This window comes from Coenobita brevimanus, chromosome 28 (genome assembly GCF_032717465.1).
Source record: "Coenobita brevimanus isolate Jiangsu-jjx chromosome 28, ASM3271746v2, whole genome shotgun sequence".
NCBI lineage: Eukaryota > Metazoa > Arthropoda > Malacostraca > Decapoda > Coenobitidae > Coenobita > Coenobita brevimanus.
Window position 1 is genome coordinate 16,676,585 of NC_136981.1, and position 72,089 is coordinate 16,748,673.

Genomic DNA, 72,089 nt, shown 5'->3' on the forward strand with positions numbered 1-72,089 from the left:
CCATCTACTGTATATAAGTCTATATCAGATTCTTCCAGAAAAGTTACTTCTTATTTATTTTTAAAAATTCTATTTATTTCTTCTTGTATAATTAAGTTCACTGGAGAGCCTGTGTCTAAAAATAAGGAAACGTTTTGATCCTCACATACAGCTGGTATCAAGATACACTCATTTCCCAACATGCCTCCTCTGTGAATTTTAGACTTGCTTTTCTTTACGTTTGTTCGTTTTTTGTCGTGACTTGGACTTCCCCCAATTTGAGAATGGACACTAGTTTTTCTACTGTTTTGGAGTTACTGGTCCAGTGCCCTTGGCACCGATGATGCCCACAGTAGGGACCAAATCCTTGTGTCTTTTGTCTATCCTCTTTTGTTTTGATAAAGCATTCCTACCTTGTGTGTCCTGGTTTTGCACAATAATGACATATAATGGACCTATCTCCTGACTGTGATCTACGAGATGACTTCCCATATTTAGTGGTGTCTGTGGCGCGAGATCTGCTCAGACTGCGCGGAAACTTATGAAACTGCCTGTGGCTTGGTGTTTGTGATCGATGCATTGACACGTTTTGTTGTTTGCTCTGCCTGCTTTCGGGTTGCGATCGATTTTGTTCTCTGGGGTAGTTGTAGCTGTTTTCACAGCTTATACTGTCTCAGGCACTCTCATTCTACTAGAATGTGATTGTGGTTCGATCACCCCTGCTTTGCCACACTCATCTCTACCTCGTTCATTAAGTCTAGTGAGCACATACCTGGGATGTACGCGATTGTCTTGGCGATCTTAAGGGTCCTATCAGGAAATTTACACAAGGCAACTACATAACCAATGATGTGCACGACGAGGTCTAGGGACATCTTTCCATCTCCTGTTATCCAGTTTGAGTTTTCTAAGGTAGCTAATAATGTTCTTTTGATCATGGAAACATCAGCAGTTATTTCACTGAGCACATGATTTGTAGTGTGCTCCCTTACAAGATCTACAATATTATGTAATTCTGGGATTATACCTGGCAAAAAGTTCAGACCTCCAGAAAATTTCTTCAAAAATTCAGTTTTAAATTCATCATATGTCTTAGCTCTGAGGAGCTTATCTGACCTTAACAAGTCTCCTGCTGGGCATCTTTCCTGACTGATCCAAGAGGAAAAAATAGCAATATTCTCTTGCTCATCTTTAATGTGTCTTTTAATGAAGATCTGTTCACACTGATTGACCAATGAAATGAAGTCAATGCGATCTTTTTCTGTGCCAGAAAATTTCGGGGCAGTTTTATCCTCATGATAAACGAATATCTGAGCTTGATCTGTGTTATTCATTTTCCCTGGTTGCTCTGTTAATTTAACTTGGACTTGTTTATCGTTGTGTGAGGGAATAGTGGAATACATTTTCCTTGAACGATGAACCCTGTTAAGTATATTTTCATAGGTATGCAAGTCAGAGACAAAGTCTTCACTCGCTACATCAGAGGGGGTTTGCCAATCATCATCTAGAACTGACGTATTTGTTTCTTTATCTTTAGTTTGTGGTGAATTTTGTAGGGTGGGTGTGTTGCCCTGGTGCTCTCCTAAGTGTGTATCTGTAGTGGGCGCTAACTGTGTATCATCTGGTACTAACACGGGCGGAGGCGAAAATATTCCAGTCATATCACTCGGGTAAAAAGAATTCATGTTGCTAATGTATGGTGTTATGAAATACGTCTTTTATTTATGTCCTAACTGAATAGATAAGTAAATGAGTTGTAATTAATGATAGATAGTGAGTGTATAAGTATATATAAAAATAAGTAAAGGAGTTTATTGTACCTAATTTAAGCACTGAGAAGAAATAAGTATAATTACACCTACTTGATACAGACGCCACTCGGAAAGGCGTGTCGAAGCAACTGTCGATCTTGGAAGATAAATGCGGAGTTGAATGAAGATATCCTCTCGACAATTCTAGGGCTGTGTTGATGGACGATATTACTCAGGAAATTCCATGGCCTGATGAATGTAGTGGTTAACAGCTGTCGTCACAGGCGAATCTCAATATAGAACGTCAAATTCCCACTCAATACTGTGGAAATAAATGAGTATGAGTAAGAGCTATGTGGATAATGATTAATGAGTAGTGGGTGAGAAGTGCCTGGTGTCAATTACACGTTAATTGGCGTGGCGTCTTCTCAGCAAACACGCATGGCGACGTCGTCTCAGCAGATACACATGGTGACATCGGCTTCACTGGTAGTTGTGGTGAGTAACTGAGTAGTGATGAGTCACCTGAGTGAGGAAAGGTGAGTAAGATGCGTTATAAATGTGGCTCTGGTGTTTTGCTGCGTCGTCTTGACCTGCGTCAGCAGTGGAGATTGGGGGGAGAGAGTGTTGGGGTTTTAGTGCTTGTTGCTTTGGTCTTTCTTTTTTTTTTTTTTATTCTTCTTGTTGCTGCTTGAAGTTGCGTGAAGATTATAGAGTTGTCTTGTTGACTTGTTATTTGTAGTTAATCGTAGAGCTTGTTGATCCTCACTTGTAACTCGTCGTTCCTACTGTATGCTCGTAAACTCATAGACTCGTAGGCTCGTAGACTCGTAGACGCGTTCCTCTTATTGTATACTTGCTTGCTTGATCGTAGAATTGTAGTAATGTAGAATCATCTGTAGAACTGGAGCTGACCTTGGTTACAAGTTTGCCTGCTTTTGTAGAAATGATGTTTCGTAGACATAGAGTCGATCGTTACTGTCACCATTTAATGTTGGAACTTCGTAGCCACCATTTATATATATGTAACTCTTTAATCTTGTAATAGGTGAGTCTTGAGTTTTGGTTAAAGTTATTTTTGGTAATTGAAGAGCAGGAGGAGTTAAAGATGAATACAGGGAGTTGATCTTGATTTATTATCTTCAAAGATAGTCTAGCTTGAGCAGCGTATGTAATATAAAGGGACTTAATATACTAACTAAGTCTAGTCGGACCCCTCTTCTTATTCGCTCTCTCCACTACCTGCTGGTTCTATGACCAGTCCCTTTCTGAGCTCTGATTCCTGCATTCTCGTTTAGCAGGGGCCATGTCACGTGTGCTATACTGTTGTTGGAATGTTCTAGAAGCCTGAGTGTGTATATGTGTATGTGTGTGTATGGTCACGAGGCGCTGTTTGTGGGCTATTGTGCTGGTGAGATGCATTCTGGAGAGGCGCTAACGTCATTTCCTTTTGGCCCCTTAGGTTTGACATTGACCTAACCTCTAGACTCTATATGTATGTTGCTAGCTATTGTGTATTAAGATATTTTAGAATCCTGACACCCGTATCCCTGACCGCCTTGGAGAGAGCTCCAAAATACTTGACCTCTTCCTTACAACTAATATTTCTGCTTACACTGTTAATCTTTGCTCTCTGCTGGGCTCCTCCAGTCACGACCATATTACCTTAACCTGTCCTATCGCTCCAGTACAGCCTGTGGACCCTCCAAAGAAACGGCGACTGTGGCACTTTGGAGCTGCAGATTGGGAGGCTTTCAGGTGGTACTTTTTTTTTTTTTTATAACAGAACAGAGGAAGGAAAAACAAATGAATAAAAAAGAACAAATCCATGCACCAGATTACTGGCGTCCTCTGTTCGTAAAATATCTGTAACAGTTAGACTTGAACAGCAGTAGGTTGAAGTTTGGAGGGAAACAACTGTGGGGAAGTGAGTTCCAGAGAGATGCAATTCGGGGAATAAAAGAATTCTGATAGGCAGAAGTTCTGCAGTATGAATGAGTGACATTCCAGTCATGAGCGCTGCCAGCTGCCCGTGTAGCGCGAGGGAAGGCATGGGGAGGTGGCACCATGGACGCAACTTCATCTGAGCATTTGCTATAAAAGTATCTGTAAAATAACGCAAGGGAGGCAACATTCCATCTTACTTGTAGGGGTGGTAGTTTATTAGTAATAGTAGGGTTAGTAATAATTCTAACAGCTTTGTTCTGAATTTTCTCTACTTGTTTTAATGCAACCTCTCCACATCCACTCCACAAGGGTGAGCAGTAGTCAAGCTGAGAGTGCACATGACTCTTATAAACTAACTGCTCGTCAGTGAAGAAGTTACAGACTCTGTACAGTAATCCAAGTTTCTTTGAGGCAGTTTTAGCAAGTGATCTAACATGAGATGTCCAGCTGAGGGCATTGTTAAGCAAGACGCCGGGAATATCAATACTTTTGGAAATGGAAATATTTGTAGCATTGCTGAGATATGAGGAAATCAAAGGAACAAAAGAGTTTAGTCCACAGCAAGGGAGTTTGGACTACAGGGAATAGTACCACACTCTGTCGAGAGCTTTAGAAATATCCAGGGCTACTGCATGAGTTTCACCATGTAGGTCAACTGATTGATGGATGGTATGAGTCAGGATATTGAGTATGTCAATGGTGGATCTTTCTTGGCGAAAACCATATTGTCTATCACTAATTAACTTTGGATTCAAGATGTTAAACTATGTGCATATTAATTACAGTTTCAAAAACCTTACCAAAGAAGATGTGACAGGTATTGGTCTGTAATCAGAGGGGTCAGAGGAACTTCCTTCCTTTGGAATTGGGTGGATATTGGCTTCTTTTCATGAATTAGGGAATGAAGAAGTACGTATGCATAGTCTGAGTAATTTTGCAAGAACAGAGGCAAGTTCTGGGGAACAATTTTGCAAAACAATTGGCGGAATTCCATATGGGCCTGGAGCTTTGTTGGTAGGTAAATTGTCTAGGATGGATTTCACGTACCTTGTCTGTATTTTAAGTGGGACAATGTCGGGAGAGTCAAGTTCTAGTGCTGGGACATTCTGGTTGGCTTCCTCTAAGGCTTTGATTTTCCATGGTATGATTATTGTTTCCATCGCCGGGAGCCATTTGAGTGTGCCCTATGCATTATAGAGGTTATTCTCTTGGGCATGGAAGCATACATTCCTTTCTCATATCCTTTGACTAATGCAAGAAAGCCTTGGCTTAGTCGCGCTTGTTCTAAGGGTGTCCGCAACAAGGAGAGGGCCTATAAAAGGTACCAGCGCCAACCCACCCCTGAATTACATCTTTTTAATGTTTCTGCCTGAACTCGTGCTAAGTCTGTTCTTCACTCTGCTAAAATTAATTTCATCCGTACCAAATGCTCTCAACTCTCTGACTCGAATTCTTCCCACTCCTTCTGGCACCTTGCCAAAAACCTGTCGAACAATTTTACCTCATTATCCTTCCCTCCTCTTTTCTACTCTGATGGCTCTGTAGTTATTTCTTCTACTGATAAAGCAGATCTCTTTGCTCAGACTTTCTCCTCCATTTCCACCTTAGACGATTCTGGTGCTGTTCCTCCATCACTTCCCCCCTCTGACTTCCTCATGGCTGACATTAATAATATTCTTGTCATGATTTGGTTCTACTACCTTCCTCCTTTTTATTCCCTCCTGTCTATGTACCACTTTCGTACCTGCAATCCAATTACTTTGTAAAATGTATTCTTCTCCTCTGATCTTCCCTCATTTTTTGTTTTTGCTTCCTCCCTCTTCTCTTTCAATAATTCCAGTTCCTCTTATGTTAGGCAACTTTTTATCCATACATTCTTGAACTCCTCTTTTTCCATAAGATTCTTTGCATTTTTTAGTATCACCTCCACGGTGTTCACACTCTGGAAGGTTACCCCTAGGGGTCTTGACTTGCTTCTCTCGTATTTCCCTAACCTTTTCTGTTCCTCTATGTCTTTACTACAGATTTCCTCTGCTACTTCTTTCAATATGCTCATTACATTTGCCATCTCCTTTTTGTCTCTTGAGATCTTGTTTTTTACTTCTTCCTCTTCTATACCAGTGATTAATATAGATTTGTTATCTACTGAATCTCTAACTAATTTAGGTGTTTTGGATTATTCTTTTGACTTCCTTTTTAATGCTTTTTTCTTCCACCCTTGTTTCTAAGTCTTTCTTTACTTTCACCATTTCAACATTAGTGGTTTCCACATTATTTTGTAGCTTTGCACAGCTTCATTCACCTGCGTTATCTTCTCCTCAATATCACTGCTCTGATCTATCAGACTGCTTACTTGCCTAATTGTCTCTGTATCATTTTTGAACTCTTCCATAATACTCTCGTGATTGACAACTGTACTTTCCATTTCACTAATTTTCCTCCTAAGTGTACCCACTTCTACTGTTAGCTCATCTATGGTTGTGTCTTTCTTATTGACTTCCTTTCCTAATTTTTCTATTTCTTCCTTTTGCAAGTGCATCTGTTTCTTAATTGCATAAATCTCACTCTGAAAAACCATCTCTAGTCTATGTACTCATTCCACCAGTTTATTGTGAGTCTCCATTTCAACCAATTCTTGGTAGAAATCATCATCCTGCTTTCTACCTTTATCCCTTTTCTTTTCCAAATTTGCCTCACTAAAGTATGTGGTCGACTATGCGCATTCTTGCGCTACTTTGTTTTCTTTTCTGTTTGAACAAGTCTTACTTAAAACTTCTTTTTTTTTTTTTAAGTATTAGAACACCATTTAGCCTAACCTGGTACAGAGCTTGACTCATATAAAGATACTAATTTAGGTAATGCCACTGGCCAAGTTGGCCAGGTATGGAGCGATGGTGGCGTGCGTCTGCTCTCCTCGGTGCCTAGTGTGTGTGTGTGTGTGTGTACGTGCCTGTCACACCACCAGCCAATCATAGTGGATGGTAGGTGGAGCGATTTTGACGTCAGATCCCAGAGGTGGTGCATTTACCTTCAAACCATCTTGGATAGAATATAGGGAGGGGGTAGTGTTACGAGATTTGCCAGTTGGGTGTTCAAGAAGCTTCTCACTACTTCCCGATATTTACAGTGGTTTCGGTATGAGTCAGAGTTGCCAGTTTGACTTCTGTTTGTAAGCGTAGCTGTTTCTTCAACTATGCTTTATTTTTTGTGCTTTTTTCTTTACAATGTTTTATTAATGTGACTGCTTGTTAAATTATGTAATTTAAGCTTGTATAATAAATAATTTACAATGTTACGTAACGTAAGAAAACTCTTCCATGTTTTGGTTGTCTCCGAGTTGGTAACTGTGCTCTCTCTCTCTGGATTACACCAGAACTGTGGAGAAGTAGATCATTCTCAAACAATGCAAGCTTATATAAGATTGGAGAAGAGACTTCTTCAAGTTCAGTCGGTTTTCAGTTCAGTCTGATTGAAGTTCAGTGTCATTGTAGTGAAGTTTGTCTATTTTCGGTACTTGTGAAAACAGTGAAGTGTATATTGGTTTATTGAAGTTTGTACATCATTGGTACTTGTGAAAATAGTGAAGTGTTGTCAACCATAAGTTTAATGGCAGTAAAGTTTTTTTTTATAGCTCCAGTGTATGAGAGAACAGTGAAGTGAAGTTGGCATGCATGAAGTGTAATAAATTTGGAAAATAAAGACAGTGAACTTAGGAAGCCAGTGTTTATTTACGATGCCAGAGCTGATCCTGTGTACGGTGCACCCAAAGGCTGACCATAGGAAGAACAACTCACTAGAATCGAACAAAAAAAAAAAAAAAAAAAAAAAAGAACGCCCTTCCTGTAGCCTACTGTACTACTGCTGTTGGAGCCTGTGGCAGTGTGGGGTGGGGATGCAACAATATACTGTATAACTTAATAATAGAACAACGTTAATAATAACTGACTGGTGTTACAGTATCAGTGACGAAGAGGTCATCCACATTGGTGTGTTGTGTGTTGCATTTCTATGTTATTGATAAATGTTCAAAAATATTGGCTGATTATTGGGTGTTAAAAATGCATGGTTACTCACACACTTTCGAAATAATAGAGCTGTTTGTAGTAGTAGTAGTAGTATTCGTTGTTGTTGTTGTTGTCGTGGTAGTAGTTTTTGCAGTAGTAGTAGTCAAGTAGTAGTAACAGTAGGAGCAGAAGTAGTTGCAGCCCCAGGCTTATCTGGACGTGAATCCTGTGGACTGCAGGCTTACGTTGCCCTCCTCCTGCAGCCCATCATCCTCCTTCAGGGAATAGAAGGGGACTAAGGCACATTTGTTTAACCGGACAGCTCCAGCAGCCTGTCATATCAGTGCCACCGTTTGAAGTCATCCCTCTCCAGCACCATTACAGATCCAACAACTGATTAGCATTACGACATAAATGACAGAGAGAGAATCACTTTCGTCAATAGCATCAAAACGGACACTAACGTTTGCTTACTGCTGCTACTACTGCTGCTACTGCTACTGTTACTACTAAGCTGTAATCACACACTTGTATCCAACTCCAGATAAACGATACATCAACGACGAGGAGATAATTTATTTGACCAATTTCATCAAAGCCAACTTCGGCGAGATATAAGGTACTGCTTGATCATATGCCCTGGCTCATACCGCTAATACCACAGGTGATCAAGGACAAATGGATGGGCGTGGATAAGGTCATACGAGACACAAACACCTTGTTTGTTTTTCTAAAGGTAAAAAGTTTGAGTGTTTCATTTAATTATTCTCTCTCTCTCTCTCTCTCTCTCTCTCTCTCTCTGATAGTAGATAAAGCCTATATAACCGAGACTCAGTATACTACTTTCTGAATGTAAAATTTGGATGTTTGTGCCTGTGGGGTGCAGTCAGGATTCCGAGGGTTTGAATAGTAGATGCATGAGAACATAGCCCATTTAACTGGACAGAAATCTGATTAGTTTCACCCTCTATCAGTTTTTTTCTTGCTTTCTGGACCCTACCTCACCTCCTTAACAGAGGCCTGGACAACGACGATGGTGATGTTGATATTAAAATCTTGATTGTTTAATTTATTCATGTTCTATCTTGTGGTACTTGAGTAGCTAACTGCCAACAAGAAGAGGAAGACCAAGGTCATGTCAGGTAATCGTTCAACACAGGAAAATACGTGGCTAACCAACTTTCTGTTAGACAAACTTAAGTACTCAAAATCAAAGTTCCCATCTCAGAGAACTATCCCCTAGTGCCCCACAAGACTCAGTTCTCTCACCCTAATTTTTTAATCCTTTTTTTTTTTGAGGAACTGTCAAGGAAGAGGGGTTTAAATGCTTTTTTTTTTGGCTTATGAAATTAAAGTCTTGAGTTTTTACTTTATTCTGGCTTTTGTCGCCAATTCTCAGAAAACGAGAATTTTATAAACTCTTTCTTCAAACAGTGCTCAGCAAGAGATAATCACTCACTGATGCTGAATTAATAAATACTGTTGGCCTCTAGAGAAAGATCCTGCCCCCGGGCAAATAATAATTTCCCCTGGAACGAGGCACTGCTTTCTCCTCTCCTAGATTTTTGAATGGTTTCATTATGAATTAGTATATATTAAACAGCTGGATTAACACCCAGTCGTAATTAATATCAAGGAAAGCTTCTGCAAGCTGGAAGGAAAATAAATTAACCTCTCCAAGGCCGCCAGCGTCGAATGACGTTTAGCGAATAAATGGCCGCAGGCGTCGTTTGAGTGCGGCCTGTAAAAAACTGCAAAAATTTTTGGGAAGTGAACGAACGTTCTGAACGTCTTCACACTGACCTATACTACACTTCCATACACCCAATCAAACAGTTCAGAGCCTGCTGCTGTGATGAGTGGATTTTCGATTTTTGGCTCCTGGCAATGCCTAAACAAGCGCAACTACACCCATTATCTCGACCCAGGCAGAACATATCATCTTTGTCCTCTCTTGGAAAACACACACAACCACCTACTGTATTTATGATTATGAAGTTCTACAGGCACAAACAAAAAAGACATGATAATAAGTGACAAATACAAATTTTTCTTGGTGTCTTTACCTATTTGCTCAGGTTTGCTGTAATGGTTTGGATCATTAGATGCAGTGCAACTTGTGCAAAACTGTGAAAACTTTCGGAAAGTGAACAAAAATCTTGGACATAAGACTGACCTTGACTTCACCCTCTCACATATCATCTGTCAGTTCACCACTTGCTGTCATGACGAGAGGATGTACGATTTTTTCGCTCGTGGCCATGCCTAAAAAAACCCATAGTTACACCAATTATCTCAACCCAGACAGAAAATACAATCTTTCTCCTCCCTTGCAAAACACACACAACCACCCTGTTTACGAGACAGCAACATGTATTGTGAAAATAACAATGAAAGAGAAAGATGAACGTGTTATTATGGAAAAAATACATTTTGCCCTGTCTGTAAACGTATTTATTTCTCCTTTGTCTCTGTATTCGTAATAATTATACTTATTCTTAGTTCTGAAACTGCATTATGATTCTATTTTTAGCCATGCTTGTGGTGTGGGTGCTCGAAGTTGCGACTCAACTTCTTTATTGCTAATCGGATCTGACCCTCCACTTTCATCTCCCGTGGCAGAGCCTAGCCTCGGAGGACGTGCAGTTTTCTCATTTAGGACTGAAAATTCAACCCTTTCGCTCCGTTTTCCAAGCATGGACACAACGATAACATATAAAATAACTCGAAACTACCATAAACATATTTTATATCATAAAGGTGAAAAAGTATTCATAATATTTTTTTTCCTGCCTTTCCTAACATATGTACTAAAATCATTCGATATGACCATATCTTATATATACGAAAGGTTTTAGCACCATTCGCATTGTTTTGGGAGGTAAAAAATTAATAACGCCTGCCTAGTTGCCTTGCGGTAGCGCCCCTGGGCAGCGGATATCGTTTGCAGATATTTCTGCAACTTCCGCGCTCCATTGCAAGCACAGAATGAGTCTAGGAACCTGGGATTTGCACTGTTGGGTGAATCTGAACTTTCTCTTCAATATGGCAAGAAAAATAAAATCAAAACTTCAAAAAATGGCCCCCAGCGTCTGCCTGGCATGAACGAAAAAATCTGGGCCTTCGGCCACAGAGGGGTTAAGAACAAGTGGAAAAGTAAAACACGATTTTACATTCAATCAAGTTAAAAAGAAAAGTTGTGAATATATTAATTATAAAAGAATGCTTACATTCTAAAGAAAATGGACCAAGTAAATTTACTCATTCACGTAATCAAGCTACCTAACATTCTCAAACCTAGAAAACAGAAACTACATTTAAATGGAGAGATATGGAGACACTCCCTTTGAGGAAGACTGGGCTGATCTGCGGATCGCTGCTAGGGGTCGCATTGCTCTGTCGATGTCTGTTCCTCAGGCCTGCCAATCTTCAACTCGGTGGAGAGATATGGAGTCACAGAACTGCAAGAAGACTGGGGAGATTCTAATCTACTTTGTATGAAACTACCAAGATGCCTGGAGTGCTCTTTGGTGATCGTATCTTGCACTGTTCTTGGAAGCACGTCCATCCCTAATGGATGCTGGTCTCTGACTTGGTGAAGAAATACAGCATCACAGAACTGCAAGAAGACTAGGTGATCTACTGCTTAAAGCACCATGGATGGCTTTCGCTAATCACAGTTCATTGCACTGCTCTGGGAACACTTCCATCTCTTCGGGCTGCAAGTCTCTAACTGACTGTTCTCACTAGCTGAGGGCCATGACCATGGGAAGAGGGTGGAGTTTCCTCCCCTGGTGGCTACAGGGGTGGGCCGAACGGTATATACACACTAATTTCGCTCAGTGATACACTAAAATCTGTGCATATAGATAATCACTCTTAAAATAACGGTAATGTTTGAAAAATCTGTTCCAGTTGGAGTGCAAACATGGGATGGTTAGTACTGAGTGAAGTTCTCTCGTATTTCCACTAGCATTCATAGACTCCCATAATAATAAAATGTCTCGACTTTATGACATTACTATCTATCTATCTATCTATTGCCAGACGCCTCAATCCCGTTTGGGGTGGCCACAAACAAATCACCTCCAAGTCGCCCTGTCCCCCGCCATTTCACTGCCCTGCTCCCAACTCACACCCCCCTCTCTCATATACCTCTCCACCCCATCCCTCCATCTCATCCTCGGCCTCCCCCTCCCTCTTCCCCCCTCCACCTCACTCACATACACTCTCCTCGTCAGTCTTTCACCCTCCATCCTCTCCACATGGCCAAACCACCTCAGTGTGTTCCTCATAACGCTTCCTATCACATCCACATCAACACCACAACGCTCCTTTATATCCTCATTCGTCAGCTTGTCTCTGCATGTGACTCCACAGGCTCCTCCTAAATAACTCATTTCCACTGCTCTCACTCTTGACATGTGTCCTTCCAACAACGTCCAAGCTTCACTTCCGTACGTTAGAGTTGGTATCACAATACTGTCATGTAGTAACTTTTTCACTTTCATGCTCACTTCCCTGTTTCTTATCACTGCTTTCAAAGAACCAGCAACCTTTCTTCCCTGCTGTACCCTTTCAAGCACTTCACCCTCTAAACCTCCATCCTTACTCATCACACTACCCAAGTACTTAAACGTACTCACATTTTCCAATTCCTCACCATCCAACCTCGCTGTACATTCACTGACTTCACCTCTCTCAAAAACCATCACTTTACACTTCCCTACATTCACCTTTAGATTCCGTTTCTTACACACTCTCCCAAACTCATCCACCAAGCCTTGCAGTTTTCTTTCGTCTTCACTCAACAACATAGTATCATCTGCAAACAACAGTACAGGGAGTTTCCAAACACTATCCTCTCTAACCAGGGCCACTCCAACATCCAGTACCCTACCTTGTACCTCTTTTATTACCCCATCCATGTACAGATTGAACAACCATCGAGACATAACACATCCATGTTTCAACCTAACTTTCAAAGAGAAAAATTCACTTAGTTCACCATCAACACGCACTGCAGCCTTCGCACCATCGTACATACTCTTCACAGCATTCAACAACTTCCCATCTACTCCATATATTCTTAACACTTTCCACAATCCTTCTCTATCCACCCTGTCATATGCTTTCTCCAAATCCATGAAAGCCGCACACAACTTCTTTCCCTTTTCTAGAAACTTTTCCACTAAAGATCTAAGAATGAATATCTGATCTGCACAACCTCTTCCCTTCCTAAAGCCTCCCTGTTCTTCTCCAACTAAGTCCTCTGTTCTTTCTCTAACTCTGAAGAATTCAACAAGAGCTAATTATATATATATATATATATATATATATATATATTTAACCCCTAAATGGCCTCCAGCGTTGAATGACGCTTCATTGGAGTGTGGCTGCCTGTGTCAGTGCAGTGCGACCTGTCAAATAGAATTCTGGGAAGTGAATGAACATCTTAGACATGTTGACACTGACCTACCCTACCCTCTTAAGCACCCAAACTTTCAGTTCAATGCGTGACACAGTGATGAATGGACGTCTAATTCTCGCTCCTCTCAAGTCCACCACCCCCTCGCACTGCTGCCCTCAGTGTGCATACAAGGCCCTTACAAGCCCTGAATGAAGAGCTGAACTCTTCCCCAGGGATGGGGAGAGTGACTCTGGCAAAATTAGTTTGGATGAGGAGCATGAGAGTAGTCAATGATGTATCTGACGAGGACACTGACAAGCGGTATGAAACACCACCAGTGGAGGACGAGGATGACAATGACTCTGACGACAGTGGTGATGATGCTCTACCTCAGTCTTATTGCAGGATTGCTGTGCCACCTTCTAAGAAAAAGAAGGTGATAAAGCAATTATTTCCTGCCACCAAAGATGAGGAGAGGAGCACGTTGCAGCAAGATGTGCTGCAGGTGCAGGAGCACTGCATGCGTTTCTCCTCCCGTACTCCACCGTCACCACCACTTCCCTCTACTTCACGCACCCTCTCACCATCCCTCGCTCTTGCACCATATGAGCCAGCACCAGAGCCATCCTCCTCAGAACCAGGATCCATGTCATCCCCTCGGCCTTCACAGCAAGTGCGAAAATCTGCCGCAAAACATATCCGCCTCAAAAGGCGTTCCAGGCAGCAGTCAGAAGTTTAAGCTCCCCCTTCCTGAGCACTCTGCACATGGATACAGACCACTAACTTCAGACTGAGAGCCATTATGATTGATGACAGTGACACAACAGGACTGGTGCCCAACAGTTCAGTGCCGAGTTTATGTTATTCTTTGATGAGCATCTAATGACGATGATTGCAATGGAGATGAACTACTTTTTTCACCAGACAACTGCTGACGAAGGACTAGAAGGGACCTATAGGACGTGGTTTTGGACTGACGTAATAGTGCCATCCTTGTAAGTTTTCTTGGTGCTAACAGTGTTGGTACCTTTGGTGAAGAAACATGTGATGTCAGTTGCTGGGCGACTGATATTCTGACACATGTCGATGTACAGTAACCCCTCCAAGATCCAACGTAATAGAGCCCAAGCAACATCTGGGATTTGGTCTTGTCCGGGACTTGGGCAAAATGCTTTTGGTCAGGTACTTATAGACCCCAACCGAACCTAACTTTGAAAGCCACCTAAATAAGTCCCTACCAGACATGCACAATACCTATTCACACAAATAAGGGACAGAAACCATAAAATAAATAAAAAGGAACCAGAAAATGAGAAATTAGAAGTAAGGAAAATATTTAGCAGTGCTCGCATCTTTTTTCTTGTCACTTCTTATTGCTTTTCTTTCCTTTGCAGGTGGCTTTACATTGAGTGACAAGCCAAGAAATCATTTACAACACTGGGTGGTAACCAAATAACCAAACCATACGTGCTCCCCACGTGTCAACAAGTGGGTTGGTGGAGGGTTAGTGCCCCTCCCCATAAAACAAATAGCTCAAAGTCAAATGGTCACCCCTTATGGGATTATGGCGTCTGGCAATAGATACATTGATAGAATATATATATACATATATTTTATATATATATATAGATAGATTGATAGAGAGGTAGATAGATATAGATATATTTATATATCTATCTATCTATCTCTCTATCTATCTATATATATATATATATATATATATATATATATATATATATATATATATATATATATATATATATATATATATATATATATATATATATATATATGTGAGTGCATTCAAGTACTTGGGTAGTGTGATGAGTAAGGATGGAACTTTGGGCGATGAAGTGCGTGAAAGGGTACAGCATGGAAGGAAGGTTGTTGGTACACTGAAAGCAGTGATGAGAAATAGGGAGGTGAGTATGGAAGTTAAGAAGTTAATGCATGATAGTATTGTAATCCCTACCCTGACGTATGGAAGCGAGGCATGGACCTTGCAAGAGGGGAACAAGTCAAGAGTGGGAGCAGTGGAAATGAGTTACTTGAGAGGAGCATGTGGAGTGACGTGGAGAGACAGGTTGACGAATGAAGAAGTGAAGGAACGCTGTGGGGTGGATGTGGATGTGGTTGAGAAGATTAGGAGAATTATACTGAGGTGGTTTGGACATGTGAAGAGAATGGAGAATGAAAGACTGACTAAGAGGGTGTATGTAGGTGAGGTGGAGAGAGGGAGAGGTGGAGGGAGGGAGAGGGAGAGGTAGACCGAGGATGAGGTGGAGGGATGGAGTTGAGAGGTATATGAGGGAAGGGGGGTGAGTTGCGAGGAGGGTAGTCAAATGGTGGGTGACAGAGCGACTTGGAGGCGTTTTGTCTGCGGCCACCCTTTGCGGGATTAGGGCGTCGGGCTATATATATATATATATATATATATATATATATATATATATATATATATATATATATATATATATATATATATATATGTTATATATATAGATAGATATTATATATATATATATATATATATATATATATATATATATATATATATATATACATATATATATATATATATATATATATATATAAAGATAGATAGATATATAAATAGATATAGATATAGATAGATAGATAGATAGATAGATATTATATAGATAGATAGATAGATAGATAGATATTATATACATTATATATACAGATACATCTATATATATATATATATATATATATATATATATATATATATATATATATATATATATATATATATATATATGAGCCCGCAGTAACAGTTCCCTCCAAGAGAAAAACCAAATACAATATAGAGCCAAATTCAAGACCGATCATTTTCAGATGCCTTGACACACTGCATTTGAAAGGCTGGAGATCATAGGCAGCAGGAAATACAGACAGAGGGAGACAGTTCCAGAGCTGACCTGTTGCATAAATGAAAGACTGGGAGTAACGATTAACTCTTGCATTAGAGAGTTGGACAGAAAAAGGATGAGAGTTTGCTGCCAGACGGGTGCTACGCGCCCGTCGTAGAGGTGGAGGAATGCAAGGAGACAGTTCAGAGGAGCAGTGACCATTAAAGTAGCGATAGAAAAGAGATAAAGATGCAACAGTGCGGCGAAGAGACAGAGGATGAAGGGAGTCAGTAAGAGGAGGAGAGTTAATGAGACGAAAAGCCTTTGACTCCACTCTATTGAGAAGAGCTGTATGTGAGGAGCCTCCCCACACATGAGAGTTGTACTCCACACAGGGGCGGATAAAACCCCTGTATAGAGTGAACAATTGTGCAGAAGTAAAGAAAGAGCGGAGTCGGCTTAGCACACCGAATCTCTTGGAAGCAGATTTTACAAGAGATGTAATATGATCTTTCCAAGATAAGTCCCGAGTAAATGAAACCCCAAGCATGTTCAAGGATGATGCAGGATTAAGCTGAATATTATTAAACATTAGTGGGTATACCTGTGAAAGATTTTGTCGGGTTGATAGGTGTAAGAACTGAGTCTTAGATGCATTAAAGACAACCATATTATTTTTACCCCAGTCAGAGATACGAGCCAAGTCAGACATTAGGTGTGCCATAGCCTCATCCCTTGTTTGTTGAAGTAACTGTTGAGATGGGCGTTGCGGGAACCGAATGGAAAGGTGAAGGGTGGAGTCATCAGCGTATGAGTGGATAGTGTTAGATGTACAGCTTAGAAGATCATTGATGAATAAAAGGAAGAGAGTTGGTGATACGACAGAGCCTTGAGGAACACCACTGTTGATAGATCTAGGAGAAGAACGATGGCCGTCTACAACGCGGCTATAGAACGACCAGAAAAGAAGCTAGCGATGAAGGCACAGGTAGAAGGATAGAAACCGTAGGAGGGCAGTTTGGAAATTAAAGATTTATGCCAGACTCGATCGAAAGCCTTTGAGATGTCAAGTGCAATGGCAAAGCTTTTGCCAAACTCCCGAAAGGAGGATGACCAGGAGTCTGAAAGGTAGGTGAGAAGATCGCCAGTGGAGCGTCCCTTACGGAACCCATACTGACGATCGGAAAGAAGGTTGTGATAGGAAAGATGCCTTAAAATTTTTCTATTAAGAATTGACTCAAAAACTTTTGAAATACAGGACGTTAAAGCAATTGGACGATAGTTGGAGGATTGGGAGTGGTCACCCTTCTTTGGGACTGGCTGAATGAGAGCAAACTTCCAGCAAGAAGGAAAGGTACAAGTTGACAGACAAAGGCAAAAGAGTTTGACTAGGCAGGGTGTAAGCACAGAAGCACAGTTCTTGAGAGCAACAGGAGGGACCCAATCAGGCCCATATGCCTTGTTAGTACTGAGGCCAGTGATGGCAGAAAATACATCAACTGAAGAAATTTTAATGTCAGCCATGAGGAAGTCAGAGGGGGGAAGTGATGGAGGAACAGCACCGGAATCGTCTAAGGTGGAATTGGAGGAGAAAGTCTGTGCGAAGAGATCTGCTTTATCAGTAGAAGAAATAGCTACAGAACCATCAGAGTAGAAAATAGGAGGGAAGGATGATGAGGTAAAGTTGTTAGCAAGATTTTTGGCAAGGTGCCAGAAGGAGTAGGAAGAATTCGAGTTGGAGAGTTGAGAGCATTTAGTATGGATGAAATTATTTTTAGTAGAGCGAAGAACAGACTTAGCACGATTCCGGGCAGAAAGGTAAAGATGATGTGATTCAGGGGTGGGTTGGCTCCGGTACCTTTTGTAGGCCCTCTCCTTGTTGCGGACAGCATTAGAACAAGCGTGATTAAACCAAGGCTTTCTTGCGTTAGTCAAAGGATATGAGAAAGGAATGTATGCTTCCATGCCCGAGAGAATAACCTCCGTAATGCGCAAGGCACACTCAGATGGCTCACGGCCATGGAAGCAATAATCATTCCAGGGAAAATCAAAGAAGTACTGCCTGAGGGCCTCCTAGTCCGCGGCTCCAAAATGCCACAGACGACGTTTCCCTGGAGGGTCCACAGGCCGTACCGGAGTGATAGGACAGGTTAAGGTAATAAGGTTGTGATCGGAGGAGCCCAACGGAGAGAGAAGATTAACCGAGTAAGCAGAAGGATTAGTTGTGAGGAAGAGGTCAAGTATGTTGGAGCTCTCTCGAAGATGGTCAGGGATACGGGTAGGGTGCTGTACAAGCTGCTCTAGGTCATTAAGGATAGAAAAGATGTAGGCTTGTTCACCAGGAGGATCCGTGAAAGGAGAGAAGAGCCAAAGGTGGTGGTGAACATTGAAATCTCCAAGAATGGAGATTTCAGAGAAAGGAGAAATGGATAGAATGTGTTCCATCGTAGAAGTAAGATAGTCGAAGAATTTTTGATAGTCAGTAGAATTAGGGGATAAGTAAACAGCACAGATATATTTAGTCAGAGAATGACAGGAAAGCCGAAGCCAGAGTGAGGAGAATTCAGAAGAATCAAGTTCAGGAACACGAGAGCAAGATAAGTCGTTGCGTATATATACACAACAGCCACCTTTGGCTTTGAAATGAGTATAGAGAAAGTAGGAGGATACAGAAAAGGGTTTGCTGTCAGTTGCCTCAGACAGCTGAGTCTCCGTTAAAAAAAGAAGGTGAGGTTTAGAGGAGGAGAGGTGGTGCTCAACAGATCGAAAGTTAGAGGAAAGGCCGCGAATGTTGCAGAAATGAGGAAGAAGAGAGTCAGACAGTGGTTCCAGGCACCTTGAGTCGTCACCGGGAGAGAGGCAGATGGTGGGGGCATTTATGGTCCCCCCTCTGGGGACTCCGAGGCTTGACAAATACATATATATATAAATATATATATATATATATATATATATATATATATATATATATATATATATATATATATATATATATATATATATATATATATTATATATATATTTTGTATATATATTAAATATATTATATATATGTATTATAAATTTATATATATTATCTATCTATCTATTGCCAGACGCCTCAATCCCGTTTGGGGTGGCCACAAACAAATCGCCTCCAAGTCGCCCTGTCCCCCGCCATTTCACTGCCCTGGTTCCAACTCACACCCTCCTCTCATATACCTCTCCACCCCATCCCTCCATCTCATCCTCGGCCTTCCCCTCCCTCTTCCACCCTCCACTTCACTCACATATATATATATATATATATATATATATATATATATATATATTATATCTATATATATATATATTATATCTATCTACCTATCTTTATATATATATATATATATATATATATATATATATATATATAAATAAATATCTATCCATCTATATATATATATATATATCTATATATATATATATATATATATATATATATATATATATATATATCTATCTATATATCTATCTATCTATTTATATCTATATATCTATCTCTCTCTCTCTCTCTCTCTCTCTCTCTCTCTCTCTCTCTCTCTCTCTCTCTCTCTCAGTATATATATATATATATATATATATATATATATATATATATATATATATATATATATATATATATATCTATATATATATCTATATATGCTCTCTCTCTCTCTCTCTGTCTCTCTCTCTCTCTCTGTCTATATACTGTATATGTATCTATATATGTATCTAAATAAATATCTATATCTATCTATCTATATATATATATATATATTTATTTATATATATCTATATATCTATATATACCTATCTATATCTATCTATCTATCTATATCTATATCTATCTATCTATTTATTTCTATCTATCTGTTTATATCTATCTATCTGTCTATCTCTATATATAGATAGATATATATACACTAACTCATTCACACACATTTCACAGTGTAGTGCACTATGCTGTTACATGGGATAATCACTGTTGTCAGTGAGTGTAAAACCTCGTTTTCACATTAACGACTTCAAACTTCAGGGCAAAACTCTGTGATGATGGTGAAAAATCCTGTACTCAGGTCAAACTGAGTGAAAGTTTACTACTCTTATTTTAACACAACAAACTGCTATGCAGTGTGGTGTATGTAATACACAGTGTTAGTGTGACAGTTGTAGTGTAACTGTACCTATGTGTAAAATGGTATAATACAAAGCATTAGCAGCAGTGCTTAAGCACCAATGGTGAACTTGATGAAGATCAGTGCAGCAGCATTGTTACACCCACTCAATGCCCCCAAAGAATTATTCAAAGGTGGAGCATCAACAGTGTCAATGTGACAATTACAATTTGTACTAAATTACAATTACCTTCTCCCTAGCAGTCAGCACATACTACAAAAGGTACAGGTTCGCTGAGAAATTTGAGTGCCAGCCAGAGCTTCATGCACATGAGATCGCTGTTAAATTCTTGTGGGTATACTATTAACCAGGAAATGTAAGCTAGTTCTTCGGTTGAGAAACTGCTTAGAATGAACTGCCAGTTGTTCCCTGGTTAAACTCTATGACTATGAGTGTACTTAAAGTTCTAGCCTCATAACTAATATGGGTAAAGCTGGAGAATCCCTGTGGAAACTCAGGCAGGTCACATTATAACAGCCAGTGTGGGTGTGAACACTGATATGGATAAACTGGCCTTAGCGGTAGCACACAAAGTAATTCAAACATTTGCAGAATTCGTCTGCAAAGTTCTCGAACTTCCCCTTTAGCCTACAGTGTAGACATGTGTATACAGATCTGGGACTAGGCGTTTCCTACAGAACTACTGTACAGCTCCTTATATGGGTAAATCATTGGCCAATAGAAGAGACATCGGGTCTGCACCGACATTGCAACTGCCCTCGATATACCTGACAATGAGATTTAACTGCTGCAGGAACAATGAACATTTAATGGCTCATCCTGGTCATCAGCTGTGGTCACCACAGCTGCCCCAATTTCTTCAAGTGGCTGGTCACTGTCATCAGCCACTTGTATACAAGTCTCCTCAGGGTTTGACTCATGATAGGCCTTCAGCATGTTAATGTGGAACTTTTAACAAAGACCCCCTCCCATCTGAATTTTGTAGTTGAGGGCTGAAACACTCTCAGCTACATCATTTGGAACCATCCACTGTGCCAACAACTTGTTCTGGGCAGGACAGAGTAACACTAAGTTTTTGTTACCTGGCCTGAACTTCTGAAGCTTTACTTTCATATCATAATAAGCTTTCTGAACTTCATGTGCCTTGATCAATTGTTGCTTAGCTAACTCTCAAGTCAACCAGAGGCAATCAGCCAAATTAAGGAGGTAAGTGTAGGTGGTCTTGACTTCAGGATCGTATTGTTCATCATCCCATAACTAATGAAGGACCTGAAGTGGCCCATGAATTAACCTTCCATACACCAGTTCAAAGGGTGAGAACTTCAAAAAATACTGTGGGGCTTCTCGGTAGATAGAAAGCGGAGGGGCAATGAACCACGACCATTCTTTGGGCTGTTCTGCTGCCATGCACTTTAACATCTTCTTGAGAGTCCCATTAAACCTCCCACACAACCCAATATTCATGGGGTGGTCGGGTGTGGTTCTCAAGCCTCGGATAGACCACAACCTAAATACTTCATTCATCATTGCCAAAGAGAATTGCAAACACCTGTCACTTACGACTTCCTTGGGGATACCAACATGACACAATACTTCAACCCTTGCCTTTGCAACGGTTATGGCTTTTATATTCTTGAGGGCCACGACTTCAAGTCACTGTGTGCTGAAATCAATGATAAAGATCCATCACTAGCCATAGGAGTGATTGGCCCAACAATATCAACTGCTACTCTCTCAAATGGCTCAGAGTGTAGGGCATAGGTTTCAACAGTACAGGACAGACACGTCCCAGACCAACAGTACATTGGCTTACATGACAGGAATGCGCAAGCCTATTTATTTCCTGTCCCATTCTTGGTCAGAAAAAGAGTGAGCATACGAACATAAGTAGAGAGGATGAATGCAGTAGGCCAGATGGCCCATGCTAGCAGCTCCTAGAAGAGCTGATAGGATCAAAGGCCTTCTTTTGGCCCATGTGAAACAATGGCCCAGTTCGAATACTGCTTGGCGCTATTATACGGGAATGAAAAGCTACAGCTGAACCTCACCCTGGGGAGTTTGTGACTCATGGTACAGCCATCCTCGTTTATGAAGGAACCTTGAACGATCTCCATGTGAACATTTAATCATTATTCTCCAGTTTCTTACACATTAGGGCAAGTGTTCGTTCCAATTATTGGTCATGGACATCTTGATTTTGAATCAGATCCTGCGGCATTGCAATGGTCAGTGAGGTGACACGGTTTGTAACCTTGGCCAGGGCTCGTGTTACTGCAGCAGCCAAAGTCCGAGTGGCAAAGTTTATGGCGCAACTATTTTTGATGACACTAATGTTTCCTATCATAAGGTCAAACATAGGTTCTGGCATGAAAACTGCTACTGTTCAACCTTTGTAAAAAGGAGATGCTACCTGGATACATGTCTCAGGGAACAATCTCACTGATCCATCAATGAGTCTAACTTAGATGTGTCTACCTGTGTACTCCTCATGCCAAACTACCGTAAACTCTGCCTGATGAAGCAACCTAAGGAGCTATTGTCTGTCAGCGCATATACTGAAACACCTCCCACAAACCTTGGATGAACAAGGAAGACTCTTTTAGCTGTGGAAGGGCCAGAGGAGGTAGGAGCTTCCCACTGATAAAGCTGCAGGACAAACGAAGCAGCAAGTATGGTGCCTGAGGACTAGATGCCTGAGAGGTCGTACTCACTATCTGAGGAGTTGGAGTGCTGGCCACGTGTGGAGGAGGGTTCATAGTCTGAGGAGGAATAGTTAATTGTGGGAGAGGATCTGTGTTGCTAGGGACTGCACCACCATACAATTGTTGGGGAATGAAGGCAGCATTTGCCACCTGCCTCCAAAACACTGGGGTTGATGTTGAAGTGCCTGTCCTGACGGTTGATATCATAGATTAGTTTTCTGGTCACCTTAGTAATGCTGTTGGTTAGAGTATTGCTGCTAGTCAGGGTGCTTATTGTACTTCTTCCAGTCAGGTTGTTAGATATTCTGCCCTTTGTCTTTTTTCTGTGGTTTATTTGAACTATTACCATTATTCTGGGAATGACCTTGAAGCTGGGATTTGCACGAAGATGGCTTCCCAGTCTTGGCAGTATTCCTCTTGTTTCAGGGTGCTGTTCTTTACGAATGAGGTACCCGTATGCGGTAAAGAATGTGTCATCCTTCTCCACCTTTTGGTTGGCATCCTTTATCTGACAGATTTTTAACTGACCAATGAGCTCAGTAGACTGCAACTTTTCTAACTGCATATGCACCATAAAGTCAGTTTTCCACTCATGGGTGTTGGGAGTTTTATCCTTCTCTATGCACTTATTTAGGTACATGGTTATGCAATCAAGGAACTGGAGAGCAGTCTCCCTTTTTGAAGATGCTCCCTCAGGAACTGATTCTTGGTGTCGTCTACAGTGAGACCATATGCCTTGATGAGCACGATCTTCATCATCCCTCTTCATTACCTAATTTTCCACACACGCACAAAAAAAAAGGCATTATCCACCCAATTCTAAAGAAAGGAAATATCTTCTGACCCCTCCGATTACAAACCAGTAGTTATCACGTCTTCTCTTTAAGCACATAGTTAAACATCTTGAATCCAACAACTTAGTGATAGACGGTATAGTTATCGCCACGAAAGATCCACCATTGATATACTCAATCTCCTGACTCATACCATCCTTCAGTCAATTGATCAACATGGAGAAACTCATGCAGTAGCCCTTGATATTTCAAAATATTTTGACAGAGTATGACAATGTTCCCTGCTATCCAAACTCCCTTGCTATGGACTAACATCATTAGTTTCTCTGATTTCCTCATATTTAAGCAACATAAAGATAAAAGTACATGATGTATATTCCAATTTCCCCTCAGTTAATGTCGGCGTGCCAGAAGGATCAATTCTGGCTCCAACCCTATTCTAAATTCATAATCAATAATTTCTTATCCATCACCCATAATCTCATCAATTCATATGCAGATGACTGAAGACACAGTTCATTCACACTTAAACATGAGTTGTCAGTTATTAATTTCTCTAACTCAACTCAGTACAGCAATATCCATAAATCATGACTTATCTACAATCACTTAATGGGAACAAAATAACCTTGCCTTATTTAATGCCAATAAAACCAAATATATACAATTTACCAATAGACAGATATTGCCAAATTCTTATATTACCTTCAGTACTACTAATACTTCAATCTCCAAAAGTATTGAAATTCTTGGTGTTTCACAAATAAACTACCTCCCATACAAGTAAGACGGAATGTGCTCCCATGCATTATTTTGCAGATATTTTTATGGCAAGTACTCCGATAAAGTTGCACCCATTCTGCCACCTCTCCATGCCTTCCCCTGCACTACATGGGCATCTGGTAGCACTCATGACTGGACTGTGACACTGCCATATTGCAGAACTTATGCCTATCAGAATTCTTTTATTTCCCTAACTGCTTCTCTTTGGAACTCGCTTTCCAAGAGTTCTCTCCCCACAGAATTTTAACCTACGACAATTCAACTAAAACCGTTGCAGATTTTTTATGAATGGAGGACACCAGTAATCTGGTGTATGGATTTTTTTTTTTTTCATGTATTTTTCCTTCCTCCGTTCTGCTATTGAAAAAAAAAAAAAAATGTTGCTCCGAATTCTGTGCACAATATTGAGAGCTAGGCCCTCAAACAGGCTATGGAATTGGAGTCATTTGGCTTCCTATTCCAGCTGGTATAACTCTGCTATGTCCTCAAAACAGGCTATGAACTGTTCGATTCACTCACCAGCCTTGCATGAAGGGAGCTTCAGATGCAGGGTTGCCAAGAGAGGTGCTGGAGAAATGTGCATGGAGCTAAGGGTCACTGGGACCTGGTGCTGTTGAAGCCAGGGATTTAGCTTGTATTTCGGTACTTCAATCTCGTGCTTCTCACGAATTTCACGTTCGGCACGTTCATATTCATGCTGTTCCCGCTCTCATGTTCACGCTGTTTCTCACGTTGCTCCCCCTGTTCGCTCTGAATTTTATGCTCCTCATGGGCATCCCTCTTGCGCTGTAGGACATACTGTTTAATTTCCTGGGGATCATGAAACTGCATATCCTTGGCTTTCTCCTGTTATAAGCAGGGCAGTATCCATGGTGCTAGCTCAAACTGATATGAAGTGACGAAAGAAAAATATTATAAAGATAATCAGGATGGTGGAGCTCAATGGAAAAAAAAATCGACATACGAACTCTGCTGTTTTATGTTCTAATCCTAATCATGCAAAATTAAGAATATAGGCACAGACTGGTGGTGACCAATTTTTTGTAGTTAAACTAGTCAGCAAACACAGACACACACACACACACACACACACACACATATGCTCAATTGGTGAAAGTAAAGAAAGACTTAGGAACAAGAGTTGAAGAAAACAGCATTAAAAAGGAAGTGAAGAAATAATCCAAAACAATCCAAAATTGGTCAAATATTCAACAGACATCAACAAATCTATAGTAATCACTGGTATAGAGGAGGAAGAAATAAAACAAGATTTCAAGAGACAAAAAGGAGATGGCAAATGTAATGAACATATTGAAGGAAGTGTCAGAGGAAATCTGTAGTAAAGACAAAGAGGAACATAAGAGGATAGGGAAATATGAGAGAAATAAATCAAGGCCTCTGAAAGTAACCTTCCAGAGTGTAAACACTATGGAGGAAATACTGAAAAATGCAAACTTATGGAAAAAAAGGACTTCAAAAATGTATGGAAAAAAGAGGCCTAACTCAAGAGGTACTTGGATTACTAAAAGAGAAGAGGGTGGAGGCAAGAACAAAGAATGAGGGAAGATCAGAGGAAGAGAAGAACACATTTTTTTTACAAAGTAATTGGATTGCAGGTTCGAAAGTGGTACATAAACAGTAGGGAATAAAAAGGAGAAAGGTAGTAGACCGAAGTCATGACAAGTATGTAAACAAGATGATTAAGTTGATGTACTCTAATGCAGATGGAATGGTATCTAAATTACTAGAGATGAATAATTATATCAAAGAAAAGGAACCACATATTGTCTGCCTAACTGAAACAAAATTAACAGCAAGGATATCAAACAGTACACTAAACATAGGGGAATGCAATATATGGAGAAGAAAGAGGAACTTAAAAAAAGGAGGAGAAATTATAATATTAACAAAGAAAAATCTGCAAGTCAAGGAAATAGAACTAGATGTACCCTCACAGGTAGAACTGATCGCAGTAGAGATTAGTACGCCTGAAGGGAAAGTAATTGTGTCAGATTTATACATGCCACCCAGATCAAACATTTGGGAAAAAGGCGAATATGAAGACCTGGCAGAGAAAACAATTCAAAATTTAAGAACATTACTACATAGAATGGAGGAGAAATCTGAAAGACTTATACTAACTGGCGATTTCAGTACAATTATAAATTGGAATACTCTAGATATAAAAAAACAGAAAAGTTGTTAGGACCAAAAGCTCCGGACCTTGTGCAGAAGTTTTTCCTAACACAACATGTAACTAAATGCACCAGAAAAATAGGACTTGACATGCCATCAGTACTAGATCTTTTATTTACTAAGCAAGAAAATGATATTGACAGTGTAATGTATTACCCTCCATTCGGCAAAAGTGATCATGAAGGATTAAATTACAACTTCAGGATTGCATATGACATAGTTAATAGTAATGAAAGTTAAAAAATTGGCCTTAACTACAAAAATGGCAACTATCGTGACCTAAAGAAATACTTCTTAAAAATAGATTGGGAAAAAGAGCTTAGAGGACAAGATTTATATGTCATATATAGAATATTCTGTGAACTTTATGATATAAGAGTCCAGAAGTACATCCCACATCACAAAGAAGCAGAAAAGAAAATAAAGAAATGGTTTAATACAGAATGTAAAAAATCTAAAGAAGAAAGAGATTTGTTGTGGAACAGATACAGAAGACACAATAGTGAAAGGGCATATGACAACTATAAACAGGCAAGAAACGATTATGGAAGAGTGAGGGAAGCCCCAAAACATTTTGAGGACCACATCGTAAAAGAAAGTAGTGATCAACCGAATCTATTTTACAGCTACATCCAAAGCAAAACCAAAGTAAAAGATAAAATACAATCCATTACAGACAAGGGGATCACCTACACAAAAGAGAAGGATATTTGTGAAACATTTTAAATAAGAAATTCCAATCAGTTTTTACAGAAGAAAATAATTTTGAGAGGGATTTTATGGAACATAGATGCGCACACATACTACAAGATATACAAGTATCAGAAAAAGAAATACAGGAGTTAAGTAAATTAGACAAAGCAAAAGCAAATGGTCCTGATGAAATTTCATACTGGGTGCTACATGAATGTGCAAAGGAGTTAAGTAAACCATTATTTTTAATTATCAAGGAATCATTGAGACAAGGTACACTACCTGATTTTTGGAAGAAAGCAAACATTGTTCCGTTATTCAAGAAAAGGAATAGACAAAATGCACTCAACTACCGATCAGTATTACTAACCAGTGTTGTAAGGAAGGTATTAGAAAAGCTGATAAGAAAAGTTTTGGTATATCATCTAGAAGAATATAATATGATAACAGAAAGACAGTTTGGTTTCAGCAAGGGAAAATCATGTGTTACTAATTTGTTGAGCTATTATGATAGAGTAACAGAAACATTACAGAACAGAGAAGGATGGGTGGACAGTATCTATTTAGATTTTAAGAAAGCATTTGACAGATTACTGCACCAAAGACTTTTATGGAAACTGTACCATCAAGGAGGAATCCGAGGAAAGCTGTATTGTTGGATACAAGAATTTCTGAAAAAAAAAAAAAAAAAAAAAAGAGAGAGAGAAATGAGACCAGTACTAAGGAGAATTTCCTCATCATTGAGGGAAGTGACTAGCGGGGTTCCACATGGCTCAGTGCTGGCACCAATTATGTTTTTAGTGTATATAAATGATAGACAGTAACACTGGAAATGGAGGCTATCTAGATATGTTTGCTGATGATGCAAAAATACAAAGGAGTATTACTAACACAGACTCTTGTGAAGAGCTACAAGAAGAATTTAAATAAATTTCATGAATGGAGCAATACATAACAAGTGGAATTCAATGTGGACAAGTGTCATGTAATCAAGTTTGGTAGAAGTGGAAAAAGACCTGATTGGGATTATAAGTTAGGAAGTAAAACCCTACACACATCAGAAAAAAGAGAAGGACCTAGGTGTGATTATCAATAACAGACTATCTCTGGCTGACAACATCAGTGAGAAGGTACGGAACATGTATACACTGCTTGCAAGTATGAAAACATCGTTCACATACATAAATGAAGACATGCTAAGAAAGATAATAACATCATTCATCAGACCAACCCTGGAATATGTGTCAGTAGTCTGGAGTCCTCATCTCAAAAAACACATATATAAGATTGAAAAAGTTCAATGGGCTGCTACGAGTTGGGTACCAAGCTTAAGGGATCTAAGCCACGAAGAAAGACTAGGAAAACTATATCTACCTTCACTACAGGAGAGAAGAAAAAGAGGAGACATGCTTATGCTATATAAATGCATATCAGGGAAGGAGAAAATAGACATAAATGATTACATAACCTAGGGGATGCATCAGCAAGAGGACACCGCAAAAAACTGCATAAAAGAGAGGCGATAAAGATGTCAGGAAATTTAGTTTCCCAAATAAGGCAATTGATCAGTGGAATGCACTACCGAATGATAAAGTGTGTGCCAAAACAATTCATAAATTTAAGGATATGTACGATAAAAACGGTTTAAAACACGGGACAGTACGAGCTTGACTCAATCCTGTAAAGATACCATTAGGTAAGAACATTTAGGTAAGAACACACACACACACACACACACACAGACTGGCAAGCAAAAACTTTCATACTATTTTAAATAACAGAACAAAGAAAGGAAAAGCAAATGAATAAATAAAAATGATCCATTCAACAGTTTACAGGTGACCTCAGTTCATAGATTGTATGTAAAAGTTGGACTTACACAGCTGTAGGTTGAAATTTGGGGGGAAACAATTCTGGAGAAGCAAGTTCCCAAAAGATGAAGTTCGGGGAATAAAAGAATTCTGATAGGCAGAAGTTTTGCAATATAGCAGTGTGACAGTACACTCATGAGAGCTCCCAGATGCCTGTGTAGCGCGGGGGAAAGCATGGTGAAGTGGCACAATGGATACAACTTCATCTGAACATTTGCCATAAAAACATCTGTAAAATAATGCAAAGGAGGCAACATTCCTACTTAATTGTAGGGGAGGTAGTTTATTTTTAATAGTAGGGTTAATAATTATACAGCTTCGTTCTCAATTTTGTCTAATTGTTCTAGGACAACTTCTCCACATCCATTCCATAAAAATAAGCAATATTCTAGATTAGAGCACACATGCCTCTTATAAAATATAGCTAACTGCTCATCAGTAAAGAAGACCTGGACTCTGTACAATAATTCAAGTTCCTTGAGGCGATTTTAGCAAGCAGTCTGACAAGAGAGGTCCAGCTGAGGGCAGTGTTAAGTGAAACACCAAGAATTTCAATACTTTTAGAGATAGGAATATTGGTAGCACTGAAAGTAATATGGCAATCTGGCAATATCTGTTTATTACTGTAGTAAACTGCGTGTCTTTGGTTTTAATAGCGTTAAATGAAACAAGGTTATTTAGTCCCCATTCCGTGATCTTAGATAAATCTTGATTTATGGACATGGCTGTACTGAGTTGAGTCAGAGAAACTAAAAAATGAGAACTGGTGTTTAAGTGTGAATGAAATGTGAAGCATTGAGTCATCTGCATATGAATGAATGGGATTATGGGTGATGGATAAGAGATCATTGATATGAATTAGGAGTAGGGTTGGAGCCAGAACTGATCCCTGTGGCATGCTGGCATTAATTGACAGGAAATTAGAACATACATAATCTACTTTTACTCCTATCTTCCTGTTGCTGAGATATGAGGAATCAGAGGAACAAAAGAAGTTATTCCATAGCAAGGGAGTTTGAATAGCAGGGAGTGGTGCCACACTCTACCAAAAGCTTTAGAAATATCAAAGGCTACTGCATGAGTTTCTCCATGTTGGTCAATTGATTGATAGATGGTATGAGTCAGGAGATTGAGTGTATCAATGGTGGATCTTTAATGGAGAAAACCATACTATCCATCATTAATGAAGTTGTTGGATCCAAGATGTTTAACTATGTGCTTATTTTCTTCATTCTGGCTTATGTTGCCATTTCTTAGAAAATGAGAAATTTATAAATTTTATCTTCAAACGGTTCCCTGCAAGAAATAATCACTCACAGATGCTGAATTAATAGGTGCTGTTGGCCTCTAGAGAAAGAACCTGCCCACTAACAATTAATACTTTTCCCTAGAACTTAGTAATACTAAGCCAGGCTCTTCCTTACACTGCTCCTAATTTGCGTGAACAATTTTATTATGAATTTATATGAAATAATTGGCTTAACTACCAATCATAAATAATATTAACCGTGCTCAGGTCGACATAGGTCTGTGAGATCCATCCCCCCCCCCATCCCATTGTCTAGTTCACTAACTTCTAAATACCTGGAAGTCCTGTTCTTCTCAGTAGCTTCCTAAGTTTGTGTCTCCATGCAAAGGGTGAGGGAGTTACGTCAAGCTCTCTCTCCATTTCCCCAATATCAACGTGGTTTTATATGTTAAGGGTCTGTGAGACCCATGTCTACCTGAGGTGTGTGGAGTTATTGTTTTCCCTGATTGCAGATAAAATTGAAGAGTCTGGCAGCCCCTCTTCAAACAGTGAAGCACCACCCCATAACATGCTATGGGACCATTGAAGCAACCATTAAATTTTTATTTTTCTTATAGAAGGCCAAAATTTATTTATTGTTTTTTTTAGTTTTTTTTTATTAAAAATATAAAATGACAAGAACAGTTCCTTTTTTTAACATGTCTGTGTTGCAGAAACACTAAATATGTTACTCTGTTTTCAGTAATGAAACAAACATTTTTCCTAAATTTTTATATTTGTGGGTCTGAGAGACCACGTCTACCTTCTATGCAACACGGACAAACCTCTACCCGAGGAGGGTTAAGGAAAGTTTGTGCAAGCTGAGAGCAAAGTAAATTAAGAGCAAATTGAAGAGTAAAATACGATTTTACGTTCATTTAACAGAATTTAATGCTTATGTTGCAAAGAAACTTAACCCTTCCATGGCTGGTGCCATCAAATGACGTTTTACCATGTGTGGCTGCTGGCATCGATTTAGCTTGATTTGTAGAAAACTGCAAAAATTTTGGGGATGTGAACAAACCTCTAGGACATGTTGAGACTGACCTACACTACATTCCAACACCCCCCGTCCCCATCAATCAGTTCAGAGCCTGATGCTGCAATTAGCGGATTATCAGTCTTTTCTCTCGTGGCCATGCCTAAACATTCACAGCTATATCCAGTATCTCAACCCAGATGAAAATATCATCTTTCTCCTTCCATACGAAACACACACAGCAACCCTGTTTACGATTATGAATAAGTACAAGCATAAACAAAACAAAAAACATGACAATAAGAAAAATACATTTTTGTTTTTGTATGTTTACCTATATGTTCATGTTTGTTTTAATGGTTTGGATCATTCACTGTACAGTTGGGCACCAATTTTCGCGCCTAATTGGGTCCAAAAATAATGCGCGAAAGTGGAATTAGCGAAAGTTGAGGCATTGTCTTTATGGCAAAAAGGCTAATTGGTTCCCGGTTATCCTAAAGTAACATCAGATTTTTTTCACTTGCAATACAGTACATCAAATCACTATTGTACATTGCATTGTGAGACACAAACAATAAAAACTGTACAGTACACATTATATGAGGAGAAACATACTACAGAGACCAGGTTGAGGTGTTTAATGGATGTTGGGGGTAAGTATCCGAGGCGCGTGGCGGGCTTATTTAGCCACGCCAGACGTATTGGCGCCACCTCTTGCTGCCTCGCTACCACTCCCCCCACACCACCAGGCTCTCCCCCCACACCACCAGGCCCTTTCCCCACACTACCAGGTATAGTAGAGGCAATTGAACCGTGGACAGAGTGTTGACATGACGTCATTTAAGATGGCGGTGGGTTGCGGGCGGGTGGTGCAGGAAATTCAAAGTTCAAAATATTGTCCCAAACCCAAAATTTGTGCGCGAAAATCGAGTTTTTTCAAGCGAAAGTGGAAGTTAGGGAATATTTGGTGCATGCCGCGAAAGTGGATTCCGCGAACCCTGCTGTAGCGAAAGTTGGTGCACTACTGTACTGTGTGACTTATAGAAAACTGTGAAAACTTTTGGGAAGGGAACGAACATCTCGGACATGAGACTGACCTTCACTTCACGCTCTTACACCTCATTAATTTGTCAGTTCACCACCTGCTGCCGTGACGGGTGGGTGTATGATTTTTTCGCACATGGCCATGCCTAAGTATATACAGTTACACCCAGTATCTCGACTCAGACAGAAAATGTCATCTTTCTCCTCCCTCACGAAACACACACAACCACTCTGTTTACGATTGTAAATAAATACAGGCATAGAGGAAGGAAAAAAAAAAATGAAAATAAGAGAAAAATATATTTTTCTTTGGTGCCTTTCACAAGCATAACAGAAATGTCTTCCGTGTTCACGTGATGTTTTCGTGGGTGGAAAGGCCTCCCTTCCATTCCTGCTAATCAGCTCGTTCGAGGTGCGAATCGCAGGTTGTCTCACATTTCAACCCTCACTGTTCAGCCTGTACATTCAGTGGATGATGCTGATCTCATTTAGGTCTGAAAATAAATACTCTTGCCTCCCTACCTCCCCCCCCCGTGGGCAGCCACCTTATCGTGGCGGGGGGGCTTGCATGCCCCTGTGATCCCACAAGCCTGCCCGTGGATATAACGACATCTGGCATGGTCTCCCATGCGGGTAGGGTTGTGGGTGAGGGGTCTGACTAAGTGCTGCCTGAAATGTAGGTTACCCGTATGGGTCATCGGTGCCCCCATCCAGAGGGATCGCCTCAGTGCTGACCTGATTTGGTTGGTTGGGTGTCTGGGCTGGAGGGTGTTGGGGAAGGGGGTCTTTGCACTGGTGGGAGCAAACTCTTGTATCATGGGGTGTCCTTTTTGGGACATCCTCTGGGGACGAGGTAGCCTGCTCCCATCAGACTGCGCTCGGTCCCCACACTCCTTGGTAGGCAGTTTCCCTTGGTTCCTGGTGCCAATTTATATTTACCAATGTATATATGGATACATTAACCAAATCTTTAACCACTCGTGTGGTCGGTGACCAGCCGCACGAGTCAGCATCAACTGGTCTCTCTCTGGCCGATGACCCTGTACCCTCTGGGTCATCTGCCAAAACTGTGAGTTCAGATGTTCCCTGTATTGAGTTTTTACCTGGTGTCTTTGTGAAGCATTCTTACACAAAATATATAGTCCTTAAAACGGATGATGGTACTTCCTTCCGGAACCTGAACTGTTTCCAGATTCACAGTGGTCTAGTTACAGCATGTGGATTTACCCCCAAGGTCTCTTTGCAGGGTGATGGTTCTCTATTGCTAGAAGCCAGGAATGAAGAGGAGAGTTCACGCATCCAGTCCCTAACTATGGTCGCTGGTTATCCTGTATCTACCTCTCGTCACTTGGTCCTAAATCAGTCCCGAGGGGTTGTTTATTCTCGTGACTTGGTATCACATTCTGATTCTTCCCTCTTAGAGGGGCTGGCTCCTCAGGGAGTTGTAGGAGTACAAAGAATAATGAAAGTTGATGGGATTTTAACCCCCACACCCACTCTTATCTTGACATTTGATTGTCTTACTTTGCCAGAGGTCATCACTGCTGCATGGTGGAAGCTTAAGGTTAAACCTTATGTTCCCCGACCTAGAAGGTGCTATTATTGTCAAAAGTTTGGTCATGTTCGCCGTTCTTGCAGGCGGGAAGCATCTGGCCTTCCCGAGGTTTGTGGAAATTGTGGTGGAATTTCTCATGGTATGGGTGATTGTTCTCAACCCTCTAAATGTTTGAACTGTGGAGAAGCACATGCAACCTCCTCAAGGGACTGCGAAGTATACAAGTATGAATATGAGATTATTTCTGTCCAAACGAAGGAGAAAATTTCCTTTTCTGAGGCAAAGGCCAGGGTAAGGGAGCTGTTCATTTGCCCTGGGGTTACCTTTGCTGCTGTGTTGTCTCGCCATAAAGCTACTCGGCAGGTGCCCCTGCCGCCACACAGTGGCCCATCAAATTCTCGGGGTTCTACTTCCTGGCCTTCTCGACCGAGGGGTTCCACCAAGGGAGTGCAGCCTGGAAGCAGCTGTGCTTCTTCTGGGGAGGTGCCTCCTGTCTCTGGGAGTGTCCCCTCTGTGGTGGTGCTTCCAGCATCTGGGAGTGCCTCCCCCATCCCAGTTCCTCCTGTGACAAACACCCGTGTCGATGCTACACCTTGCTTTGACACATCCAAAACTCCCGATGTCCTTCCTGTGCAAGGTAAGCGTCGCCGTGGCTACTCGGAGTGCTCAGAGAGCGAAGCGCTACTACCAAATTTCTCTGCAGTGGAGCCCACTACTCCTTCTCCTCGGGATGCTCAGGGGTCAGGACAAGTGCAGGCTGGGGATGGTGTCTCGCTGATGACCCAGCCACCGCCAGATAGTGGTGGTCCTCAGGTAGTTGATACACCTGCTCAGCTGCATGAGGCCTTGCCTTCTCAGGGTTCCAGTACTGTGGAACGCGCTACTGATTGTGCTCCTTCTCGTGGTGGCACTGCCTGCTCTATTCCGGCTAGGGCAGTTTGCGGTCCACCTGCCAAACCATCTCTTGCCCCACCAAAGAAGAAAACCATCGTCCTGCCCTCTTCTTCATCCTCCAGGTTATCTTCAGTTGGGCGTCACACTGTACACCATAACGGTGCCAGGCAGTCCTTTTCTAAGGGCAGTTCTAAGCAGCAATCTAAATCTGGTTGCTTGCCGGGGGCAAGGTCGTCTCGCCCCTCAACCTGATTCTTCCTTTGCTGTGGGTACTATGGCATTCTCAGCCAGTATATTACAATGGAATTGTCAAGGGCTGCATGGTAATTGAGAGCAGCTGTGGACCCTCCTGGTTTATTCCCCTTTGTGTGTGTCTCCAGGAAACTCTTGTAGGGCTTGCCACTCCTCATGCACCATCTGGGTATGATGCTTTTTACTCAGCTCCAACCCAGGATCCTGTTGGGGGTGGTGTTGTTTTGGTGAGGGCTAATGTCCCTTGTCAACAGGTTCACCTCCAGTCTGATCTCCAGTGTGTTGCTGTGCGGTTGTATGCCCTCAGCTGGCGGTGGTTGAATCGGTAGAGAGGCGGCCTGCAGTCCTGATAGACCCAGGTTCGAATCCTGGCTGGGGCAGGGAACAGTTTAAGAATTTGAATTTCATAAACGCAGACTTTCCTGATCTACCAGATGACCCGCCAACATGTCATAAAAGTACCCCCGCTAATACCAATACACCAGTCCTGTATGAGACAGCCCTAGCATGTATTCAATATGGACTGTGGGTGTTAGCACCGAAGTGGTGACATGTAGAGAGGTGTATGGTATCTAGGAGGACTACTGGGCCTTGAGAGCAGGCTGTGAAGCCTATGCCCAGAGTCGGACACATAAAAAAAAAAAAAAAATACTGTCAGCTGCATTTATTTACCACCCAGTGCAGTAGTTAGTAAAGCAGACCTTGAAGACCTCCTCAGACAATTTCCTAAGCCCTTTCTCCTCCTGGGGGACTTTAACGGTCGCCACCCTTTGTGGGATGACTGTCTAATTAACCAACGTGGGCATTTATTGGCATCCTTATTGGAGGACGAGGATCTCTCCCTGCTGAATACTGGCGAGTTTACGCATTTTCATCCTCAGACGAATACATTTACCGCAATTGACCTCTCTGTTTCTTCTCCTGACTGCCTTCTGGATTTCACCTGGGAGTGATCACTTTCCTATCCTCCTTACTGCAGCAATATCTAGTCCTTGTTCCCGTCTCCCGAGGTGGAGGTTAGATAAGGTGGACTGGTCCCTTTTTTCTTCCTTGACTTCTATTGATATTTCCATAGAAGACTTTCCACATATAGATGAAGCTGTTTTGTTTTTTACGTCTATTATCCATTTTGCTGCCCTCCACGCTGTTCCAAGAACCTCTGGCACATATAACTATCGCCCTGTCCCATGGTGGAATGAGGATTGTAGTATTGCTGTACATGCCAAAAAGACAGCATTTTCACATTATCGTCGATACAAAACAGAGCATTATCTTGTCGAATTCAGGAGGGCACGTGCTAGGGCACGCCGGGTCCTCAAACAAGCCCAACGAGACTCTTGGATGGCTTATGTGTCTTCCGTAAACTCTAAGACACCAGTGTCTCAGGTGTGGAAGAGGGTACAAAAGATTTCAGGAAAATTCCCGCAAAGCAGGTCCCCTGTGCTGCTGTCAAATGGTGAACCTGGTGACCCTGCGGCTGTGGCCGATATTTTTGCTTCTGCCTTTGCAGCAGTCAGCTATAGAGATGCTAGCACTCCAGTTTTTGCCAGACACAGGGACGTAGAAAAGGCTAGGGTACTGAACTTCCATTCCGGGAGGGGGGAGTCTTACAACCTCCCTTTCTCTTCCCATGAACTCCAATCTGCTCTTTCCCTTTGTCATGACACCTCACCAGGGTCAGATGATATTCCCAATGCAATGCTTCGGCACTTGGGTGATGATGCACTCTCTTTTCTCCTCAAGCTTTTTAATAGAATCTGGAGAGACTCTTCTCTTCCTATCTCTTGGCGCGAAGCTGTTGTCCTGCCATTCCAGAAGCCAGGGAAGACAGGATCCAGTCCTCTAGAATATCGACCAATTGCCCTTACATCATGCTTGTGTAAACTGTTTGAAAAGATAGTCAATTCACGCTTAATGTGTTTCTTCGAAAGGAATGACTGTCTCTATCGATGTCAGTCTGGTTTTCGCAAATATCGTTCAACGACAGATGCACTTGTCCGCCTAGAAGCTGCAGCATGTGATGCTTTTGCCAAGAAGCAACATCTGGTGTGCGTTTTCTTTGACTCAGAAAAGGCATATGATACTACATGGCGGTTTGGTATCATCAAACAGCTTCACTCCTTAGGTTTACGTGGTAGGCTGCCTCTATTTATATTAGACTTTCTGCGTGACTGTTCATTCAGGGTTCGAAGTGGTGACACTTTGTCTCCTTCGTACCCTCAGGAAGAAGGCGTGCCTCAAGGAAGTCTCCTTAGCACGACCCTTTTTGCTATAGTATTAGATGGTATTCTGTCCTCTATTCCAGAGGGAGTGTCTGCCTCACTGTATGTCGATGATTTAGCTATATGGTATGCTGTCTCCCGGATGCCCGTGGCTGAACGTCACATGCAGCTTACCAAAGACCACGTATCTCATTGGGCCACAATGCATGGTTTCCATTTTTCCCCAACAAAAACAGTGGCCTTACATTTCTCACGCTTGAGAGGTGTCCACCCCGACCCCGATCTCAAGTTACATGGCCACAGGGTCTGATGTGTGGATGAAGCAAGGTTTCTCGGTCTTGTTTTTGACAGACGACTGACGTGGGTTCCCCACATCCGTGCATTACGTTTATCCTGCCACCGTGCCCTGTCTCTCCTACGGACTCTATCTCATTTCTCACTTGTCTTGGGGCTCCGATAGAGCCACCCTGCTCTACCTTTACCGTGCCTTGGTACGGAGCAAATTGGACTATGGGTGTGAGGTATACTCTTCTGCTACTGAGGCACGGCTGCAGCCTCTCAGTTCAATCCATCATGCTGGGATCCGTCTGTCAACTGGAGCTTTCCGGTCTTCCCCAATTCCTAGTCTATTAGTAGACGTGAATGAACCACCACTAAATCTCCGTCGCCAGTCCTTACTGGTGCAGTGTTGGCACCGCCTTCACCATCTACCTTCCTCACCAAGTTGTATGGCTGTCTCCGAGGTCACTCTTTTCCCCTTTTATAACACCCACCCTCGCTATCCACAACCGTTTTGGTACAGAGTGAGGGCTGCCATGGAGGAGTTAGGTGTTCAGCTTTTTCCTGTTTGCCCTGTGCGTGTTCCCCGAGTGGCTCCCTGGCTCCTCCCAGAAGTATGGTCATTTGATTACTTCCCTGAGAGGAAGGCCTCTCTTTCCACACAGGTAGCTCTGTCTTATTTTTTAGAACACGCCTCTCCCCACAGTGGCTCGATCCCTGTATATACTGATGGTTCCAAATCCCGCATTGGGACAAGCTTTGGTGTAGTTTTCCATGATTTTAGCTGTGGTGAGAGTCTTCCTCCTGCTGCCTCTGGCTTTACTGCTGAACTTACAGCTATTTTAGTTGCAGTTGAGTTGATTTTTAGTTTCCCCCCTGCTTCATTCACCATTTTTAGTGAATCAGCCAGTGCCTTGCAAGCTTTGTCTTGTGGCTTCTCATCACACCCTCTAGTCCTGTCTATCTTGGAGTGGCTCTTCGTATTACACAGACACAGATTTTCTGTACAGATATGTTGGGTCCCTGCTCATGTGGGGGTCGTAGGCAATGAGCATACTGACTCTGTGGCGAGCGCCCTTCCTCTCCCCATTACCGTGTCCCATCTGAGGATTTATGTACAAGCACTATACAGTAGAAGCTGTCCATCTCTGCTGGCAGAGAAGGTGGGATGCAGTAGGGGCGAACAAACTCCACAGCATTCGACAGAACCTGGGCAATGGTGGGTATGTGGGACTATCCCGACAGTGGGAAACAGCTTTGGCCTGTCTCCGGATTGGCCACACTAGGCTAACTCATGTTTTTTTTAATGGAGAAGGGGCCCCCTCCCTATTGTGATGACTGTCTGGTTCCTTTGACTGTGCAGCATCTTCTTTTGGAATGCCCAAGTCTTGAGGACCTTCGTCGGCAGTATCTTTCCGGGTGCCGAGCCGACAACGGACCTTATCTTCTCTCTTCGGTACTTGGGGAAGAGGCTTGTGCTATGGGAGGAGGCACCTTCTCCTTTGTGTTAAGTTCCGGTCTTCTCCACAAACTGTAGGACTTTACCATATTTTAGTTTGTGTTTTATACTGTTCTCGTTTAACCTCAATCTTTCCACCACGTTTTAGTTTTGGTTGTTTCTTTGATTTTGGCGCTTTGTTTTATACATCATTTTATTTATTTATATATTCATTTATTTTTTTACTTCCTTTTAAGGTTTGTGTTCGGCGGCATATGACCTTTGCTGTTGCGCCGCCATGTCACATTTTCATTTAATCATTCTTGCCTCCCTCTTCCAGCAAACTCGATCATCCAGACCACAAAAATAAGTTGATACCGGTACTATCATAAACACAATAAACACCGAAAATGCAAAATAATTTCACAATATATATATATATATATATATATATATATATATATATATATATATATATATATATATATATATATATATATATATATATATATCCATCCATCATCCAATCATACGTTGACCCATGAGGAGCGTAGGATCCCGGGGCTAGGCAGTTGGTCCTGACATTTAAGATGAGAGTGACCAACTTCACTCATCCCTGAGTGGCATTACATGAACAATAAACCCCAACCATCCCTTGGATATAAACCTTCATCGGCTCAATCCGATTGGAGCGCAATAATAACCCACTAAACCACCAGGCTTCAAAATTTGGTTATATGTTACCACCCAGCGTAGTAAATGGTTTCCTGGTGTACAGGAAACCAGCTGGCTTGTCACTCAGTGTAGAGTCATCCATAGGCAGAAGGAAGAGGAAAGAATGAAGGAATGAAAGACAGAAGAGGGAGTGTAAAGTCACCTGTAGGCAAAAGGACGAGGAAAGAATGAAGGAAAGAAAGATAGAAGATGGAAGGAAAGAAGGATGGAGGTGAGGACAGGGCAGACACCCGAGAGCAGCACTACATTCAGTGAGTGGATGGTGAGCGCCACCACCTACCACAATCTCTCTCTATATATATCTATATCTATATCTATCTATCTATCTATCTATCTATCTATCTATATATATATATATATATATATATATATATATATATATATATATATATATATATATATATCTATATATATATATCTATCTATCTATCTATATATATATATATATATATATATATATATATATATATATATTTCATCTTACAAGAAGTAAGATAGTCCTGGAAGTAAGATAATCAAAGAATTTTTCATACTCAGTAGAATCAGGGGATATGTAATCATCACAGATATATTTAATCAGAGAATGACAGGACAGCCAAACCCAGGGAGAAGAAGTTTCAGAAGATTCAAGTTCAGGAACACGAGAGGAAGGTATGTTGTTGCATACATATACACAATAGCCACAGCCACCTTTGGCTTTGAAATGCACATAAAGAAAGTAGGAGGATACAGAGAAGGGTTTGCTATAAATTACCTCAGACAGTTAACTCTGTGAGGACGAGAAGGTGAGCTTTCTCTCAAGAGAGAGAAAGTTTGAGGAAAGGTTGTGAATGTTGCAGAAAAGAAGCAGTCAGACAGTGGTTCCAGGCATCTCCCTTGGTTGTCACCGGGAGAGGGGTGAATGGTGGTGGCTTTTATGGTCCCACCCCTCCCCGTCCTCCAAGGGACTCAAGGCTTCGTGTTGTGATGATGCCATTTTTTTTTTTTTTTTTTAAGAAAGTGTAGTTTGTAATGTGCATATAGTTTGGAGTTGGCAGTAATAGGAACTTGTAGTAGAGAGAATGCTGGCCTACCGTCTTTGTTACTGTGCGTTACTGTGCTCAATCTCCTGACTCATACCATCCATCAATCAGTTGACTTACATGGTGAAACTCACGCTGTAGCACTGGATATTTCTGAAGCTTTCGATAGAGTGTGGCACCATTCCCTGTTGTCCAAACTCCCTTGCTATGGACTAAACTCTTTTGTTCCTTTGATTTACTCATATCTCAGCAACAGAAAAATAAGAGTAAAAGTAGATGATGTATATTCGAATTTCCACTCAAATAACGCCGGCTTGCCGCAGGGATCAGTTCTGGCACCAACCCTGTTCCTCGTTCATATTAATGATCTCTTATCTGTCACCCACAATCCCATCCATTCATATGCAGATGACTCAACACTTCATAGTTCATTCACACTCAGACATCCATTTACAGTCTGATATCTCTAACTCTCAACGTAGTACAGCCATCTCTTTAAACCAAGACTTATCCACGATCAGTGAATGGGGACAAAATAACCTTGTCTCATTTAATGCTAGTAAAACTAAATATATACAATTTACTAATAGACAGGTATTGCCAGAATCGAATATTACCTTCAATGCTGCAAATATTCCCATTTCCAAAACTATTGAAATTCTCGGTGTCTCGCTTTACAATGCCCTCAGCTGGACCTCTCATGTCAGATCACTTGCTAAAACCGCCTCGAAGAAACTTGGATTATTGTACAGAATCCGTAACTTCTTCACTGACGAGCAGTTAGCTATAATTTATAAGAGTCATGTGCGCTCTCAGCTTCAGTACTGCTCACCCTTGTGGAATGGATGTGGAGAGGTTGCATTAAAACAACTAGACAAAATTCAGAACAAAGCTGTTAGAATTATTAATAACCCTGCTATTACTAACAAACTACCTCCCCTACAAGTAAGAAGGAATGTTGCCTCCCTTGCATTATTTTACAGATATTTTTATAGCAAATGCTCGGACGAAGTTGCGTCCATTGTGCCACCTCTCCATGCCTTCCCTCGTGCTACACGGGCATCTGGTAGCGCTCATGACTGGAATGTCACTCAGCCATTTTGCAGAACTTCTGCCTATCAGAATTCTTTTATTCCCCGAACTGCATCTCTCTGGAACTCGCTTCCCCAGAGTTGTTTCCCTGCAAACTTCAACCTACAGCTGTTCAAGTCTAACTGTTAGATATTTTATGAACAGAGGACACCAGTAATCTGGTGCTTTTTTTTTTTCATTTGTTTTTCCTTCCTCTGTCTGTTATTTAAAAAAAAAAATAGTAGTAACTTCATATTATAACAATAATAGTGTGTTGTGTGCTGTAGTGTACTATAGCCGTGTGTTGTGTTGCAGATAAATTTAGAGTACCACAGTGTAATGCAGTGTTGTTTGTTGCTGATTAACCAACGTCTGAGCGAGCAGACCCATTGACCACATGTATGGAACTGCTTCTTTGGGACTGTCCTATAGGTATAGTAAATATGACAGAGAACAGGCCCATTGTAGGTAGACAACGCCTCACCAGGGCCGTACTAGGGTCTTTCCCCACGACAAGATGCTGGGAAATATGAGAAGGACTGGCTTCCATGTGGAGGCGCATCTCCCCCGCCCAGGGTGATCAGCGCCGCTATGTGTAGGCTCCTCTTTAACCCCCTGGCTCCTCGTACTGTAGTGTATTGTGATCAAGGTGTAACGTCACGTGTTCACCAAAAGTGTAGGTATAGTTTAAAGTAAGTGTAATGCATTATGATATATATCCAACAGAAAGTGATTGAGGATCACCGCAAAACATTGGATCCCAGCCACCCCCGGGACTACATTGATGCCTACATGATAGAGGCTGAGGCGCAGAAGGATAACCCAGACTCTACCTTCAGGCTAGATTGTGAGTAAAGGAGAGGAGAATAGAGTAGATGAGATGAGCAGAATAGGGGAGTGTAGAGGAGAGGAAACAGAGCAGATTTGTGCTGAATAATATAAAGAGGAGAGAGAGAGAGAGAGAGAGAGAGAGAGAGAACGAATTAACTGAAAGATGAAATGAGAGAAAACGAATTTTAAATGAACTGAGTGAAAGAAAAAGATAACAAGGGATAAAAAGAAAGATAAAAGAGATAAAATGAGGGAAACAGAGAAAAAGAGAGAATCCTACCATCATCTCCCAGCCGTACAAAGACCCACTAACAGTTAGATGAGCAGACAGATGTAAAGTTTACAAATACATGCAATCTTATGCTCTTCTGTCTAAACATAATTCTAAGTCTAATACTCATCCCCTCTTCGTTAAATAGATACATGATAAGGTTTCAAATACGTTCACTCTTTCTCCTATTTAGTCTTACTTTATAGTCTAAACTAATCTCTCCATCCTGTGCACATCCCCCCACCAGACAAGGACCTTTTGGCATCAATACGTAGCCTGTTCGCGGCCGGGAGCGAGACTACCTCAGGCACATTACGCTGGGTGTTTCTGTTCATGGCTCTGTATCCTGACGTGCAGAAGAAGGTGCAGGATGAGATTGACTCTGTGGTTCCTCGTGACTCCCTCCCTGCACTGGAACACAAGACTATGTGAGTTTTGTTGTCTTACTTTCTGTCTCTCTCATTTTCCAATAACACACTTCACTGCCTCATTCTCACAGACTGGTGCTAAAAAGGAGTGAAACAGCTGCGGCATCCACCCGGGAGTTAAAATTCCTCTTTTTGTTTTCCTTCACCTCGGTGTGGGGAACACTTTCCATCACTCGCACTACCGTAAACTATATTTCAGCTTTTACACACAGCCTGCTGCAATATCTATTACTACTACTGCGGCTACCACCACCAAGACTACTACTACTGCTACAGCAACTATTATTATTACTACTACTACTACTACCACCATCTCTACTACTACTACTACTACTACTACTACCACCATCTCTACTACTACTACTACTAATAATAATAATACCCCTACAGGTAATAACTAATAAAAAATAATCATGATTATAAAGTCATCAAATGATCATCATCATCATCATGATCATAATAATAATAATAATAATAATAATAATAATAACAATAAAAATATTAATATATTAATACCAGCACAGCCACCACCACTAACAAAAAGCAGGTAGCTTTCCTGTCGTGGAAAAAATAAATAAATAAATAAAACAGGCTGAAGATGACGATGATAATGACGATGACGGTAATGATGACGATAAGGATAATGATGATAATGCTCTTCTTCCCTCAGCCTGCCTTACCTCCAAGCGACTATTTGTGAGGTACAGAGAAGAGCCTCACTCGTTCCCTTGGGTTTGTTCCATATGGCCACTGAAGACACCACACTAGCTGGCTACTACATCCCCAAGGTGAGTTCCAGTGAGAAAATGAGGATGGTACAACATGTAAGATGTATGGGAGTGAAAGAGTGGGACAGTGAATGTCAGAGGGCCATTTAGCACATAACGCTGGCAGGCCGCAACATCCCGAAGGTAAGCAAGACTGAAAGAATCAAAGTGAATGAGAGTGAGTTAAAGTGAATTAGAGTGAGTTAGAGTGAGTTTGAATGAGTTAGATTGTGTCATAGCGAGAGTGAGCTAGAATGAGAGTGAGATAGAGTGAGTCTGAATGAGAATTACAGTGTGACTGAGGGTGAGACTGAGAGCCAAAGTGAGAACATGTGCAGGCCACAGCATCTGTAATGTATGTGGTAAAAGTGATGGAAGTGAGACTGAGAGGGTCACTAAGCAAATAACACTGGTAAGCTACAACATCCCAAAGGTGAGCCAGAGTGAGAGCTAGACTGTAACTTAGGGTGAGCCAGAGTTAGTGTGAGAACATATGCAGGCTGCGATGGGAAGAATGAGAGTGAGAATCATTGAAGACACTACACTAGCATGCCACAACAACCCAAACTGAGTCTGAATGAGCGTGAGAGAGAGTCAGAGTGAGAACACGTACAAATAATGATACAAAAGAAGGGATGAGAGTGAATGAGAGGATGTAAATGGAAAGTGAAGACACTGGCATGCTACTGTATCAGTAAAGCGGGCCATACACGCACAGGTGAGCCCGTCCGGTGGCCTGAAGACGCCGGCCTTAACGAATAATGCTGAGCCTACACACGTTTCAGTCGGCCTCACGTCTAGAGCTCAGATGCAAGGGAAACACCATGGCTTGAGGGTGACCATGGATGCTGTGCTGCCCACAGATGTCCTGGAGCAGTATGCAACTGGGGCTGTTGCTGCAGCCTATACTGCAAATATCAGAATGAGGAGGGAAAAACGGACCAAATGGGAATAAGATTGGTTGATAAGGAGTACATTGTCCCATCTGACTGTTGAAAGAACTGCGGTGCATCTCCACTCCCGCACAACTGACACAAGACTGACGCCTGACAGCCTGCGGTACCCCACACATGCTCAGTTTACCTGAACCTGACCGGAGCCTGACCACGGAAATCTGTCCACGACAGATCCCAGGACAACTGTTGAGGCCACCTGCACAGGCACCTGTTCCCTACCCACACACGCCCAGGTTTGCCTGAATGGACTGGCCTCTTCAGGCCACTGGACGAGCTTTACCTGTGCGTGTATGGCCTGCTTAACAGTGGTAGTGATTACACCGTTCAGTTGGCGTAGTGTCAAAATGGCAACTTGTAAATAAGGTACAGCGGCGCTAGGATCAAAACGCTAGTAAAGTCCAGATTTAAGCATACTAAAAGATCTTCAGTATTTAAGTATAAACCTAGTCGCTAAGCCCTGCTAACCCTCGTAGGAATAGCGAAATTGGGTCGAAAAAATATTGTTTTCTTCATTCTTTCCTTCTTCATCAGTCTTAGCCCCAAAATGAAAGAGCCTACAGGGGTGTGTTATGCACCAAAACGTTTCTTAACAACCGGGGATATTTATGTTCATACTTAGAGCACAGTTCGAGCTGCAGTACCTCGAGTTTTAGCCTAAAAACATTTTGAAACATTAAGGCCTTCTTCCAGAATATGTACAGCTCCACGAATTTGTATTGCTTCATTCCATGTTAGCATTATATGTATGTTGTATCAGTAATCAAAATATTTTATAGTGCAGCTAATGAGTGTTTAGAAGTTGGCTTCCATAAAATGATCATATACTAGAAAAAATATTTATTTTAAAAACATTAATGCTATGCAAGAATGGAAAAGGTTCAGAAACAAAAGATGAAAAGGGGCACAAAAATAAGATAGCATTTGAGATGGGACGTAATGCAGAGATCTGTGCAGATTATTACGTTCCACACTGTAGTCATAAAACGTTTGCATGGAGAATAAGGGGAGCAAAGTGCAGCATACTGCATCTGTAGTTTTTCCTTAATAACAATACTAAGTTGTGACAGGGAATAGATTGGAAATATGTCTATGTCGCTTAGCTAGAAGAGTGAATGTTAGTGAGGATGATGGGGAAAAGAGGGAGAGGGAAAGAGAGATGAGAGGTGGATAGAGGATGAGAGATATGAGAGGGGGATAGATGATGAGAGATAAATGAGAGAGAGGTAGAGGATGAGAGATATATGAGAGGGGGATAGAGGATAAGAGATATATGAGAAAGGGGTAGAGGATGAGTGATAGGTGAGAGAAGGGGATAGAGGATGAGAGATATATGAGATAGGGTAGAGGATGAGAAATGGTGATGAATGACAAATGATGAGAGGTATATGGAAAAGAAGAAGAGGGCAAAAAGGTCTGTGCGCGATGCTAAGGTAGCAACAGATGTGAGGTGGGGTAGGCAGTTGACAGAATTTTCAGCAGAAAAAGAATATGTTTTGGAGGGCAGTGAAGAGGGTGAGAGGGGAAGAGTCTGGGGAGGAAGAACGAGTAAAAGAGAACTGAAGAGTGTTAACTGAGATGGATGCAATAAGGAAGTGATAGGCAGAGTATTTTGGAAGATTGTTAAATACAGAGGCAGGAAGGGAGGCTGAGATGGAAGGACTCAAGGAATATATGTGTTAGTAGAGTTGAATGATTCTTTGATCACGATTGGAGGAAGTGCAGGAAGCAGTAAAGGTGACGAAAGTAGGGGAAGCTGCAGGTATGGATGGGTGTGCTGTGGAATGTCTGAAAGGTTGTGGAGCAACTATTGTTGAGTGGCTAGTAAATTGCTGAATATGGGTTTTTTGTGAGTGGTATGGTGCCGATTGACTGGGCAAGTGCTTGTGTGGTTCCGTTGTATAAAGGTATGGGTGATAATTATGAATGGACTAGTTTTAGAGGTATAAGTCTGTTGAGTGTTGTAGGTAAAGTTTTTTTTTTTTAATGCAAGGAAGAAAGAACCAAAGGATGAGCCGGCATGAATGCTCCTTCCAAGAAAAACACAAAAACAATACAAAGAAGAGCCAAATTCAAGATCCATTCAATTCGAGATGCCTGGACACACTGCATTTGAAAGACTGGAGATCATAGAAAGTAAGAAATACAGACAGAGGGAGACAGTTCCAGAGCTGACCTGTTGCATAAATAAAAGACTGGGAGTAACTGTTAACTCTTGCATTACAGAGTTGGACAGAAAAAGGATGAGAATTTGTTGCTAGACGGGTGCAAAGCGCCCGTCATAGAGGTGGAGGGATGCAAGCAGACAGTTCAGAGGAGCAGTGACCATTGAGGTAGCGATAGAAAAGAGATAAAGAGGCAACAGTGCGGCGAAGAGACAGGGGTTGAAGGAAGCCAGTAAGAGGAGGAGAGTTGATGAGACGAATAGCCTTTGACTCCATCCTATTGAGAATAGCTGTATGGGGAGAGCCTCCCCACACATAAGAGTTGTTCTCTAAACAGGGGCGAATAAAACCCGTGTATAAAGTCAACAACTGTGCTGGGGTAAAGAAGACACAGAGTCGGCTTAGCACATCTAATCTCTTGGAAGCATATTTTACAAGAGATGCAATATGATCTTCCCAAGATAAGTCCCATGTGAATGAAACCCCAAGCATGTTCAAGGATGATGCAGGATTGAGCTGAATATTATTAAACATTAGTGGGTACTCCTGTGGTAGATTCTGACGGGTTGATAGGTGTAAAAACTGAGTCTTTGATGCATTAAAAACAAGATTATTTTTACCCCAGTCAGAGATACGAGCCAAGTCAGACATTAGGTGTGCCATAGCCTCATCCCTTCTTTATTGAAGTAACTGCTGAGATGGACGTTGCGGGAACTGAAGGGTGGAATCATTAGCGTACGAATGGATAGGATTAGATGTACAGCTTTGAAGATCACTGATGAATAAAAGAAAGGGACCTGGTGATAGGACAGAGCCCTGAGGAAAACCACTGATGATAGATCTAGGAGAAGAATGATGGCCGTCTACAACAGCAGCTATAGAACGACCAGAAAGGAAGGTAGAGATGAAGGCAGAGATAGAAGGATAGAAACCATAAGAGCTCAGTTTGAAAATTAAAAATTTATGCCAGATTCGATCGAAAGCCTATGAGATGTCAAGTGCAAAGGCAAAACTTTCGCCAAAGTCCCAAAAGGAGGATGACCAGGAGTCTGAAAGGTAGGTGAGAAGATCGCCAGTCCCTGATGGAACCCATACTGACGATCAGAAAGAAGGTTGTGATAGGAAAGATGCTTTAAAATTTTTCCATTAAGAATTGACTGAAAAACTTTTGAGACACAGGATGTTAAAGCAATTGAACGATAGCTAGAGGGTTGGGAATTGTCACCCTTCTTTGGGACTGGCTGAATGAGAGCAAACTTCCAGCAAGAAGGAAAGGTACAAGTTGAAAGACAAAGGCAAAAGAGTTTACCTAGGCAGGGTGTAAGCACAGAAGCACAGTTCTTGAGGACAACTGGAGGGACTCCATCAGGCCCATATGCCTTGTTAGTACTGAGGCCACTGATGGCAGAAAATACATCAGCTGAAGAAATTTTAATGTCAGTCATGAGGAAGTCAGAGGGGGGAAGTGATAGAGGAACAGCACCAGAATAATCTAAAGTGGAATTGGAGGGGAAAGTCTGAGCAAACAGATCTGCTTTATCAGCAAAAGAAGTAGCAGTAGAAGTAGCTACAGAGCCATCAGAATAGAAAAGAGGAGGGAAGGATGATGAGGTAAAGTTGTTAGAAAGGTTTTTGGCAAGGTGCCAGAAGGAGCGGGAAGAATCCGAGTTGGAGAGTTGAGAGCATTTTGAACGGATTTTTTTTGGGGGGGCAGAAACATGAAAAAGATGTGATTCAGAGGTGGGTTGGCTCCGGTACCTCTTATAGGTCCTCTCCTTTTGCGGGTAGCATTAGAACAAGCATGATTAAACCAAGGCTTTCTTGCATTAGTCAAAGGATATGAGAAAGGAATGTATGCTTCCATGCCCGAGAGAATAACCTCAGTAATGCACAATGCACACTCAGATGGCTTCCGCCATGGAAGCAATAATCATTCCAGGGAAAATCAAAGAAGTACTGCCTGAGGGCATCCCATTCCACAGCTTCAAAGTGCCACAGACGACAACTCTTTGGAGGGTCCACAGGCCGTACTGGAGTAATGGGACAGGTTAAGGTAACAAGGTTATGTTTGGAGGAGCCCAATGGAGAGAAAAGATTAACAGTGTCAGCAGAAGGATTGGTTGTAAGGAAGAGGTTAAGTATGTTGGAGCTCTCTCCAAGGCGGTCAGGGATACGGGTAGGGTGCTGTACAAGCTGCTCTAGGTCATTAAGGATAGAAAAGATGAAGGCTTGTTCACCAGGTGGATCAGTGAATGGAGAGGAGAGCCAAAGGTGATGGTGAACTTTGAAATCTCCTTGAATGGAGATTTCAGAGAAAAAAGAAATGGATAGAATGTGTTCCACCATAGAAGTAAGATAGTCGAAGAATTTTTGATAGTCAGTAGAATTAGGAGATGAGTAAACAACACAGATTTATTTAGTCAGAGAATGACAGGAAAGCCGAAGCCAGAGAGTAGAGAATTCCCAAGTTCCAAGTTCAGGAATCTAAATGGCCTAACAGCTGTAAAAAAAAGGCTAACCTAAGCCTGAAACCAGTGTCTGTCTCTCCTGTACCCACTCAAGGTCACTGGAGAATGCGATCTCTGACTCGTATTCGGACTCGGTAGAGAAAAAAAAGCAGCATTGTACACAATCCTACCATTAGATGGAACTGGCACAATGAAATAAACATCTGTTATGCATAATAATAATGTATGAATGATGCAAAATCATCCTAGTTGTGAACTGTTGATGGAGAATCACCGAAGTTTTGACGGAATTTTCTTTACGGGGAATGCGGTCGATGATGTGATTGGGATAGCCATTTACTGTTCTGCTTGCTGAGCTCCTTTATTTTCTTTTGTCTTATTTTCCAACATTTATTTAGAAATTTCTCTGCATTTTCAAAGTGTTTTTCCTTGAACAGCATAAATGTAAACACATGATTTATCAAGAAGAGAAACACCAAAGCAGCAACGAACAACATCTTTATTTGTAGTACCAACGTTTCGGCACAGTGTTTTAAAAATTATTTATAATATGTTCTTTATTTAGTGTTACACTCTTTTATTAACTTTCAGTAAATCTTGGTAATGGCATAGTCTCTGTGCCGAAACGTTGGTACTACAAATAAACATCATTTATCAACGTCACATTTTTCATCAATGCATGAAACATTTACTATATTAGGCTTTCATAATTAATGATATTTATTTAAAATTATTATTATGCATTCCATGATAGGTTCAGTGGTTCAAAACGAAACATTATTTTTTAAATCGTTTAGTTGTTGACACTGTTTTGTACCTCATCTGATGGGAGAGAATCCATACCCCAAATGACTGTCCATTCAACCTGTGAATAAAAGATATTAATCTAAGTCAAAAAACAGTTTATAAATCAAACTAAGCATAAAAATTAAGTCTAAATTACCATAAAAATTGGTTTCAAAAAATCAAAACCCATTGCAAAACTAGGGGTAGGTCTACAATATGCGGGGTGCTGGGGTATTTCTACCCCCATCTCTGTTCCAGGGTATCACATCTAGGGGTATCATAAATTGGGATTTATCAGTGTGTGTGTGTGTGTGTATATATATATATATATATATATATATATATATATATATATATATATATATATATGCGATACAGCGGTGGCTGAGTCGGTAGAGAGGAGGCCTGCAGTTCTGATGGATCCAGGTTCGAATCCCGGCTGGGGCAGGGAACATCATAAGGATTTGAATTTCATAAAAAGCAGACTTTCCTGATCTACCAGATGACCCGCCGACATGTAAAAATACCCTCGCTAATACCAATACACTGGTCCTCTATGAGACAGTCCTAGCATCTATTCAATACGGACGGTGAGTGTTAGCGCCGAAGTGGTGATATGTGGAGGTGTAGGAGGACTACTGGGCCTTGGGATAGGCTACTGCCCTCGAGATGTAGGCCCTGAAGCCTTTGCCCAGAGACGGACACACACACACACACACACACACACACACACACAAATGTGCGTTTTCGTACACTGAGGACCGAGGGTTCTCGCCCTGCCAGGGTAATAAACTTTGAGAGCGTTCTTCACGCCACGTACTGCATTGGCGGACACAAGGAGTGCTGTGGGTGAACCAGTGTCGCATACTATAAAGTATGCTTGCACCCAGTCGGCTTGCATGGGCCGATTACACTTGGTTCACAGACAACACACACATTCAAAGGCACTCCAACACTACAATTAGATACAAGCTCTTCTTTCCCTACATACAATCTCTACTAGACAGCCTAAGTCACTTGGTAGAGATACATTGGCTATATTGACCCCACTTTGGTCGGGATAGGCCGGTCCTGCAGTGGACACACAAATGGCGGATGAGATGATATATATATATATATATATATATATATATATATATATATATATATATATATATATATATATATATATATATATATATATACAGACAGACTGTGAAATCAGTCATTTCGTGAAATGCCTAGTCAATTCCTGCAATCAATCTAAACTGGAATGGATTGATTTAGGTTAGGTTAATTCTGGCTGAGGTTAGGCTAGGCTGGAATAATCTAGGGTACGTTTAGGTTAGGTTAGGTTAGGCTGGAATAATCTAGGGTACGTTTAGGTTAGGTTAGACTAAGTCTGGTTATGTTAAGTTAGGTTAAGTTAGGTTAATTTAGGTGAACGTAAGTTATGTTAAGATTTTATATAACTTAACCAAACCTAACCAAACCTAGCATAACCTAATCTAACTTAACCTAAATTTAACCTAGATTATCCCAGCCTAACCTGATAGTAGCCTAAATTAACTTATCCTAAATTAACCTATCTCAGTTAAGACTCATTTCACGAATTGACTAGGCATTTCATGAAACGACTAATTTCAGTCTGCCTGTAAGATATACATATATCAGGAGCCTCTGTGGTACAGTGGTAAAGTGCGCTTTTTCGTACACGGGAGAACCAGGGTTCGCGCCCCGCCAGGGTAATACACTTTGGGAGCGTTCTTCCGGCCATATACTGCTTTAGCAGACATAAGGCGTGCTTTGGTTGAACCAGTGTCGTGTACTATAAAATATGCTTGCACCCAGTCGGCTTGCACGGGCTGATTACACTTGGTTCACAGGCTACACACACATCCAAAGCCACTCCAACACTACATTCGAGCTTACAAGCACTTCTAACCCTACATATAATCTCTACCAGACAGCCTAAGCCACATGGTATAGATACATAAGCTATATCGTCCCCACTTCGGTCAGGATAGGCCGGTGTCATTTGCACGGAGTGACTTTATGCTGGAAGTTACCGTTCCCTTCTCTATTAAGCCTAACTTGACCTAACCTAACCAAACCTAACCTAACCTTAACCTAACCTTATCCTCGATCAACCTAACCTAACACATCTTCTCTTGGTAAGGTATTTGAAACTTGAATTAATAAGCATATTGTTAAACATCTTGAATCCAACAACTTAATTAGTGATAGACAATACGGTTTTCGCCACGAAAGATCCACCATTGACATACTCAATCTCTTAACTCATACCATCCATCAATCAATTGATCTTTTTGGAGAAACTCATGCAGTATCTCTAAAGCTTTCGACACAGTATGACACCGTTCCCTGCTGTCCAAACTCCCTTGCTATGGACTAACGTCTTTTGTTCCTTTGATTTCTTCTTATCTTAGTGACAGGAAAATAAGAGTAAAAGTAGATGATGTATATTCGAATTTCCTCTCAAATAACGCCGGCGTGCCGCAGGGATCAGTTCTGGCGCCAACCCTATTTCTGGTTCATATTAATGATCTCTTATCTGTCACTCACAATTCCATTCACTCATATGCAGATGACTCAACACTACATAGTTCATTCACACTCAGACATCCATTTACAAAGTATAATATCTCTACCTCTCAACTCAGTACAGCCATCTCCATAAATCAAGATCTATCTACAATCAGTGAATGGGGACAAAACAACCTTGTCTCTTTTAATGCTAGTAAAATTAAATACATACAGTTTACTAATAGACAGATATTGCCAGATTCGTACATTACCTTCAGTGCTACTAATATTCCCATCTCCAAAAGTATTGAAATTCTTGGTGTCTCACTTAACAATGCCCTCAGCTGGACCTCTCATGTCAGATCATTTGCTAAAACCGCCTCAAAGAAACTTGGATTATTGTACAGAGTCCGCAACTTCTTCGCCGATGAGCAGTTAGCTATAATTTATAAGAGTCATGTGTGCTCTCAGCTTGAATATTGCACACCCTTGTGGAATGGTTGTGGAGAGGTTGCATTAAGACAACTAGACAAAATTCAGAATAGAGCTGTTAGAATCATTAACAACCCTGCCATTACATATAAACTACCTCTCCTGCAAGTAAGAAGGAATGGTGCCTCCCTTGCATTATTTTACAGATATTTTTTTGGCAAATGCTCAGACGAAGTTGCATCCATGGTGCCACCTCTCTATGCCTTCCCTCGTGCTACACGGGCATCTGGTAGCGCTCATGACTGGAATGTCACTCTACCATATTGCAGAACTTCTGCCTAGCAGAATTCTTTCGTTCCCCGAACTGCATCTCTCTGGAACTCGCTTCCCCAGAGTTGTTTTCCTCCAAATTTCAACCCACAACTGTTCAAGTCTAACTGTTACAGATATTTTATGAACAGAGGACACCAGTAATCTGGTGTATGGATTATTTCTTTTTACTCATTTGTTTTTCCTTCCTCCGTTCTGTTATTTATAAAAAATAAATAAATAAATAAACCTAAACTAAACTAATCTTAATTCACGAAATGACTCATTTCACAATCTGCCTGTATCATACATATATATCTTTATTTATATATATCCATATATCGACCTATAGTTACCTACAGGTCGATAAGACATCCAGCTATCTTTCTGACACATGTAGTTCATACAATGTTGATGATAAATGGCACAAAATTTGAGATAACATGTGGATGCTTGCAAAACAGAAGCTAAACGGCCACTCAGCGCATGCGCACTGAGTGGAACGGTAACTTTCAGCATAAGTCACTCCGTGCATATGACACCGGTCCAGCAGTGGACACTCAAACGGCTGATGGAACTATATATATATATATATATATATCCCAGTGTGATGTCACCGTGAATGGAGAGAGACTAAAAGTGGTGAGAGAGTTCAAAGACTTGAGTACAGTGATAGAAAAGAGAGAATGTGCAAAAGAAGTTGAAAGCAGAGTGACACAAGGAAGAAAAGTAGCTGATGCAATGAAGACCTAGATAAGAAACATAGGCTTGAGTGTTGAGGCTGTACGAGGCTTACAAGAGGGAGTGTTAGTGCCAACTCTAACATATGGGTGCGAGACTATGGTGTGGCATGAAAAGTCAAGAGTAATAGCAGTGGCGATGGGACTGCTTAGTAATGTATGTGGAGTACAAAGGGTGGATAGGATACGAAATCATGTGATTCGTGAAATTTGTGGAGTGAGGAAGTCGGTGAACACCAGAATCGAATGGAGTGAGGAAGTCGGTGAACACCAGAATCGAAGAGAGTGTCCTGAGAGGTTATGGTCAAGTGGAAAGAATGGATAACAAGAGAGTGGTGAAAAAGGTATAACTGAGCGAACTTGAAGGAGGGAGGAGGCGAGGTAGGCCAAGGAGAAGGTGGAAAGATATAGTGGATGAGTGTTTGAGGAAGAGAGGTTTGGAAGTCAGTAAGGCAAGGGAACTGACAAGAGGTGAAGTTGGCTGGATGAATGTTGTGAGGAGAAGTACATGATCAGGGATTCTGGCACCCCTTGTGAGCATGGCAGCGTCCGGATTGGGTCAACCGGATACGTTTGTGTGAAGCTGCAGAATGTGGTGAATGTTTTTGGCGTATCCAGTAGAGCCAGGATTCCGGGGGCTTGAATGATGAGTGAATGGAAATGTGGACTATTTGGATTGGGCAAGTTTGTGTATACATGGCGAGTGATGAGAAGGGTGGGGTGGTGAACTGAATGAAAGGAAGGCAATGATTGATTATGTGTGTGTGGATGAAAGGATGCGAAGGTGTGTAATGGATGCAAGAGCTTATAGAGGTTAGGGGAGTGGACTTTCTGACCACTACTTGGTGGTGGCCAGAATTAGGATTCAAGTAAGATGGAGGAATAGAAGAAGGGAAAGACGAGAGGAAGGAGTAGTTGCAAGGAGAGTGGAAAGGTTACAAGAGGATGAGAAAAAGGCAGAGTATAAGAGAGAAGTGGAGGAACGATTGGGCAAATATGAATTGGAGCAGATGCGAGACGTGGAAGGTGTGTGTAGGATATTTAAGGAAGAAATATGTGCAGCATGTGATGTGGTGTGTGGAAGGAAGAGAAGACGGAGGGGGGGTGCAAGGAACAGCGTGGTGGACTGAAGAGGTGAGACAGGCTGTGACACAAAAGAAGAAAGCATACAATGAATGGATGAGAAATAGGGGCGTGGAAGAAGCTGAGAGGCGGAAGAGAGAGTTATATGTAGAAAGAAAGAGAGGTGAAAAGATTAGTAAAAGAGAGTAAGAAGAGTGTGGATGAGGAATTTGGAAGAAATTTGAGTGTAAAGTGGAGGGACTGTAAGAAAATGTTCTGGAAAGAGGTGAAAAGAGTAAGACAGGGTGGAAGTGAAGTTAGCAGGGGAGTGAAAAATAAAAATGGTAGATTACTAGTGGAGAAGGGAGAAAAAGTGAGCAGATGGAGAGAACACTTTAAGGAATTGTTGAACATAGAGGATGGAAGTAATGCAAGTATAAGTGGCTGGGGAATGGCTGGGAGAAGGAGGGAGGTGAGAAGACAGGAAGAAATCAGTAGGACAAAAGTTGTGGAAGCAATGAAGAAAGTTAAATCGGGGAAAGCCCCAGGAATTGATGGAGTGTGTGGTGAAATGCTGAAGCATGGGGGAGAGATAGTAGTGGAATTGATGTGGAAGATGTGCAGATTGGCCTGGGAGGAAGGTAGAGTCCCGGAGGATTGGAAGTCAGGTATAATTATTCCCTTGTACAAAGGAAAAGGGGAAAAAGAAGTGTCTGGTAATCATATGGGCATTTGTCTTCTTAGTATAATAGGAAAAGTGTATGTTAGGATACTTATTGACAGAGTTAGAGAAAGAACAGAGAAATTAGTTGGAGAAGAACAGGGAGATTTTAGGAAGGGAAGAGGTTGTGTAGATCATATATTCATTCTTAGATCTATAGCGGAAAAGTTTCTAGAGAAGGGAAAGACATTGCATGCGGCTTTCATGGATTTGGAGAAAGATATGACAGGGTGGATAGACAAGAATTGTGGAAAGTGTTAAGAATATATGGAGTAGATGGAAAGTTGTTGAATGCTGTGAAGAGTATGTACAATGGTGCGATGGCTGCAGTGCGTGTGGATGGTGAACTAAGTGAATTTTTCTCTTTGAAAGTTGGGTTGAAACAGGGATGTGTCATGTCTCCATGGTTGTTCAATCTGTACATGGATGGGATAATAAAAGAGTTACAAGGTAGGGTAGTGGATGTTGGAGTGGCCCTGGTGAGAGAGGATAGTGTTCGGAAACTCCCTGTACTGTTGTTTGCAGATGATACTGTGTTGTTGAGTGAAGACGAAGGGGAGCTACAAGGCTTGGTGGATGAGTTTGGAAGAGTGTGTAAGAAACGGAATCTAAAGGTGAATGTAGGGAAGAGTAAAGTGATGGTCTTTGAGAGAGGTGAAGTCAGTGAATGTACAGCAAGGTTGGATGGTGAGGAATTGGAAAATGTGAGTATGTTTAAGTACTTGGGTAGTGTGATGAGTATGGATGGAGGTTTGGAGGGTGAAGTGCTTGAAAGGGTACAGCAGGGAAGAAAGGTTGCTGGTTCCTTGAAGGCAGTGATAAGAAACAGGGAAGTGAGCATGGAAGTGAAAAAGTTACTACATGACAATATTGTGATACCAACTCTAACGTATGGAAGTGAAGCTTGGAAGTTGTTGGAAGGACACAAGTCAAGAGTGAGAGCAGTGGAAATGAGTTATTTAAGAGGAGCCTGTGGAGTCACATGGAGAGACAGGCTGACGAATGAGGATATAAAGGAGTGTTGTGGTGTGGATGTGGATGTGATAGAAAGCGTTATGTGGAACACACTGAGGTGGTTAGCCATGTGGAGAGGATGGAGGGTGAAAGACTGACGAAGAGAGTGTATGTGAGTGATGTGGAGGAAGGAAGAGGGAGAGGGAGGCTGAGGATGAGATGGAGGGATGGGGTGGAGAGGTATATGAGAGAGGGGGGTGTGAGTTGGGAGCAGGGAAGTGAAATGGCGGAGGACAGGGCAACTTTGAGGCGATTTGTTTGTGGCCACCCCAAACGGGATTGAGGCGTCTGGCAATAGATAGATATATAGAAGTTTGTGTTGTCTGGACAGTGCTACTCCTCACCCTGTCTTTGGGTGGGAAGGGAGGTCCGCATGATGATGATATATATATATATATATATATATATATATATATATATATATATATATATATATATATATATATATATATATATATATAAGAAAGAGAGTGGGAGAGTTTACATGCCAGTTTGTCTCTCCTCTGTGGAAATAAGGAGGATGCATATAGAAGTTTTTTAACAGCTCTGACAGGCATAACTTCTTATGATGATTTGAACGTTTTAATCGTGTACGATAAATTAGCTAAAGTGGCTCCTCTGATGTCCAAGATTATAATTAATCAGAAATACTCAAGTTAACATGGTGGAAAGATGGCAGCCAGTTACAGCTGATTCCTTTTACTTTGATAACCACATTATTAGCGACAGTGGGCCTGATGGGTATATGGATTGGTATGATGATGGGAGGGTGTTCAGTGGGGAAATAGGTGCATGGTAGAAATAAGTCCATGGATAATATAACCTTGGGTAAATGGACGCAAGGATAAAATGAGAACTCGAGGGTCTTCTCCCACAAGGAGTGGTCATTTAGGGTCACAGGTAATGCACGATCTTAGGGTTTTACCCCGGGCAACGCCGGGTGTACCTTCTGGTAAGTCGTTAAGGATGAAGTGTTATGGAATCATCCAAAGCAACGCAGAATACGGCCCTCCCATTCCTGCACAATAATTTACCAAAAATCAGGTGTTGCGGATCTCGAGAGCAACCCAGAAGATCCGAATCCCATCTCCAAAAATAAATCACTAAAAGCTGTTGTTATAAAATGCTTCAAAGTAACTTGAAAATATGAGTCCGAATCCCACCTTTTCAGAATAAATCACTAAAGAACAGGTGTTTTGATCTCGAAAGCAACATAGGATACGACCCTTCAACCTCTGCAAAAAAATCACTAGAGATCAGGAGTTAGGGAATTACCCAAAGCAACACAGAACTTAAGCAAACTCTCCAAAAGGTACGACTAAATTACATAGTACTATATAATTCATGTAGCTGTATGTTATTAAGTGGATAGGATTAGGATTGGAGAAGGAGAGAGGGAGGGCGAGGAGTAATTAATGTCTCCCCATTCACTTCTAAAACCGGAGAGAAAGAGAGAGAGAGAGAGAGAGAGAGAGAGAGAGAGAGAGAGAGAGAGAGAGAGAGAGAGAGAGAGAGAGAGATGCATATTATGCTGTGGGATGCTAGAAGCCTACAAGCTGAAAAATTATTCTAGTTTGCATTGATTTACTTGTCAGTTTGTTCCTTTGTGACATGTACAAAATATATATATATATATATATATATATATATATATATATATATATATATATATATAGATATATATGAGTATGCAGATTTTAAACACGAAATTCACGTCACAGATCTAGCACAACAGAGTAGACTGTATTGGTGGTGCTGCATGGGGCTGATGCTGGAATGTTAAAATAAGTGACACCCTTCAGTGTGAGTGACTTGGAGACAATGCTGATAGTAGGTCTGTTCCTGGGAGGATACAGTTAGTGTGAATTAAATATCTGAACCTTTCTTCACAAGGCACTCTGGCCGGGGCCTACCAAGAGAGCTGCCACTACAATAAGAAGTACTTTGAGAGGCCCCATGACTTTTACCCTGAGCACTTCCTTGAAGCCCAGGGCAAGTTCATTTCAAAGAAGGAAGGATTCTTCCCCTTCTCCATAGGTAAAAGACAATTCACTGGGTCTAATACTTATGTCACAATACTCAGTAACATAAAGACACTGACACAGTTCTACATCCTTTCTGTATCATCCTTCACAACTAGCATCAAATCCTAATGTTAACCCTTTCACACACGATGTCTCAATGTGAGTCACGATTCTTGCAATCTGAAGAGCAACCGATGACCCAACATGATGCAAATTCCGTATAAATGTTCGTGGGCACTTTTCCTGAGAATGAATTTGTATCATATCTTGGTGAGTGAAAGGTGAGGGTGGCCAGGTCTAAGGAAAATATATGGCAACACGTGTGAGCTTATTGCAGGGACAAGAGACCTATTTTTAGCTCAGTGTCCTCCCAGCAGTCAGTCTAGTAGGGTGTCTAAACGTGCTGCCAGCCATCTTATTTCATATTTTCTATTAGCGCACCGTCCATACCTTACATGTATTACAGTGATAGTGTATTATACATAGTGCAGTGTGCTTGTGAAGAAGGTATATAAGTGTTTCTTATATATTTTCAGAGAAATCCAAATCTAAATAATCATAATCGATTTTTACCATTCCCCTCCTACTACGCTAATACTACAATGTCACGCAAGGGATTATCGGAGAAGGAGTACATGAAATTCTTCTTTACTGGGAGTGAAAGTGAAGAAAGCAGTGAGAGTGAATCTGATAGTGAATCCGGTGAGGTTGAAAAAGTGAGTAGGAGGAAAGGGAGAGCAAAATCTGCCCGCAAGGGAAGAGATAAACACAAAGCTGCAGTCAAGGCCGTGGTGATTAGCACTACAGTCAGTAGTAGCACAATCACTTCCACCACTCCTTTCACCACTGGTGTAGCTACTGCTGTCACCACTGCCACTACTCCTGTCACCACTGCCATCACTCCTATGACAACTGACATCACTGTTATCACTGCCACCACTCCTATCACTATTGGTATAACCCTACCACCACTGGTGTCATGCCTGCCTCCATTGAAACTAGCCTGACCATGGAGACTGAGCTGTATTATCGCCACCTCTCTTCCACTCCCGCACCGCAAAGACTGACCTCATTACCCCCACAGTCACCCTACACTCTCACAACACTCCAACCTGCCCGCATCTCACCACCCACCCCAGATATTTCCATATCATCTTCCCCTGCAAAATAAGCAAAGTCAGTCCCCTTCAGACTTCATTCCTCCTGAATAAAAGCCACCAGCAGTAGCAGCAGCAGGAGCAGCACCACAACCATCTCCTCCACAATCATCTTCACAACAACCATCACCGCAGTCATCACCACCACAATCATCTTCATCACAACCATCACCACAACCATCTCCATCACGACAATCACCTGAACCTTCATCCACTGAGCCATCATCAGTACAATCATCATCACCATCTCCCTCCCCACCACAAAGACGAGGGCGGCATGGGCCTAGGTGAGGTAGTGGTGGGTGGCCGAGAGGTACTTGTCTTGGGGTCGTGTGTGCCACACACACACAGCCAAGCATTTCCCCAGGTGAAGACCATCAGAAGGAAGCCTGGAGTTTTGGGTCATTCACACCCAATGCTGGCCCCTTCACTGAAACCCTAGGTTTGAAAGTGGTAGCACCAACAACACAACTCTAATACTTCCAACTTTTTTAACCAGGGATTTTTGCTCTACCTGACGGTCAAAACCAACAACTATACCAGGTTCCTGGGGACTGCACTAGATGTCTGGTACCTCCGCAACGAAGAGGAAATGGCCTGGTTCCTTAGGTAATACTTTCTTATGGGGGGTTGTGAACTGCCAACCATAAAACACTATTGGTGGTCCACAGAGGTTCACGATTACCCCATATTTCGGCAGGCTGTGAGTGGAAAGCGCTTCAGGGCCATCCTGAAGCACTTTAATGCTTTCAATAGTCTCGCCATACCCGAGGGCAATCAAGACTGGCTAATAAGGATTCACACAGTGATGCAATATCTCCTTCAGAGGTTCAAGGAGGTTTACATCCCGGCCGAACATCTTAGCCTGGATGAGGGATCTCTGGGTTGGATGGGATGGTTCTCCTTCCTTGTATATAACCCAAATGTAGGCCATCAAATTCTACGTCTTGGCTGAGGCAAGGAATGGTTACATTTGGAATTTCGAACTATACACGGGGGAGAAGTCTCTAGAAAACACGGTGTGGGGCCTCCTTGAACCTTTGAAAGGCAAAGGATCCAAGTTGTATATGGACACTTATTATAACTCTGTATCACTGTGTGAATGCCTTTTAACAGAGGAGTGTATATGTGTGGCACAGTACAACTGGCAAGGGGAACACCAAGGGAGCTGCAGGACATCAGCAGTGCTAGACGCCTTCATGATGATGGACTGGATGCTAGGCATAAAGGCAATGTAATGGTGTTGCTGTGTAAGGACAAACTTATAAGTATGGTGTCCACCTTCCACAGCGACACCACTGTCCCTTAGCTGGTGCATGGGAATGTAAAGGGTCCAGACAGGAGATTCCACCACATTCTCAAAACAGTGAACAAGCCCGTCATGGTGAAGGACTACAATAGGCACATGAACGGGTGGGATCATTTCGATCAGATGACCCAATACTATCCCACCCAAAGGAGGACGGTCAAGTGGACCAAGAAAATGGCCTTCTATTTCATCCACATGGCCCTATTTCAATGCCTACACCCTCTACATGAAGAACACCAACTGGCTTTTGACTCCTAGAATTCCAGGAGCATATATGCCACAAACTCCTGGCATTCTGGGGGGAGGAGTAGCCGGCATCGGGTCATGCCCTTCACCATGCCCCTGACCTTCCCTCGTGACGACGACCACCTGTACCTGCAGCAACCAGTCCATCAACTGCAGCCTCCTCTGCCTGCAACAATTGCTCCACCTCCTGCAACCATTGCTCCACCTCCTGCAGTAGCTGGTCCGTCAGTAGTAACTTGGCCAGTTACTGCCACGACTGCTCCACCTCCCGCAGTGGCTGGCCCATCAGGAGTTACTCGGCCAGTTACTACCATGACCGCTCCACCTCTCGCAGTAGCTGGCCCGTCAGGAGGAACTTGGCCAGTTCCTGCCACTGCACCTCAAGCAGGAGTACAGAGGCGAGGAGATGGAGGAGCACCGCCATCCAAGCACAGTCGATATGTGGATGACAGGACACGCTTGGATGCAACACTGCACGACGCCCCGGAGAGAATCTCCGTCAAGTAAAGGCTGCGAAGTGTGCTGTGCTGATTGAACAAGAGGAGGAGGGACACCAGGTATATATGTCCTGTTTGTGATGTGTCACCCTGCACAGGACTTTGCTTTCATCAGTATTATACGGATGAAAGCATACAGCAGTAAATCACATTGTAAACACACACACACACACACACACACACACACACACACACACACACACACACACACACACACACACACACACACACACATCACAAATTCTCACACACATATACAGGCTGTGATCATACCTGTCCTCCTCTCTGCATCTCCTTCTCCTCTCAAGAAACACTACAACTCTGCTAGAAGACGTAAGTAACCAGCTTATTTGTCTAGTTTTTATACAATTGTATTGTAAAGTATAAATTGTGTGTTTACTATATATTTCTCACAGGGAAAATGTAGTGCATTTCATTGCTATTCTCTCAGTCATTTACTTGTAAAGTATAGGTCACACCAAAAATCTGAAGAAAGCATGATCAAGCTGATGATTTCTTATGCATACTCTTGTAAAGCAAAGTAACCTATGTGTGCAAATAATTATTTGGGGAAGAGTTACGAAAGACGAAGATACTCAGCCTACGGGCCGGAGCGTAGGTGCTGTCACAGCGCATAACCCATCGTAACTTTTCAAAATTCATTTTCTCAATAACAATAAGGGTAATAACACTGTGAATTATATCATGGGCTTCCTTAACCTTTGGGCTACAAAACTGGACAAAATTTATATATATATATATATATATATATATATATATATATATATATATATATATATATATATATATATATATATATATATATATATATATATATATATATGTCTGTTACAGTGTCACTAATAACATACGAAATAATAAACAATTCAGAGAAACCTATTAAGGTGGTTTGGCCATGTGGAGAGGATGGAGAGTGAGAGACTGACGAGGAGAGTGTATGTGGGTGAGGTGGAAGGGGGAGAGGGAGGGGGAGGCCAAGGATGAGATGGAGGGATAGAGGGATGGAGTGGAGAGGTATATGAGAGAGGGGGGTGTTAGTTGGGAGCAGGGCAGTTGTGGCCACCCCTTACGGGATTAAGGCATCTGGCAATAGATAGATAAACTTTTTAGGCGATTTTGTCTTTTTTTTTTCTGTTTACTCGAAAACTATTGGACGTATCAACTCGAAACCAGACTCATTTGAAAGCTCGTGAAATTCTCCATATAGATCTGTCTTTTGCAACTGCGCGTCACGGAAAAAAATTTTTAACAGTGATGTTCGGAAGTTATGAGAAGCTAGTTTGCACTTAAATAAGGTTTATTATTGCATCATTTCTGTACATTTATTCATCTGTTTTATGTTTTTATGTTTTTTTTTCTTTATTGCTTATCTGATAGTATAAACATCAGCGAAGATAATGGGATGCGATTTATAACAATATATGAACTTTCTATGGGTAAAGTTGGCCATAATTTTTTTTTTTTTCGTTGCGTGCGAGCGGAGGCAGCCTGGGCGGGGTTTTGGTTCTGTGCAGAGCCAAAACTTACTGAAAACTTATGGTGCGTGAGAGGGTTAATCTGTTGCTATAACTCAATATTCAGGATGGAATGATGACAGTTTTATGACAAGTTAGAGAAAAAGGAATATAGTAATTATACATGGTGGCCCATATCTTACACGTCTAATCTGCTCCGGTGGATAATTTATCGTGTGTTGCGGAGCCTACTTAGTGTTATAAACGATCTATCCTGCTCCATGTAATAATTTTCTTCTCTCACTCTCATACCCACGGCCAGACCTGGAGACTGAGCCATCCCCACAAGATTATGTGAAGTTCTACTAGTGCTTTATTTAAGAATCACATTATCCACCCTGTATTGCATGTAATACCTACAACATTACCTCATATTTATTTATATCCTCTAGTATGGACACAGTATACATAATCAACATCCAGTACAAGAAGCATACTGTCTAGGAACAGTTCTTAAGCATCTTCCTTACTGATTTATTATGCATATTATAATAAAATTTTCTTTTCTACAGTATGTTAATTCTGCTTAAGATTTTTGACTATATGAGAAACTTTTCTATTTAATGCATCATTCTCTCTCTCTCTCTCTCTCTCTCTCTCTCTCTCTCTCTCTCTCTCTCTCTCTCTCTCTCTCTCTCTCTCTCTCTCTCTCTCTCTCTCTCTCTCTCTCTCTCTCTCTCTCTCTCTCTCTCTCTCTCTCTCTCTCTCTCTCTCTCTCTCTCTCTCTCTCTCTCTCTCTCTCTCTCTCTCTCCCTCTTACAATAGACTTTCCGAACTGGAAGTGCTAGACAAGGCTTTTGTAAACTGCACATAATCGCTTGGTAGTAACTGGAACTAAATTAATTGAAAACAAGAAAAAAATACTCCCTAGCAACACCTCCGCCCTCCACCTGGTCTGTGGTCGGAACACCTGACTTATGACATATGACTTCGAACTTCGACACATTACTCTCAAAATCCAGTTACTTCATTCTCATCTAACCCTCGACCCTTCCACCAACAAATAAGATAAAAACTGATTGACTTTGCTTTACAGTGACCTAAAACTATAACCTTTCCCTTTGATCTTGATCTTTGACTAATCTTTCTCAAATTTCATTTTCTTTATCTTCGTTTTAACCTCAACCCTTCCACAAAGCTTCTTGTACATTGCCAACTGTTTAAAAGTTAACACTGCCATATGGCTTTGACTTCGTATCTATCATTCTCACAATCAACAGGTCAAGCTCTTGAGTGATCCTTAACTCATCCACCATGTTTAACTCAAGTCAGGTCAAAACTGGTTAATTTATTTCGTTCACACACAGACATACAGTTTGGAATTAGCCCTTGCCTCGTGATTTTGACCTTTAGCTGACTGTTCTCAAAACCGAATCCCTTTGATTTTACCTGACCTTCACCCTTCCATCTATTCAGCTTCAAATCAGATAAAAACTGCTTGAGTTATCTTCGCCCACTCACCTGCAAATTTGATCTTTCCCTGTTACCTTGACCTTTGACTGTTCTCTAAATCAAATGCCCGATATCTTTCTTTACATTAACCCTTCCACACATTTTGCCCCAAATCTGATAAAAACTACTATTATTGACCTTCCCTTGAGACCTTGACCATTGTCTCATTGTTCTAAAAAAAAAAAAAAGATGTTTACTCCAAGACTGACGCTTAACCCTTCAGCTTAGTTTTGGTTAAAATAAGATCAAAACTGTTTCATATATTTTATGAAAACACACACACACACACACACACACACACACACACACACACACACACACACACACGCTTCACGAGTGCGGGTTTAATGACGTCCTCGGGCTGACTGAGTTAATACTGTACGTGAGTGAGATCCACGGTGACATCATCTTAGGGGAGGCGTCTAGTAGCCAAAGGTTTTATGAAGGCTATATCTAACTGACCCAAATTAAAACGAACAGATTTCCCTGTAACTTCCTTGACCCACCAGTAGAGACAACAGTTACCAAAAATATATATTCCATACTTATCATTAAAAAGGAATGATTAAGGGAGGAAGAGAGGGACGTCGAGGAGCAGAGAACAAATTCCCACACACACAGTTCTAGACCCACGTTGAGACCGAGATGGCTGGTTGTGTTGCCCAAAAGATAATTTAACATTAAAAAGCACTAGGCTAAACTTTTAAACCTGCTAAGCTATAGGTGAACAGCTGATTTTTTTTTTTTTTTTTTCACTACCTGGACTTCAAAACGGGCATTATATAGAGAAAAAATGTAAGATTTTTCGCATTACATTTTCAAGAAAAGTGCAAAATCTTGAGACAAAAGTGCCCAATTAGCAACACGGATGGGTAGTGAGCCTGCTGCCTGCTAGACCACGCTGCCAGTGATCTCCAAGCTTAAAAATTATTTGCATTTTCTGTTTTAGTTGTATTTTCATAGTGACGTGTATAATATATGATTGATATTTTTGGTTACTCTATATACGAGGTTCATATGACAAATCTAGTTTCATTACAGTAAAAGCTGCAATGACGGTGCCTGGATCCAGCCTGGCTTACAAGTGCATGGTACATAAAGAGGTAAAAAAAAATGGTCTAAAAATATCTCCTAAGGAAAACTAGACGAAGGAATCTCGGGGATCATCAAGGGAGGATCTTCGGAAGGCACATGTATATCCCATAGGTTCTAAGAGGACTGCAAAGGGCTTATTACAGATCAGTTCCTCAGTAACGCTGTAAATAAATAACTCAGTGACATTGGCTCCTCTAGACCGGCTAAGTGGGATTGGTAAATATAAAAGTCGGCACCATATCGTAATCGTCATCATCCAAACGTCTGCGTCACCAACGAGTTCATTCATCTATGCGTCCATATCTTTTATATTATTTTATCCGGTCGTAGTCAGTATTTGGTTGAAGGTCTAGCCAAGATCGAGTTGTATTTATGTACTGTTGGTATTCTACATTCATGCTTCCACCCATTTAATATATTTACATACTACATTCATACGTTTAATATATTTACAGGCCGGCGTCAATGTCTGGGTGAAAGTCTAGCCAAGATGGAATTGTACCTGTTCATTTCTGCAATACTGCACAGGTTCACCATCACCCCTCGACCAGGCGTCACCCTCACTACCGAAACAGACAAGACAAAGGCTCTTTTAAACTTCACTCTGCCATTCTCCGTCATCTTCACCAAGAGACCAACTACATAAGCTGTTGAATCTAGTGACATCTATGGTACAATGATTCGCCATTAACCTTCCACGCAACATTATCCTCACTACAAAAACAGGCATGAGAAAACTTCTAATCTGCTTCACTCTGTCACTCTCCTTCATCTTGAACATGACATCAGCTTTATGGGCATTTTAATTTGGCTTCACTTACAAGTCGCAGTAGCGCCATCAACTCTCCACCAGCTATTATTTTCATCACCGACACAGGCCAGACAAAACCGCTGTTCAGCTTCACTCTGTCATTCTGCGTCACCTTCAGCAAGAGACAACCATATAGGCTACTGAAAGTTGTGACATCAGTACTATACTCTGTTCACTTTAACTTGGCGTAACATACTCTTCTTTTCATCATGAACACTGTTGCTGGAGAGGGACGCTTTCATTTGGTGGCACTGATACAACTGGGCTGTGGAGCTGCCTGGTATTGAAAACGTCCCTCAACTCCAACCCAGTCCCCCCAAAAGATGATAGTGAACCGCAGGATGGGAACAACTTAAGCCATCAGCTCAGTGGGTTTACATTTCAATTATACCACTACCACCACCATCACGAAGAACAACAACAACAACAACAACAACAACAACAACAACAACTACTACTACTACTACTACTATTACTACTACTACTTCCACCACCACCACCACCACCACTACTACTACTACGACGACGACGACGCGACTACTACTACAACTCTACTACGGAAAATTTGAATGTTTGGTTGTAACAATGGAATGACACTAGAATATGCTGCTAGTTATGATTTGTGTGTGTGTGTGTGTGTGTGTGTGTGTGTGTGTGTGCAAAGGATGCGGGGTCGGAGTGTTTTGTTACTCTGGCACTGGGCAACGGGATACAGGCAGCAAAAGGACGAAAATCTCTGCCTATACTTCATTTACCTTAACCAACCCAGATATTCTCCCTTACATCTCGTATTTCAGTGGCAAAAAAAGTGCTACAGCTCTACAGCCGTTTTATATCACTTCTTCGTGACTAGAATCCTATTCCAGTGTTGATATATTGCTACAAACGAGCACCATAGAGTTGCTCTTCAGCTTAATGCTGCCATTTTACATTATCTTACACAATGACAGAGCATTTAAATCCTTCAATATGGTGCCATTCTGTCCTCCGCAATCAGGCTGTCCTCTCTCCAACCCACAATCTTTCTTATGTGCCTCTCCAAACTATCCCTCCACGTCAACCTCGTTCTCCCCCTTTCCTAAGCGATTTATTATGCTTGTTACTCCTTGCCGTCCTCCTCTGCGTTACTTAATTATCTCAGTATCACCATAATCTGCATACATAACGTACAAAAAGACATTAACCACTCGAATCCATAAATAAATCGTTAAGGATGAGGCGTTAGGGAGTTTTCTCAACTGACAATAATACGGGTCTTAATGTTAAATGAGTGAGAGGATTTTAACCACTAAAATCCATAAATAGACCGCTAAGGAAGAGGAGTTAGGGAGGTTTTTCAATTCAGGAAAATATGGTCCAGTTTTGATCTCTCTCTCTCTCTCTCTCTCTCTCCCCCCGTGTCACTCTCCGTGTCAGTCTGTCAGTCTCCATTCTCTCCACATGGCAAAACCATCATAAGATACTTCCCCTAAAGCTTTCCAGCACATCCACATCAACGCCACAACATTTCATCTCTTCTCTCTCTCTCTCTCTCTCTCTCTCTCTCTCTCTCTCTCTCTCTCTCTCTCTCTCTCATATTGGTGCTTCTGTCAGGGGTATCATAAAAAAAGTAATAGAAGTATCATAATGTAAATAAATCTACATATACGCTTTTCACTTTAACTTGGTCATCTCTCCGTCTTGAGTGCTCAGTTGCAACGATATATTAATACTAGAATATGATGCTAGTCACGAACCAAGGACTAGGAAGAGGCCTTGGTATTTCCTTTTCTGCCACTTAACCACGAGGATTAAGTTGCAAGAGAACGAAAATTCGGGCCAGGTTAAGGTGGAAGGACTATAGTAAAAGGAAGATTCGAACAACAATGAGAAAGGGGAAAGTCAAACTCTGAGTTTTATGAATTTTTGCTGTCACTAGAGACATTAGTGAGCCATGCACCGTGTTAAAGCATGATAACACTGGCATACTGTAGTGAGTGTGTTATTAACGTATACTAATCATCATCATCATCATCATCATCATCATCATCATTATCTACTTTGCTCCTGTACACTCGTGATGACGTAATGCAGTAAGGCAATTTAATCCTCCCTGAGACATGAATCAGAGGAAAAAGGTAACTCCAGAAACAGTTCTGGGTCACATAAAACACAAGCGCTTGGCGCGATTGGGTCACCATTGTTTCAGATGGTTAAAAGATTTCTTGTAAACTAGACTTTATAAACTAAACATTGTATGAATGTTAGTGTATGTATTAGGGTAAAGTATAATGACTAGCCCTGTATAGGTATAACCCTCTGCAACTATGTATAACCGTTAGGGGCCTACGTGAGAGAATGTATGTTGAGTTATGTGATGCCATACTAGAGTTTTGATGTGTGTTTATGGAGCTCTTGTGTAGAGGAGCTCGCCCGCTAGCCGCCTCACTTCATAACTAGACAACAGGAAGGGCGCACTTGCAATATTGTAGTCCACAAGACAGTCATCTTATAATCGGTGGACTTTGGGCGCAACCTTTTGACTTTTAATCCGGCAACACCATTTCCCTGGAGCCAGTGTTCTCGCCATCTTCTGTGTTCATTCGTACAGTACTCAATCCTCTTTCCTCTCTTATCTTCCTCTTCTCCTTTCTTCTTCTACTTCTTCTCCTTTCTTCTTCCACTTCTTCTCCTTTCTTCTTCCACTTCTCCTTCCTTCTTTCCTTCTCCTCTTCTTCTTTCTTCCTCTTTCCCCTCTCCTTTCTTCCTCTTTTCCTTCTTCTTTATTCCTCCTCTCCTTCTCCTTTCTTCCACTTCTCCTTCTCCTTTCTTCCTCTTCTCCTTCTCCTTTCTTCCTCTTCTCCTTCTCTTTTCTTCCACTTCTCCTTTCATCCTCTTATCCTTCTCCTTTCTTCTTCTACTTTCTTCATCTCATTTATTTTTCTTATTCTTCTCCTCTCTTTCTCTTCTTCCCTCTTCCTCTTCCCCTTGTCTTCTCTTTTCCCTCCTCTCTTCCTCCTCTTCTCATCTTTTCCTCCTATCACCTTGTCCTCCTCTTCCTCCTTCTCGTCCTCCTTTTATCTTCCTCCTTTAACATTGTTCCACTTTTATACACCAAAACCACAGATGCCCATGATTATGTGAAGGGGCCTTCCGTCCAGTTGTGCTTCTTCTTTATGTATTGATTTGCCTTGTCTGGCAGGTGTGTTTTTGTAGCACGGGTAAGAAAAAAAATCCAGTCAATTGTGTTATCGAGATTGAGACAGGATTCCAATAGCTGGGATGGTGTGTGAGTGACTGTGTGGCCCATTTCACTAGGCATGCCGTTGTTAGTTTTAACACCATCATTTTATTACAAATTTCTGGAGAGTGGTAGGTGGTGGCGATCATCATCTACTACACAACGTAGTGCAGCTTACTTCTGTCACCACAACCATTCTTTTACTTTGTCTGCCCTCCTCTCTTTCTATTTCTCCCTTCATTCCTGCCACATTGTACTGCTTTTTTGTTTTCATTTGAGGTGGCCCTACACTGAGCCACAAGCCTAATGGTTTCCCCATAACCCAGGAAACAGTTTACAACGCTTGGTAGTACCCTTATAACCAAATAACGAGGTGACGTGGAGCCTACCATGGTGCCCTTGTTAAGTGGGTGGAGAGATACAAATGCGGCTTCCACACTGCACTGGGTTTTGCAGGGGCGTTTACTTGGTTGTGATTGATGGATCTGCTCTGCCAGACAGACCGAAGATACTCATGTACAACAACAGGTAGTTTCTGGATCCAAGCTCACCCCATCCTTAGACAGGAAGGGTCGGAAATGTTTTTTTTTCCTTTTTATGTAAAGTCCGCTATATTTACAACCTTAAGATTTAGTTTGTATATAATTCTTGCAGTCTTCTGGCAATTCAGTTTAAGACAGAATTTTTAACCTGAAGTTTTTTGTGCTACCACAGTTAACCTCTGCACTTCCACCAGTCTCTTCTATATTGACAAAATAATGTGATGTTAGCCAGAATAATACAACCAGTATCATACTTTGATGGGTGGGGTCGCCCACGATCCCCTTTTTCGATGCACTGCCTCCTTCAAGTCAGTTTTCACTGGCGGACAAGAAAAGTAATTTCCTGTATACCAGGAAGCCAGTTACAAAGCTGGGTGGTAATCAGTGTCAGGAGTAACGGTACTACAAGTAGTGACGCTATATAAAGGTGCTACTTTTATTACAGATGCTTTAGCTTAATCTGACCAACATTTTCCTTCTCTTGCTACTTATTACACGTAGGACAATGGCCGAAAAAACAAAGCAACGGTTATCCACATTCTCAATAGTGTTTCTTCATCATTAGCATCATACTTTAGTGTTAATCTTTTGTTACAACTCGGTACTCGAGAGGGAAAAACGGCAATTTTAGGCCAAAATACAAGAAAATTTGTATTGAAGCGACTAGCTGTACTGTGCTTTTTTCATTCAGAGGAGTGGAACAGTAGCAAAGTTGCACTAATTTTCCGAGACTGTGGCACCAGTCGAGTAGGGCAGTATTTCCGAGGTGGATGGAAAGCTGATGACAGGGAGTGCTGGAGCTCCCG

At 41.5% G+C, this 72,089-nt stretch overlaps 1 protein-coding gene across 1 annotated transcript; it reads left to right on the forward strand.

The window, feature by feature from the left end:
- The first annotated feature begins 33,270 nt into the window (after positions 1-33,270).
- LOC145394747 (cytochrome P450 2L1-like) lies at positions 33,271-45,174 on the forward strand. The gene is made up of 5 exons (XM_080268527.1): positions 33,271-33,351; positions 42,649-42,769; positions 43,272-43,452; positions 44,123-44,240; positions 44,938-45,174. The coding sequence occupies exons 1-5, from the start codon at positions 33,271-33,273 to the stop codon at positions 45,172-45,174; spliced, it is 738 nt and encodes a 245-aa protein (XP_080124653.1).
- The last annotated feature ends 26,915 nt before the right edge of the window (positions 45,175-72,089 follow it).

Coding starts and splice junctions, on each gene's coding strand:
- LOC145394747 (XM_080268527.1), top strand. CDS start 33,271: ATGGGGTGTCCTTTTTGGGACATCCTCTGGGGACGAGGTAGCCTGCTC. Junction 33,352..42,648: donor CTCGGTCCCCACACTCCTTG/GTAGGCAGTTTC, acceptor TATATCCAACAG/AAAGTGATTGAGGATCACCG. Junction 44,241..44,937: donor CTGGCTACTACATCCCCAAG/GTGAGTTCCAGT, acceptor ATACACGCACAG/GTGAGCCCGTCCGGTGGCCT.